Source organism: Benincasa hispida, chromosome 7 (assembly GCF_009727055.1).
Source record: "Benincasa hispida cultivar B227 chromosome 7, ASM972705v1, whole genome shotgun sequence".
Lineage (NCBI taxonomy): Eukaryota > Viridiplantae > Streptophyta > Magnoliopsida > Cucurbitales > Cucurbitaceae > Benincasa > Benincasa hispida.
In genome coordinates, this window is record NC_052355.1 from 14,124,085 (window position 1) to 14,196,173 (window position 72,089).

The 72,089-nt window shown below is 33.6% G+C and overlaps 1 protein-coding gene and 1 long non-coding RNA gene across 3 annotated transcripts; both read left to right on the plus strand.

Annotated features, from left to right (window-relative positions):
- The first annotated feature begins 4,769 nt into the window (after positions 1-4,769).
- Positions 4,770-20,224, plus strand: LOC120081867. 2 transcript variants are annotated; one of them, XR_005482969.1, is made up of 5 exons: positions 4,770-6,335; positions 6,414-6,454; positions 7,036-7,085; positions 7,531-7,685; positions 18,777-20,224. It is a non-coding gene; the product is annotated as an uncharacterized LOC120081867 (long non-coding RNA). The 2 variants fall into 2 exon arrangements; XR_005482970.1 differs by lacking the exon at positions 18,777-20,224 and adding an exon at positions 9,094-9,559.
- A 25,246-nt stretch (positions 20,225-45,470) lies between these two features.
- LOC120081874 (MLP-like protein 43) lies at positions 45,471-46,682 on the plus strand. The gene is made up of 2 exons (XM_039037050.1): positions 45,471-45,660; positions 46,411-46,682. Exons 1-2 carry the CDS (start codon positions 45,471-45,473, stop codon positions 46,680-46,682), a joined length of 462 nt encoding a protein of 153 aa, XP_038892978.1.
- Positions 46,683-72,089: the final 25,407 nt, after the last annotated feature.

The window sequence follows — 72,089 nt, forward strand, 5'->3', positions numbered from 1 at the left end:
TATTCTTAACTTAAAAAATATATATATATATATTAAAACTACTGTTACAGTCAGCATATAGATGAAAACTATTTATCTACAATCCATTTCACCTCTATCTTTCATGTCCTCTCTCTCTTCTGCTTTAGTTCTATTGTCTAACACTTCTTTATTTTCATTTTCTTCTTCAATATTCTCTTACGTGTAGAAATAAAGACTTTCATACTAGTTCATTTAAATGAACATTTAAGTGGAGATTTTGATGACGAGATTTTATAGAATTTTGCGAGATTTTATGCTTTAACTTTTGGTTGGTGAATAAATTAGTGTAAGAATTGAATAAATGGAAGAAAGATGTATGAACAAAATTGAGAGAATGTATTGGAGTTATTTTCAAATTGTTTTTCGCCCTATTCGAGATAACTTCGAAAAAGTTGATTATATTAATAGCTAACCATAAGAGCATTTCTTAATCCTTTTTTCTAAGGTTAAAGGTATTAATGTAAATTGCAATGGAAAGTTTAGGAAGTATTAAAAATGTACTAACAATTTTCGCTAATTTTATGTTTAAACTTTTTTTTTTTAATAAAAATTTTACAAGTATTTTAAAAACAAAGTAATAATGATTTTCATCTCTTATCATTGAAGTATTTTTGAAAATATTTATGAAAATTTAAGAATGTTATTGAAACTTTTGAGAGTTTTAAGAATATCTTTAAATAAAATATAAAGTTTGGAGGTATTTTTTTATAATTTAATCATATAATTTAATTTTCTTTATAAACCAAAAAAAGTTCATGCATGCTTATTTTTCTTCACTTGTCATTAATGAATTTACAGTGACTATTTTACGGATGCCAATAATTTCTTGTCATCGACGACTCGAATGAAAGTCTGTTTAATTTTAGGGTACAATTGGTAGCATTTTTAGGAATAATAATCAAGTGTATAACATTATTTTAAAAAAATTGCAAATATAGATAAGTCTATTAGCGATAGACTTCTATCGTTAATAGACTTTCTATCGTTGATAGACTCTTACCAGTGATATGGTCTATTACTGATAGACTCCTACCAATAATATGGTCTATCACTGATAAATTATTTAAATTTGATTATATTTACAATTTTTTTACATTATGTTATATCTGTTAATATTTTGGGTTTAATGTCTATATTTGCAACTATCCCTTAATTTTATTAGTTTTGAATTCAACCAAAATTTAAAAATTAATTCAATCAATTTTATAAAGAAAGATTAAAATCGATAAGTAATAAAGAACAGAATTACTGAATTGACAATTTTATAAAGAAAGATTAAAATCGATAAGTAATAAAGAATAGAATTAATGAATTGATTTTTATTTTATTCCATTTATTATCAATTTGATTCTAGATTTTTTATATTTTTCTTTTTTTTTTCTAATTTTTTATTTTTATTTCCATTTTTGTTTTGAAGGGGTATTTTTTCTATTTTTTAAAATTAAAATTGAGTTTACTTCTTTTCAGATTATTAGACATTTTTCCACTTTTCTAAGTAACAAACGTATATATATACTAAGTATCCTAATATAATTGGTCTTTTTCCTAAACAACAAATATACAATCACCATAATAATTAAAAACTAAAAAAACTTAATATTAAAGTTTATTTTTAAGAGTATACATATATACTTGGTTCGGTTCAGTTTTGATTGATCCACTAAAAATTGATCGGATTCTTTATGGTTTTTTCTAAATATAAATCAAGATATCCAATTATATACTAAAAAGCAAGCCAAATAATGAATCAGTTTGTTTCAGTTTGGTTTTTTCAAATTTTTGATTTTTTATTGTACTCCTAACGACAGATAATAGCAAGAAAATATTCGATTATAAAATATATTCTAAGCTTCATGCATCCTGTTGATAAAGGATTCAAAAAGACTAAAGAAAATGTCAAGAGATGTGATTGAGATCTCATATTTGTTATATTAAGGCCTATAACATTTGAATCGAGCACAATTTAAAGGTTAAAGATCACTTTTAGTCCCTAAACTTTCGTAAAAGTAATAATTTAGTTTTTAAACTTTAGTTTATTAAGATTTAGACTTTGAACTTTCAATTTTGAAATAATTTAGTCCTTAAACTTTATCATGTAATAATTTAGTCCCTATTGTATTTTACAATGTGTAATAATTTAGTCCCTATTGTAGAAATTAATATTAATATTATTATTATTATTTTGCATAAACTAATGAGAGACTCCATACTTTTGTAAAATTACAAAGTTTATGTCACAAAATAATAAAATTGACATCTAATGTTAATAAAAAAAATTACGTTAAGGACTAAATTGTTATAAAATTGGAAGTATGAAGACTAAAGTATTACATACTAAAGTTCAAGGACTAAATTGTTACAAAATTAAAAGTACATGTACTAAATTATTACACATCAAAGTTCAAGAATTATATTGTTATTTTCATGAAAGATGAGGGACCAAAAATATTTTTGAACCAAATTTAAATAATTAACCTATTTTTGAACCAAATTTAAATAATTAACCTATGAAGCACAGATACTTCATGTGAGGCAAAGAATCAGTATCAGACACATATCGGATACTGATTCTTCCAGATACTTCCCAGATACGTATCTGACACGCGATTTGACGTATCTATTTCTATGCGTATTTTTTTTTTAAAGAAAAAAGACAAGTAACTTATCTAATCTTTCCCAATATAAAATTAGACAATCTATTTAAAAAACTCACTACTCGAGTCCAAAACTAAAAAAAAAAAAAAATGGACAAAACCTTAGACTAAAATCATCTAATCTCCATCTTTACATTTGAGTCCCCACAAAGTCCACCAAAATATAAACCATTTGGATATCTTCAACAATAAGTTCTTTGTTTATCTTCATACTTCTCCCTCTAATCTTCTTCTTATTTTTCTTTGTAATATGAGTCACTTTTCTATTGCATTTTATTAATTATTGTACTTCAACATCTTAAATGTTTTTTTTAATTGTATTTCAGTATTTGTATTCTATTTTGTGTTATTGTTATTAACTTGTATGCTAAATTTATCTACTTCCTAGATTTTTTTAAAGAAAAAAAAATGTATCTTCAACATATCAGTATCCTCATTTTTTAGAAATATATATATTAAAAAATATATAAAAAAATGACACATCTTTAGACGTATCCGTGTCCTAGTTTTTTTAGAAATTGACGAATCACCGTATCCAATCGTATCCGTATCGTGTAGCCGTATCTGTGTCTGTGTTTCATAGTAATTAACTCATTTGAAAATCCGAGCCACTCCAAATCTTACCTAATGAAGTTCAGTGTGATAAGATGTACATGATTACCGCTCGTCTATTAACAATTTTTGGTGGAAGATGAAAGTTCAAAATTTTATAATTTCACCAAAATGAGTTTAGCTCAACTGACGTTTGTACAATCAATTTTGAAGTCAGATGTTCGATTCTCGCACTCACGCACTATAAAAAAGATCTGTAATTTGTGGTTAAGAAGTTTAAATTTAATGAACAGAGAGAAACTATTCTAATTCTTAGCTTCAATAAGTCTTGAGATTAGGTGTAAATTATTCATAACTGTTTTAATACATAAATTATGCTATAATTTATTGACGAATAATTTGACATCCAGTAGGTTTATTAATATGCATTTTTATAATCCCTTTTGGATTTAATGATGTCAATTTATTTATTTTCTTTTAAATAAATCTACCAACTACATATTAAAGAGTGAATCCCATTTTGTCAACAATTCAACTGCCATTATCACAAAGGAACATTTAAAAACGTTGAGAAAGCCAACTTGAACCTAGCTCATCAATTAATTCATCTATTTTATTATGTAAAGTTAGAAGTGCAAACTCTATGATCAAAATTAATATTTTATTATGTAAAGTTAGAAGTGCAAACTCTATGATCAGTTGTACTAAAAAAAGAAACAAAAAAATTTTAAGAATGTTCAAAAAGTGTTTTTAAAAAGACCGGATGTTTATAACCTTGTGGATAGGTTAATTTAGGAATGAATCTTGGAAAATTGGAAAGAATTGGGAAATTATTTCAAATGATAAAACTGTTGAAAATATTTACAAGATATAACAAAATTTTAGAACTATCAATGATAGATGTTGATAGACACTGATAGACTTCTATCAGTGTCTATTAGTGACATAGACACTTATAGAAGTCTATCCGTGTTTATAAGCATCTATCATTGATAGTTATAAAATTTTGCTATATTTTGTAAATATTTTGATTCATTTTCTATATTTAAAAAAAGCTCGAAAGAATTTGTGTATTAAAAAATAAATATTTGTGATCTTGATTTTGGGAGTTTTTTTTCTTATATTTTCCAAGTTTTTGTGAAGGTTAGAGATAGCAATTGCAAAATTACAATTCTGATTTGTTAAAAAATCAACAATCAAAGAAACACAGAGAATGTAAAAAGTAGAAAAATCGACACAAAGGTTTATATAGTTTAGTAATAATGTGTTATTTTTGTTCACGAGCAAAAGAAGAGGCCAGTTTATTATTAAAGAGAAAATCTCATATTATAGACTCAAAGAAGTTGGTAGAGTTAGAAAACTTTTATATAATGCACTTCTCTATTCCATGATAGAATTAAAATCTCGCTAAGTTGCGAAATCCATGATGACAACCCCGATTCTCAGTAATTTCGTGGCGCAAAAGATCTCGAAGAAACCTTGACATATGGAGGCCATAAATAGGGCATGAACTTCAAAGATTCGAGACAAGTTACACATTTCTTCACCAAGCATTCTTTTATTATTCACGATTCAAGCATTTTTTGTTCTTTGTAATTCTATCATACTCAAGAGTTCTTATTGCTTTCTTATTCTGTCCATCTTTATCGAAAATTTTAGGGTGTTAAGACCTAACTCTCCTTGACAAAGGTTGAGTTGGATTGATTGAGGAAGGATTGCAGTAAACACTTCTTGGGTTTTGGCTAGTATACGTTGTAATTTCCAATTTTCTGCATTGTTTTACTCTACATTACAGCACTGTTTTTAGTTTTCAGTTTTTATTTTCATTCAAGTTTTGTACTCTTTCACATTAGCTTAATTTTATATAAGTTCTTCCATTATTCTCCATCTTTATTTTGTTTTAAGTTCTTTCATTATTCTCCATCTTTATTTTGTGTTTACTTTTTATCATGTTTTTCAACCTATTTGTTGTTTTAGTTTGTTTCAATATGGGCTAAATCCTCCTTTGAGATTTAAATACGTAAGTGCCCCAAGGGAGGATAATAAGCCTTCCATGCCCAAAAATTAACTTTGCTAATTTTCATAACATTATTTGCTATTGTTGAGTTTATTTTCATTATTAAGTTAGACTAATCACTTAGATTGGTAAACAAAAGTTGGGTTTAATACTGAAAGGGTTATATACGACTTAGTTTTCATAAAAGTAATATAGTGAAAACCTTTAGGATCTTTGATCATGTTTTATTTATCTAAGTTTACATTAACCTTAGACATATAAGTTTAATAGTTTAGTTTTCTAAAGGTACTTCATAGAAGATTGAATAGGTGTTGAAAATGGTCCACCAGTTTTAAGTTTGAGTCAAAATTACAGTAGCATGAAAGGTAACATTCTCCAATGGGTACACATATGTTTGAATCCCTCTTTTCATTATCATTTATCTTTTCACAACAGCCATCTCTCAAAATATTTTCTGGCTACATTTGGTTTCTTTCTTGATTAAATTTTGTTCATCATATAAATTTTGCTATACATGTTCCCTTGGGTACTAATGACCTCAACCAAGACGTAGCCTTATTGTTGCATTCGATACGGTTAACATAAATTATTGTTGTGAACAAAATCCTAAAATCTTAGATCACCTTCTGATTCACTACTTTTATGAGGGATTACTGTAGCAGGAGAAAAGCAATATTCACTAGAAGAAATTCAGGCTTCAATGTCGGTTGAAAATAACATTATTGGATGTATTATGTCGGTTGAAAAAAACGGATCTTCAATGTCGGTTGTAAACCGACATTGAAGATGGCCTACAATGTCAGTTTAAAACCGACATTGATGGCCACCCATTATTTATTTTAAAAAAATTTATCAAAATTAAATTTTGATTTCCCTCTCGCGTGTGCCCTAACTTTCATCTCTCAGCTCTCTCACTTTACCAAATGTACTGCAATGCCGTCGAAGCCGTCGAAGCTCCCTCGTAGTGCCCTAAAATTTCCTCTCTCAGTAGTTGCTGGTCGGCCGTTTGCCTTCAGGTGGGGTTGTCTTCATCGGGCGGTCATCGGGCGATCATCGGAAACGAGCTCGTCATCCAAGCTTCTCCATCGCAGGTATATTTGAACAACATTTTCATTTGCCTTCAGGTGGGGTTGTCTTCCTCTGTCATTTGATTATGTTTATAAACACAGGTATATCCTCTGTCGTCATCATCCAAGCTTCTCCATCGCAGGTATATCCTCTGTCAAATATCTGCTCACAAACTAATTGCATCCCATAATTTTCTGATTGCATTTTGTTTTCTCTCTTGATTGCATTTCACACCACCTGAAAGTTACCATTCTTTTTTTTTCAAAAAGAAATTTCATCAATCTCATTTTCAGCTTTATTATTTTTGTTTTTTTCTTGTTTGCATTTAGATCTTGTTGGATTTTGTTGAATTTGTTTGACTGTTTCTGAATGGATATGAATGTTGAATGGATCTTGTTGGATTTTATTGAATCTGTTTGATTGTTTCTGAATGGATATGAATGTTGAATGGATTTTATTGAATCCGTTTGATTGTTTTTGAATTAGTCTCCGTCGGTCTCCGTCCGGTGGTTTCAATCTCAGGTGGATTTTGTTGGGGTTTCTATTTCTTTGCCTAATGGTACTCATGTCATGTGGATTGTGTTGGGGATGTTTGTCTCATTACATATATTGTCTTGACTGATGTTTTATTCCTGCTTTTTCTTTCAATCTCAGCTTCATTAGTGCATTAACACAACAATTACTATTACTATTAAATTTGATGGTAACAATTGTGTTCTTTAGGACAAGTCGTCTTTGACCACAAATGGCAAGGCTAGCTTATCTCATGGATGGTATGTTTTGGACAATGTTTCATATTTGCCAACTACTTGTGATGTATGCCCACAGGCTAGACCAAAAGCATTTGTCTTTTGCATCAAATAAACATGTTGTTGCTTATGTTTTTGAACTAATACATTGTGATGTTTGGGGACGACATCATGTTGCTTCTCATGCTAGTTATCGTTGTTTTGTATTCATTGTTAGCTTTTCTTGAAGTATTTATAGAAAGAGTCAACTCTAAGGACACAGTTTATTGTGATATTTGTTTGGATTGATGGAATTTTGAACTTTGCTGAGTTTTTGTTTTTTAACTTTTTTTTTGTCGATAGGAACTGAGTCCTTGATATTGACTCATACGAAACACAGTCTAAGGACATAGTTTATTGTGATATTTGTTTGGATTGATATTTATTTTGATTCAATACTTGATTTTGAGTGAAGTTCTTCATTTGTTAGGTTCAATTTTGACGTGTAAGGCTAAATTTTGATTCTTGGGAATTTGGAAGGAAGATAGGAAGATTGTATTGGACGTGTTTTAAGAAGGTTGACAAGTGGAGAAGGTGCACCCAACACAAAAAGGACTTCATAACAACATTAATAACAAGGACAAGGTAATATTTATAAGATGCTTATCTTAAAAGTCTAGTTGTTCTAAATTTGTTGAAGTTGCATATTTTTCAATCATAATTTTATGCTTTTAAATTTTCCCTTGTTATTGTTTTTTTTTTTTTTTGTAGATTAAGTTGCATATTTTACAATCATGGATAAGTCATGGATGAAAATGAATAGAATTTCAGCTGAGTATGGTTTAGGGGTCGAGATGTTTATTAAAAATGGTTTACAACATTCAAATATATCAAACGTCATGAGTTGTCCATGTTTGAAGTGTGCTAATACAAAGACTCTAGATGTGAACAAAATAAAAGAACACTTATTTTTTAATGGTATAGATCAAAGTTATCAGACATGAATTTTTCATGGTGAATCATTACTGATTAAGAGGAACAATGAAAATGTGTCTACTAGTGAAAGAGACAAAGCTGATGAGGATGATGTTGATGTTGATGACACAATTGGAATGTTTGAGGCTGCATATAATAACTATTTTAGTGGAAAATCCGATAATTTTGAAAAATTATTAGATGATGCGAAGAAACCTACCCAAATTGTAAAATTTTTTCCAAAATATCTACATTGGTAAAGTTATATAATTTAAAAGCTAAATTTGGATGGAGCGATAAGAGTTTCACTGAGTTGTTGGAATTAATTCATGTCATATTACCTAGTCCTAATGAAATTCCAACTTCTAATTATGAAGAAAAAAAGATGTTGGATACTCTTGGAATGAAGTACGAGAAGATTCATGCATGTAGAAATGATTGTTGCTTGTTTAGAAAAGAACTCTCTAATGCAAATTTATGCCCCATTTGTGGTACGTCAAGATGGAAGCTTAAAAAAAATTTAAACGAAAAGGCTAAGAATATCCCAGCAAAAGTCATATGGTATTTCCCCCCAATTCCAAGATTTGAAAGAATGTTTCGAAGTAAAGAGACAACAAGTTTATTGACATGGCATGCTAAAAAAAAAGAAACAGATGGTTTATTAAAACATCCCAAAGATGCCTTATCGTGGAAAAAAATAGACAATTTGTGGGAGTTTGGGTCAGAACCTAGAAATCTTCGTCTTGCTCTTTTGACAGATGGGATAAATCCATATGGAGATTTGAGTAGTAGATATAGTTGTTGGCCAATGATGTTAGTGACGTACAATCTATCTCCATGGTTGTTCATGATGCGAAAATTTTTTATGTTGACTGCACTAATATCTGGTCCTAAACAACCGGAAATGACATAGATGTTTATTTAGCTCTGTTAGTAGATGACTTGAAAAAACTTTGGAAAGATGGGGTAGAATGTTACGATGCATATGAAGAACAACGTTTCATACTTAATGTCATTTTATTATGGACCATTAATGATTTTTTTGCGTATGGTAACTTGTGTGTTTGTACGGTTAAAGGATATCATGCATGTCCAATTTGTGGAGAGAATACTTCATCCATTTATTTACCAAAAGGGAAGAGGATGGCATATCTCGGGCATCGCAAGTTTCTACCCCGCCATCATCCATATAGGAAACAAAAGAAAGCTTTTAATGGAGCACAAGAATTAGAATTTGGTCCAGAACCATTGAGTGGGGAAGAAATTCTTGTAGAAACAAGTAAGTATCAATATTCATTTGGTAAGAAAAGTATCAAAGAAAAGAACAGTGGAGATAACACTTCAACTTATTGGAAGAAAAAATCTATTCTTTTCGAGTTAGAATATTGGAAGTATCTTGACGTGCAACATTGTTTAGACGTGATGCACATTGAAAAGAATGTATGTGCAAATCTTATTGGCACATTGCTTGGTATTCCTGGTAAAACAAAAGATGGAATAAATACTCGATTAGATTTGGTGGAATTGAACATTAGATCAGAGTTAGCCCCTTAAGTAGGAGAGATAAAATCCATTTTCAAGCTATGGAGCTGACTTCCACCATGGCTGAAGATAACCAACAGTTTGGAACCAGAGATCACATCTCTCATGAAAGAAATCTAAACATAGACATCCTGTCAGCGAAAGCGAATCGTTCCAAATCTCATTAAGAATGAACACAAACAATTACAGTCTAAACATAAACAATTATGCATAATAAGAAAATTACAAGCATGCTACTTAATATAAAGATACAAGGGATAGAGTATGCATACATTTGAAGAACTTTTCTTCAAGTATCCCTCGAACGTTCAGCAACACGTTCAACAACACGAACTTGAATGCAACGATCAGAACACGATCTCAATGAACGACGGAAAGTACCTCGATCACAATTGAGTTCAACCTGATCCTCGAACGGAATTAGAACACTACCACAAATGTTACCTTGGTATTCTCGATGTGAGAATCCAGGAGTTGTGGGCTCTGTATGATTTTGGATTGAGGAAAGCAGGAGGTAGATGATCGAGTAAATGAGAGATGAATGCTGTCTATCGTATAGACGACTACTCAATCGTTTAGTAAAAGGAAGCCTATCGTATAGACTTTACTACTCGATGTTTAGCAACAAGTAAATGAGTAACTATCGTATAGTCAACTCGATTGTGTATGCTCTCTATGCTGTCGTTTAGTAAAGCCCATTTACTCAATAGCCTTTTTGTGAGATTAATGCGAGTGAAAAATCAACTAACTGATTTTGAAAACAATTTTTCTTTTATCTCACAGTTACCATAACTTCCAATAACCTCCCATTTAATCGATTATTAAAGAAAAAGAATTCATTATCATATAATTAATATATTATAAATAAACATGATAGCCAACTTATCATATTATATTTATAAACTATAATTTTAATATTTCATCATATGAAACATATAAACCATAGTTCTTTTTCTATGTTATGATATTTAATATAAATCATATTTATATTAATTCCTTCAATTATTGTATCTAATACATCATATAAATTATATCACATATAATTGAATTAATTTAATTATATCACATATAATTAAACTTCCTCTTGTTAATTTGAACACTTTAAATTAACCCAAAATCTGATTCCCAACTTGAACCAATTGAGCTACCAAGGGGACCTTATGGATCTGTAGCTTGAAGCTCCAACGGTATGTGAATAATTAACTAAACTCTTTAATCACGAGATTCACCATCCATTAACTGTTGGTCACTTCACTAAAGACTGATAGTTGTACTTTTCGCAATACAGATATATTTTTGTGTCCATTGGATATAACTGATCAATAGTGTGATGACCTTTCGCAAATCGTTCGTAAGTACAATGGGCCAATTTACCATTTTTCCCCTGTAGTTACATCTAACTCCTTAAGTACCACTGATTCCTCTAATGAACAATAAGTCATAGTCTTACTATGACTGAGTCCTCTCTTCCAAAGAGAGGGAGTGGCCACTATGTTCAAGACCTGAAATCAGCCCTTAAGGGAGCAATTTATCTACTTACCCTTTGGGGAAGAAGTGAACTCCGTCTTGTGTAGCTAAGTTTCCAATTCCCCAATCAAACGAATCCTCAAAATGGTAGGCTTGCTGAGTTGGCAATCTAGCCACTCTCACCCATAGAAATCAAAGGACCGCCCTCATGAGCAGGAGTTCCTAACTCACTCAGGATTAAGGTCATGTCCCTTATGGTCATCCTAGTGAAATGTAAGTCTCAATTATTAATGGCGTTATATAAAGAGACTAATCATTTCGTAGTCCGATCTTATACAAACTCTTTGTATAGGATACATCCGCTCTCATGTCTCCATATGAATGGTCAGGATCAGACCATTTGTAGTACTTTACAACACTTGTAACATCTACAAAGCGGGTCGTATCCATAATGTCACAAGGATAAGGTATCCCTCCTTTATCCTTATACTACATACCATTTAGGTTATTACTTAAGGCATGATCCAATTCTAATATACGATACAAAAATAGTATAATATACAATAAATAAGGGCATACTCTATACCCCAGTATCATCTCCCACTTGCCCTAGACAGGATCAGCAATGTTGTGCTTCAACGCGATCTTTGTGGCTATCACATCACCATGATGCACAATCTCCTTGAATAAATGATATTTCCGTTTTATGTGCTTGCCTCTTCGGTGACTCCGAGATTCCTTAGAATTTGCCAAAACCCCGTTGTTATCACAATAGAGAGTGATCGACAAAGACATGTTTGGAACAACTTCCAAATCGATAAGGAACTTCTTAATCCAAACAACCTCTTTAGCAGTTTCACAAACGGCTACATATTCGGCTTCTATAGTGGAGTCCGCGATGTATCCCTACTTGATGCTTCGGCAAACTACAGCCCCTCCATTCAGAGTGAACACTGACTCTGATGTCGAGAGAATCTCTATCAGTCTGAAAGTCAGAGTATGTGTATCCTGTAAGGATCAAATCTTTATCTCCATATACGAGCATATAGTCCCTCATTCTCCGAAGATACTTGAGGATCGTTTTGACCGTCGTCCAGTGGTCTAATCCTGGATTGGACTGATATCGACTGACAATCCCTACTGCATAGCAAATGTCAGGTCTAGTACATAACATTGCATACATGAGGCTACCAATAGCTGATGCATAGGGAATCTGTCTCATTTCCTCAACCTCTTGAGGTGTCTTAGGACACTGTTCATTAGACAAAATAATTTCATGCCTAAAAGGTAATAAACCCCTCTTGGAATTCTATATCGAGTACCTGATCAACATCTTGTCAATGTACGATGCCTGAGACAAGGCCAACCTTTTGTTCTTACGATCCTTTATGATCTGTATCCCTAGAAAAAACTACGCCGCTCCCAAATCTTTCATTTGGAATTGGGTGACTAGCCATTTCTTAATGTCAGTCAGAAAACCTATATCATTCCTAATGAGTAGGATATCATCCAAATACAGCACTAGGAAAGCTACTGAGTTGTTGATGATTTTCTTGTAAACACAAGGCTCATCAACATTCTAGTCAAAGCCAAATGATTTGATCACACCATCAAATCTAATGTTCCAAGATCTAGATGCTTGTTTCAACCCATAAATGGACCTATTAAGCTTGCAAACCTTTTGCTCTTGATCTGGATCAATGAATCCCTCTGGTTGAGCCATGTAGATGGTTTTCTCAAGATTACCATTCAGAAAGGCAGTCTTGACATCCATTTTCCATATCTCATAATCATAAAATGTGGCTACGGACAGAAGAATCCTAAGAGACTTCAACATGATAACAAGTGAGAAAGTTTCCTCATAATCCACTTCCTCGACCTGGGTATAACCCTTTGCCACGAGTCTAGCTTTAAATGTTTGCACCTTTCCATCTACAACTCTTTTTCTCTTGTAGATCCACTTACAACCTATAGGTCTTACCCCCATCAGGATGATCCACAAGTTCCTAGACGGAATTGAAGTACATAGACTCCATTTCCTGATTCATGGCTTTAATCCACTCATCTTTGTTAACATCCTCCATTGCTTGCCTATAAGACAATGAATTCTCAACGCCATCATCAGATATGATGTTTTGGGCTTCAGTCAAACCCATGTAGCATTTTTATGGGTTCATAACCCTCTCACTACATCGAGGCAGTCTCAACTCTTGAGATGGTTGACTAGATGAACCGACATCAACAACTCTTGTTGATCTATCAGTCTATTCAACAACTCTTGCTGAACTCTCAGTAGTTTAATTAGAAATCTCATTTAAAACAAGCTTACTTCATAGTTTATGATCCCTGATGTAGTCTTCTTCTAAGAAGATAGAATTTGTCGACGCAAACACCTTGTTCTTACTTGGATCATAGAAGTATCCACCCCTCGTTTTCTTAGGGTAGCCTACAAATAGGCAAACTTTCGCACACTATTGCAACTTTTTAGGGTTAGCCACTAGCACATGGGCTGGATATCCCCAATTCCTGAAGTGGCGTAAACTACCTTTATGGCCTCTCCATAACTTAAAAGGTGTTTCAGAAACACTCTTTGAGAGAACATTGTTCAAAATATAATCTGCAGTCTCCATTACAAATCCCCAAAACGAGTCTGGAAGATGAGCATAACTCATCATAGACCGAATCATGTCCAACAGGGTTCTGTTTCTCTTTTTTGATACACCATTNCCAAAACGAGTCTGGAAGATGAGCATAACTCATCATAGACCGAATCATGTCCAACAGGGTTCTGTTTCTCTTTTTTGATACACCATTTTTCTGAGGTGTACCTGGGGTCGAGAGTTGGGACGTGATTTCATGTTCTATCATATAGTTATGGAATTCTAAGTCCATATACTCTCCACCATGATCAGATCGTAGTGTTTTTATCTTCTTACCTAACAAGTTTTCAACTTCAGCCTTATACTCCTTGAACTTTTCAAGAGCGTCAGACTTAGGTTGCATTAGGTATAGATAGCCATATCTTGAATAATCATCTATGAAAGAGATGAAATATTCATACCCACCTCGAGCTCTAACACTCATCGGACCACAGAGGTCTGAATGTATAAGCTTCAAGGTTTCTTTAGCTTTATAACCTTTTCCAGTAAAAGGTCGTTTGGTCATTTTGCCTTCAAGGAATGATTCACATACCGGCAAAGAATTTTCTTTTAGACCATTTAAAAGTCCACATTTCATCAACTTCTCAAGCCTATTGAGGTTGATATGACCTAACCTTAGATGCCAAAGTTGGGCGTTTTTCTTAGGAGAAACCTTTGGTCTTTTTGTCGTTGTTGCTATTTTGAACATTTCAGTATTAAGCAAGGCTTTTATGATTAACGACCTTAGTACATACAAGGTATTTTCTATTGAAACAAAACCAATCTCCATACCATTCTTAAAAATAAACATTTTATTCTCAGAAAAGAAGATGGAATAACCTTGTTCAATCAGACAAGAAACTGAAATTAAATTTCTCTTGATATGAGAAACTACATAAACATTATCCAGTAACAGATAACCTTTCTTGTCCAAAAATAACTTAAGTCTGTCTACAACAACAACTAAAACAACCTAACCAATACCGACTCAAAGAGTCATCTCTTCATCTTCCATCTTTTTCCAGGAACTAAATCCTTGATGGGAAGAACATGGTTGGTAGCACCTGAATCAAGTATCCAGGCAGAATCAACATTCTCTACCAAACACGTCTCCAAGACAAATAAATCACATTTACTGTCTTTAGACTTCTTCCTCTTTTGGAGAGTAGTGGGATCAGTATCAAAATCTATATAAGCTCCAAGTTCCATTTCAGAGAACAATTCTCGTCGATGAACTTCATCAGAATCAGCAACAATTGCCTTCTCTTTAAGTCTTTTGACATTTAAGAAAGACTGGAGAATATCTTTGGAACTCCCATTTTGCTCAAAAATTGAGAACTGACGTTCAAATAATTCTTTCAACGAGTCCATGATCTCATGCAATGATAATGTTCTCGATCCTTTTAGCCAATGCATCAGGTATGCTAGCCAAAATGTGAAGTCGGGCCAACGAATTAGCCTTCCCATACCTCATATTCATTACGAACATTTTGCAGTCCATCAGGGGTCGGGACTTGAGGACATTCCTAAACTATGACAAAGTCGAGGTCGTTTACCAAGAAATATGTTTTAATAGACTCTTTCCAATGTATATAATCGGTCAAATTTGAAAAGGAAACTAACGAAAAATCATGCAATGACATGTTGCTGAAAAATAAACATATTGATCTACACTAGATTTTAGCAAATACTCTTGAAATCCAGAACCCTGTATGATATCTAGTTTTGCAATGACATTTCAGTGGTATAGGACAAAAGCCACCGAAGGGTAGTCAATTTATCTTTCCTCTGAATTGAGACATTCTCAATCAATCATTACACCAAAACAATTGTTGTTCCTATAACGATTAACCATCATTGATTTGGTCAAGAAATCATTAACTTGCTTAACAATTTCTCGTAAGTGTGACCCTTCATTTTAGATCCCAGCGTTCCGCCCCAAGCAGTCAATCCAAAGGGAAAAAATCCGATTGGGGAAAAAACTAAAGTGACCCTATCCATTTATGGAGTTCACCTTGATATTGTCCAACCTTACAAATCATTCGAAAGGGGACGCTCCTAGGGTGCCACGAGGCCGTGCAAGAAGATCTCACAGTACAAACCAATGAAGAAGACCGCAGAACATGTTGACACACATCTTTCATCCACTTACTATAAATACTCTCTCCGTTCACCTTGATATTGACCTATGCAAATACCATCTGAAGGGGGATGCTCCCAGGGCACCACAAGGCCAAGCATGAATCTCACGGTGTAAACATTTAGGGAGAAATGTGAGTAGAATTAATATATCATATATATCTTTTCCTCCCACTGAGTATTTTAAGAACATAAGGTTTAGTTTACTTAAAAAAAACACGATGAATTATTTTAAATAAGTGACTATTTAGATTTGCCAAAAAGTAACTCTTACTTTGGAAAGTTAAACAACTTTTGATCATCATTCATTAAACAATTTAATGAACTCTTTGATAACTGTTGCATGCTTGCAGCAAATCTATCTAATTCACCTTTCCAGGTAGGTTCCCACGTAGAGGTGTTCCATTTCCATCAGCTTAAATACCCTAGCCTAGCCAGAACCCGCCTTAAACAAAAGATCCCTTATAGATAGATTTATTACAAATTTATTCTTTTATGGAAATCAATTTAGTCCTATTAAATCGATTTAAAAGATTAAACTTAGGTTTGTAATCTCATTAGAACCGTGAACTTAGGTCTATCTCAATCAAATTTTAAAACCCTTTTAAAACATGATTTTACCTAAGTTTGCATGCAACTCTTGGTTATTGATTTTAGTTCTAATTTCCATTATAACTCTTATAAAAGGAAGCAACTAAAACCATCCACAATGCGAAGCAACACATTCATAAGGCATTCACAACTCTTATAAATAAGCCTAAGTGTCATGCTCCATGCATTGTTCATTCATTACTACTTTTATATAACTCTTATATAATAAAGTAGTGAACCAAGCATACATGCTCTCATACATCTTTATAATATAACACTTATAATATAAAGATGATGTATGAATATGCTTATTGCATGCATAAATATAACACTTATATTATATGATGCATGAACATGCTTTCTTGTAATTTAATCATGTAACCCACCATATTATAAAACTTATAATACATGATGCATGAATAAATACATAACCTAAGGTGAGTTTTAAATCTATATGTCATATATTATGGCATATAAACAAACATACATCTTAGGTACATTTAAAAAAAAATGATGGATCGGGATAATATGCCTCAAAATCCAAAAAAAAAAAAAAAACTAACTATTATATTGAACCATCGAGTCAAGCAATTCAAACAAGTGAACCGGGTCTTGAATCGCCCGGATGAATCCTCGTTTCACTGATCATGTAACTTTTTCTTATGATCGTCTAATAAAGTTGGTCGAGTAACCACGATCGTGTAGCAACGATCGAGTACCATTGACTATGCGATGAAGCATGAAGGTCACTCGATCGTGTAGTGCACTGAGTGATGCATGCCTAAACGGTCAAGTAGACGAAAATTATGTGATGAAGCATGATTGTCTAAACAATCGCAGAGCAAGCATCAAGTATCGTATACAGGGTGATCGAGTAGTTATGACTATGTGATGAAGCATGTTGGACTACACGATTGTTTAGTGCGCGCCTACCATGCAACGAGTATCATATACTCTATGCGATCGTTTACCCCCATCGTTTACACGATCGAGTAGCCAACGTAAATCGATTGAGTAAACACTTTACTTGTTTGTTTAGCATAAGCCATACGATTGTTTAGTAAATGCTATATGATCAGGTAGAACTTTTCTACACGACTGTTTAGTCAATTCTCAACGATCGTTTAGCCTGGGCTACACGATACGACCAACGCTTGGTCTTCTTCTTCCTTGATGAGAACAACATCTCCATGCTTCTTTGAAACTTCATCACGAATGACTCAAGACACTTCAAACACTTTGAATACAGACTCGATTGCTTGTTAATTATGTCCAAAAATGCAGAGGCCCTTACAAATTAACACTTAAATGCAAGAGAAAGCTTTAAAATAAAGGCTATCATTCTGAAACATCCATCAACTATCCATAAACACATTTAACTCTTAAACACATCGTAGAAACAAACTTAACACCCACCATGACTCTAAAAGAAGTTCAATACAACAATGACATTTGGAATATCAGAACAATCTGGCTTTGATACCAATTGAAGAAAATCTAAACATAGACATCCTGTGAGCGGAAGCGGATCGTTCCAAATCCCATTGAGAATGAACACAAACAATTATAGTCTAAATGGAAACGATTATGCAAAATAAGAAAATTACAAGCATGCTACTTAATATGAAGATACAAGGGATAAAATATGCATACTTTTGAAGAACTCTTCTTCAAGTATCTCTCGAACGTTTAGCAACTTGTTCAACAGAACGAAATCAAATGCAATGATCAGAACACGATCTCAGTGAACGACTGGAAGCACCTCGATCACAGCTGAGTTCCCAACTCTCCAATTAGACGAATCTCCAAAATGGTAGGCTTGTTGAGTTGGCAATCTTGTCACTCTCACCCATACAAATCAAAGGACCGCCCTTATGAGTAGGAGTTCCTAACTCACTCAAGATTAAGGTCATGTCACCTATGGTCATCCTAGTGAAATGTAAGTCTCAATTATCAATGACGTTATATAAAGAAACTAATCATTTTGTGGTTTGGTCTTATACAAACTCTTTGTATAGGATACCCTACTTATAACATCTACAAAGTGGTCCATATCCATAGTGTCACCAGAATAAGGTATCCCTCCTTTATCCTTATACTACAAACCATTTAGTTTATTACTTAAGGTATGATCTATTTGTATGTCTCACATACATGCTTAAGTTACATAAAATAACCACAGATCTTAGTTTATTGGATTGAGTAAATGCTTATAAAATAACACTTATTTTATAAATAATAATATGTTCACAAAATGTTTATAAACTACGAGACTACCAGGAGAATTAAGACATCAATCCAAACATCTCAGTCAAACATGTCTTAACAGAAGATAAATGGACTTAAAGCTGAAATTGCTTAACTATCTATTCTTGTGAAACAGGTTTTCTCTGCAAAGACACAACCTCAGAAGCATGTTGTTGAGGTAAATTATGCTAGAAATCAGCAAGGCGATCGAATGTACAACAACAATTGTTGGGGAACCAAGGCCACTAAGGCAAGAGCAGTTCGAGTATGCCTTTGGAGGATATGGTGAAGAGCTCGACAGAGTCTACCATGCAGATTCAGCAAAACCAAAAGAAGTTCCAGTAGAGTTTTTCCTCTTACATGAGTAGTATGGCTACCCAAATCTTCTAGTTAGCTGATGCGGTCAGTAGGTTGGACACTTAGTATGGGAAGCCTCCTTCTCAATTAGTGCTCAATGTGCGTAATGTCAATGTCATTTATGCTATGAGCTACATATAGGGCCCTAAGATGCTTGATGATGTTTTAGTTGAGGTTGTAAGTGATGAGAAAAATGATGATGTTGAGAGACAAATTGCTAGCCTGCTAAGAAGATGTAGGGTAAGATTTGATCCACTTTTAAATTTAAAAGCTAAATATCCTTTGTGCTCTTTTTCCTTGCAAGTCGATTGTTGCTCAGGGAGGATTAGTTAAGAAGAAGGTGAAATCTGTCCAATCTTCTATAGAAAAGAGGCCTACAACAAAGGGCAAGAAGGTTTGGGTTGAGGTTTCTAAAGAGAAAAAGAAAGAAGATATGGTCAAACAGAAAATAGTTATCCTATGTAACTTACCTATTAAGCAGGAAGACCCAGGTATGTTTTTTGTGCCTTGTTAGATAGGCATGAGAAGATTTGAGCATGCCATGTCAGATTTAGGGTTTGCTATTAATATTATGCCTGCTTATGTTTTCTGTGAATTTCAGTCTCATATCCTGCACTCACATGCTATTTCGATACAGTTAGCTGACCACTCTATTGTTAGGCCATTTGGATTTGTAAAAGATATGTTGGTTAGAGTTAATGATCTAACATTTTCTACTGATTTTTATGTTTTGGATGTGATGTCTTCTTCACCTCCTTTTGATTTATCTATTATGTGAAAGAGACCCTTTCTTAAGATAATTAAGGTTGTCATCAATGTGGACAAACAACCTCTATAAATTGATCAGGGAGGTAAAGTTGAAAAAAATTTAATGATTGATTCTTCTCCCCCCACAAATCCTATGTGTTATAGTACTCATATTTTACAGGATAGTGGTTAAACTCCTAAGTTGGGAGTGGAAGATGGAGATATGGCGGTTCATGATGGTTATGGTTGATGAAGCCGAGTCGGGTCGAGCATACCGACGTTAAACAATTGCGCTAACTAGAGGCAACCAAGATTTATTTTTTTTATTGCTTTTTTAGTTTAGGTTTATTTTCTATTTATTTTTTTTTTGGGCTTAGTTCTTTCAATTTTTCTTGATCTTTAGGTTTTAGTTATCCTCAGAAGATGGAGATGATTATATTTTTGATGAGCAGGATATTACGGTCATCCAATGTGCCAAATTTTAGGAAAGTTTTATGTTTCACCTTTCATTTTGTTTTTTTTTTTAATTCTTTATCACATTGGGAGAAATGTTAGATTTTAAGTTGGAGGTGGGGTATGTCTATGTTCTGGTTGGAGCCCTTGAGCATCTCAACTCGAGCTATTTTGTTTGTGTGCTTTATATGCATGTTTGTTCATGTTAAGTGTTTTGTTATGATGACTAGTCTATGATGCATTCCCTTGTGATTTTAATTTGTATGATATGATGTTTGATAGAACAACATTGATTTTTAGCCATTTTAAATTTTTTTTTCTTACTTCTCATCCATGCTCAAGTTCTTTGTCTGCCTACATTAGACCTTGCATGCTTAGAATCGTATTACTTAGCCTGTATTTTGTTGTCACTTCCATAGGGCCCAGTGACTAGAGAGTGTATTGCAAGATGGGTTATAATGCAATACTAAGGGAAAAAAATGATTTATATGCTTGCTAAATCAACTGATATATATTTTCACTGAAAAGAATATATAAAAATGAGAAAAAAATGAACTTGTACTATTATGCATGACTAGGGGTAGAAAGAACTACCTCGTTCTGATTAGTTAGAACACTCGAGAGAGAAGAGTGAGTATGCAGTCTTGTGTGAAAGGTATTGGCCCTAGGTAAAATAAATACAAGTTTAGAGCCCTAGAGTTATTTTAGGACCTTAGTTGAAATATTACCGTCTTGATTGTTTTGGTGTTTGATAGTTGGTCAATGAGCCAATGTAGGGGGGGAAATAAATTGAGGGCCATTTAAAACCATTTTAAGCTGTTAGGATTTAACCAGAAGGGCTTTGAACTCACCCTTGCATAAATAAGTGTAGAACTAATTTTAAATTGTGTTTCGTTGATTGATCATAATTTGATTTCATTGTTGAGTGAAAATTAAATCCTAGGAGACTATTGAGGCTTGAGTAATGGACCATGTAATTTGAGTGAGCATATCATTTGTATGACTATGTTTTATTCTACCTTACTCGAGGACGATCAAGAATTAAGTTGGGAGTTGTGATAGTACAAAAAATGTGTTATTTAGCTCTACTTGATTCGGGATTGTTCTATGCTTTTATGTATTTATTATGTGATTTTGTAGGTATTGGGCACTCAAGAGGTAGAATTGACCATTTGGAGTCAATTGGAGTTAATTTGAAACAATTTGAAGCTAATTTGAGCATCTGAGCTTCAAAAGAGATAAATTACCAAAATGCCCCTAGAGCTAGTGTAACTACTCTCCACCCAGTGTAGAGCTAAGTTCAAAGACAGAAGCAACTCATTGCCCACAACGTTGCTAGAGTCCCTTTACGCTGCATCGTTACGTTGCAAGATAGAATTGCATATCAGGATAGCATAAAAACACTACACTAAGTGTATCTACGCAACAGATATTGATGGAAATCACTGAGCACGCGTGTGTTTGGCCCAAATCACCCCAACCTTACAATGTTACCCTTATGCTCAAGGTCTACACTCTGATTGGAGCATTACAACGTTGTCCTCAACGTTGCAATGCTGCGACGATGATTATAAATATCTCTTTTGTCGAATTAGGTTAGGGTATCACATTGTATCTGATTCCGACCGACTTCTAAACGATTTCTCTCTACTTTTCTTCTCTTTTTTGTCAATATGACATATCAAAACAATACCTTGGCATTTTTCATGAATATTATGGGCTAAGGTAATCATTTCTAGCTTGGGTTTTGGGAATTTTCTTCCTATTTGATGTATTTGTGAGTTTTCGAACTAGTTCATTGTAATTGTTAGATTCGATTCTTTTCTTGAATGTTTACGATTATATTTTCGACAGATGGAAATTTTATAATTATCGTTTTTAATTAACATTTGATATATGCCATTTAAGCTTGTGTTAATCAACTAGAATCAATAGGTTAGGTTAGTTTGTAAATCATTCAGACGAGTATTGTTCTAACCAACCTAGGATTGAATCAACCAAATATTTAATTAAGGTTGTTTCTGTTAGATATGCAACCTAACTTTACCCTAGATTTTAATATAATTAGGCCAACTTAAATTAACATGCTATTCATCGATTTAAATTAGGCTAATTAGTTTATTAGATCAGAGCATTCAGTGCCTGTGGTGAGGCGCGACCCACATCATAACCCAAGCTAGACTTTCTCAAATTGAAATTAATCACTTTAATTTTATTTTATGCATTTAAATTTATTTTCCAACAAAATAGTTTGAAAAGAAACCGCCATTTGGATACTTAAGGACTGGAAACTACTTTAATTGAGAAATTCGAGGGCTCCCTGAGTTCGACCTATGCTACCACTACTACATTACTTTGAGTGAATATGGTTAAATTATTTGGTTTGATTTTGGTTGACGAAATCCGCTCTGACCAAGTACCTGGTTGAAGGATATCATACCGAGAGTTCCATGAGTGGGCTTAGATTGCTCCGATTTCACAGTGACCGAAACATAAACGATATACATTCTATACTAATAGTTATGCATATTAAAAATCATGTCAGTCGGGGCAGTCCTCAGAATACAATAAAACATAGGAAAAAGAAGATTCATACCAAAGGAAGACTTGTTTTCGTATGTGTGAACAAAAAGCAGCAGAAAAACTTCCACCAATTCTACCAGCACCCGGCGATTTAACGACTGTTATGTGACGATCCGAACGTACACGAACAAGGCCGCAGGGACAACACCACCACAAGGGTATACCCGGGTATCCTCGGCGTAAAAAACCCAAAGAGTGGTCTCTGTGGAGTTTGGTAGAGGACGGAGGAGAAGACGTCGTGTAGACGATAAGCGCACGCGAGAAGAACTCTACTATCGTATAGCGGAGACGCTTATCGTATAATAGACTAGACTCACGATCGTTTAGGAAAAACTAAACGATCGTTTAGGAAAGAGGTATACGATCGTTTGGAGAATGCGTGAACTAGACGATCGTTTACACAAATGAGCTTTCTATCGTATAGGCTCTCGCGATCGCTCTTTCACGGATTCTTTTAGTGCGGGCAATTAGAATGCACGACTTAATTATTTCATCAAATGAAAACTATTTTCAAAACTCGAACCCGCCAGTTTCCATAACCTTCATGTCCATCTTCCCACGTCCGAACGTGGATTAATTGGTTAATTATTAAATATTAATCAATTTATTTAATTAATAATATATCATTATTATTTATATTCTATATGATTTCATATCATATACTAATAGTATTTTTCCTCTAACTTGATATAACATAATTTATATCTAATTTCCTCAAAATAATGTATCTCATACATTTAGCCAATTATATCATATATAATTAACCAGTCCAATTATATCATATGTAATTGAACTTCCTCTTGTCAATTTGAACATTTCAAATTAACCAAAACACTGGTTCTCGACTTTATCCAAGCTACCCAGGTGACCTAATGGACCTATGGCTCGAAGCTCTAACGGTATGTGAATAGCTGACTAAACTCTTTAGCCACGAGATTCACCATCCGTTAACTGTCAGTGATTCCATTAAAGACCAACAACTTAACTCTTCTTACCACAAATATATTTCTGTGTCCATTGGATATAACCAATCATGAGTACAATGACCCTTCATAGATGCTCGTAAGTACAGCTGGGCCAATTTACCGTTTTGCCCCTGTAATTACATCTCACTCCTTAAGTACCACTGATTTCTCTAATGAACAATAGAATATAGTCCAACTATGTGTGAACACCTCTCGGGCCAAGAGAAGGTGTGTGACACCACATCGTTCAAGCCTCGAAATCAGCCCTTAAAGGAGTCATTTATCTACTTACCCCTACCTCGAGGAAGGAGTGAATTTCATCTTGTGTAGTTGAGTTCCCATCCCCCAAATCAGATGAATCCCCAAAATGGTAGGTTTGAATTGGCGACTTGGCCACTCACACCCATACAAATCAAAGGACCACCCTCAATGGCAGGAGTTCCCAACTCACTTAGGATTGAAGTCTCACTGATATCATGCTATTAGTGATAGTTCTCTATCACCAATAATGTGCTATCAATGGTAGCTTCTATTACCGATAGCGTGCTATCGGGTAGCTTCTATCATCGATAACACGCTATTAGTATTAGCTTCTATCACTGGTAACATACTATCATAGTAGCTTCTACCAATCATAGCCACTGGACTCCTTTTTACCCCTTTCTCATCCTTCCCAAACATTTATGTCTGTTTTCTTTTCAATGATAGCTTTTATTACTGATAAACGTGCTATTAGTGATAACTTCTAGGCATTCCACTTACATTTTAGTTCGAGATTCAACTTTATTAATTAAATTGACTAAGTTGGCTATCAATGATAGATTTCTATATGGCTATTAACTATGAAAATATAATCAAAGATTAAGCTATAAATGATAAAAAATATTAGTGGCTATTACTCATAGACTTTCATTTGCTATTTATATTTATTATTTGTTATAATAATCAAACTTGATGATTGACTTGTTGGTGTTAAGTCACTTATGAATTGAGTACTTTCAAGTCATGGGTACAGAACCCAACCTCATAATTCTTGTGAAAAAAAAGGGAAAGAAGAAAAAATTCAAATAAAGGAAAGACAAAATTTACAAATAAGAGAAAGAGAAAAAACTAAAACTAAAAAAGGGAAATAAATTAAATATAAAAAAGGAAGCAAAAACTGGACAAATGAAAGAAAAACTAAAAAAAGAAAAAGAAAGGGAAGAAGCAAAAAATCGAAGAAAGAAAAATAAAATAATAAAAAAAGATAAGGAAAGAAGCAAAAATCAAAGATAAGGAAGAAAATAAAAATAGAAAAAGGAATAAGTAAGAACCGAAGAAAGAAAATAAAAAAAAAGAAATAAGCAAAAATCAAATAAAGAAAAGAAAATTAAAAAAAAGAAAAAAAGATTGGAAAAAACAGAAGGAAATGAAAGAAAATAAAAATAAAGAAAATAAGCAAAGATCGGATAAATGAAAGAATAAAATAAAAAAAAATAAAGAAGAAGCAAAAATTGAGAAAGAAAAGAAAATGAAAAAATGAAAAAAGAGAGAGAAAAAGCAAAAACCGAAGAAGAAAAAGAAAATAAAAAGACAAAAAAAAAGTGTACAACAATATAAGATAAGGGAGGACGAAATTAGAAATGAAAAAAATTCAAAAATTGACTAGTCAACTCATCCATATTTGCAAATATTTTAAAGATGTAATATATTTTTAATTTTTTTTCTTATTCTACCATGTATTTCAAATATCCAATAAAATAATTTGAATCAATCCATATAGCAGAAACCAAATTTACTCAGTTATTTGGGATTAAATGAGAACACAAATATCCTTTTCAAGGCCTTCTTCACCGAAGTCAAAGCTTGATCCAAAGTTGAATCCCAACTCTAATCAATGATCCGTAAGTACAATCCAATGGCAAGGGAATTAAGCCCAAATATTAGCAACTATCAACAACTCACAAACGGAGTCACCAAGTCGAAGAACTTACCAAAATCCACAAAAAATTGATCTCTAATAATGTCGAACAGCACATTTTCGGCCTAAAAAATTAATGGCAAGGGAATTAAACCCAAATATTAGCAACTATCAACAACTCACAAACGGAGTTACCAAGTTGAAGAACTTACCAAAATCCACAAAAAATTGATCTCTAATAATGCCGGACAGCATATTTTCGGCCTAAAAAATTCCTCTAAAGCAAATTTAAGGCTCAAACGTAATAGGTAAACATTAATTATTCCAAATCTGAATAGACATTCAAGATCCCTTCAAGAAAGTCCAACAAAACCACTAAATCTTACCCAAAAATCAAAATTTCGTCAATTAGCAGTGGCTTCTTGCGACGGGGCTCGTCTAAGGGCGATAACAGAGGTTTGGCGGCGTGATAGAGGTGATACTGATGGAGGTCAGAGCTTAAAACAAAAAATGAGGGAGAGAACTTAGAGAGAGAGAAATCAGAGGAGAGAGAGAGGTGGTGCACTCACCAGCATGCGTTAGCATGGACTATAGGTGATTGACAACCTGGCTATGTTACTATATTTTAATGGAGTTAACGTACAATTAGCGGGAAAAATTAGGATCATTAAGCATTCTAATTCATCAATTTGAGCATCTAAGTAAGCATGCTCATAAGATAAAAAGAGGGTTTATGAAACATACCTTTGAAGAACTCTTTAATCTTCAAATTGAGCTTGAATCTCTTCATAAAAACGTTATAGACATCACTTGATCTTTCCTACCATTCTCTAAGATCTTAGATTGGGTAGTGGAACCTAAAATAAGCTGGAATTTAGGGAACCATAAGAAGAAGTTTTTCTGGTTTTCAGCTAGAAGATGAAAAACAGTTTCGTCAGTAACTTAACTCTCCAATTCTAGAATGCATGGCCTCCCAATCTCAGCAATTGAACTAAGTTTTTCTCACCTCTTCCATGCAAGCCAAATTGACATGGAGAGGACAACTCCTACTTGGGAGAATTAGTGGAATTGTATGTGTTAATAGTGGGAAAAATTCACTTTGTGGAATTATCCAAAAATTGAATTTTCAAAATTAAAATTCAATTTTCTTTTCAATTTTGAAACTAATTTTCAAAATTATTTTTCGAAAATTCAATTTTCATTTAAAATCAATATTCAAAATTCAATTTAAATTATTAAAACACCAATTCCACAATTATGATTCTTATTCATGAAATTTAAATTAATATTTAAATCGAATTTAAATATTATCCAATTCTTCAATTTCATTTAATTTGATAATTAAACGTGTAATTATATCACATATAATTACTAACTCCCTTAATTGAAAATTAAACACTTCAAATTTACTCATCACTCCATTATAAGGTTTAATCCGTTTGTGATTTAGTGGGGGACCTAATGGACCTATAGATCATGGGCTCCAACGATCCAAGATTAATTGACTAAACTCTTTTAACCAAATTAATCAACATTCGTTACCTATCGGGTCACTCCACGAAAGCCCAGTAGTTGCATTTCTCTCACTGGAGATATATTTTTTTCCATTTGATTTAACCGTAATCAGTAATTCGACCACATGTTGTTTGTAATAACGGTCGGGTCAAATACTGTTTTACCCCCGAGATTACATCTTGCTCCTTAAGTCCCACTGATCCTCTAATGAACAATTTGTTTATGATCCAATCACCAAACCAAATTCCTCTTAGGCTAGTGAGAGGGTGGAGCCCTTTGTTCAAGACCCGAAATCAGTACTTAAGAGAACAACTTCCTTATTATCCCTAAAAGCGAGTAGGAGTGAATTTTGTCTTGCATCCTATGTCTCCAACTATCCACTTGATCTTACCCCTAAAATGGGAGGCTTATTGAGCCAACATTGTTGAGCTAACCCTTACTTATGCAAATCTAAGGATAATCCCAAATAAACAGAGATCATAGTTAGCTCAGGATTAAGGTTGAGTTACCCAGGTCATCGTTTTGAAACAGTCAATCTTAAACAGTAAACAACGTTATAAGGTAAGAGTGACTTATTTTTTAGTCCAGTCTTATACAAAATCACTACATAGGATATCCCTACTCGCATGTCTCCATATGAATGATTCAGGATCACATTGTTTGTACTAAATACAAAGTGAGCTGCAGCCAATAGTGTTACCAGAATAAGGTAACGAATCTTATTCATATACTATAGAACGTTTTGGTTATCTACTTGAACTTGATCAATTCTTATGACTCCGCATAAAGTCCAAGTATTCATGTAATAGCCATCGATCTTAGTTTATTGAATTTAGTGTAATTTACGTATTTAATAATAATTTTATTGAACAAAACCTCAATAACATTTTATTACAAATAGAATATGTTTAATTTTACAAACTACGAGTTTTAGGACATACAACCAACATATTCAACCCTCAATATATTAAATACATAAACACATGGATTTCAACTTCTTCTCGACAAACAAAATTGGTGTGCTTGGAGGCAAAACATTATGGCATCTGAAAAACTTCTATAAATAGTCATGTATCTATGACTTGCTATTCCACCCTACTAGACTACCCTATAAGAAGTTTTGAGAACGAAGGTGTTCTATTCTCAAGTTCATATCTTATACTTGTAGTCATCTAGGAAAAGAAAATTTAATTTCCTTAACCTTAACCATTAGTTGGAGCTAAATTACTTTCAACTCTCAATCAAATTGACGACTTTGTTAGTTTCTTGTTCTATCTTGTGCCCAAAGTCACAATCCCTTAACTCTACAAACACATTCGATAACTTAATTTTTCGCTAATAAGGCCTAAACCTTCCCTTTCAATTGTTTCTGGTAACAGTTGCTTATCAAACTTCACTACATAAAATATTATTTTCATCAACTCCCCTATAAATTGAAGGAGCTTATCAAACACCCCAATGTTTGATTGTCTTGCTTAATCTTTTATTTTGAGAAGAAGATTTTCATACTAACACTGAGTTCCATGACCAACAACTTGAAAAAGCCACCATTTCTACCTACACAAAGGTCTAAAGTTCCCCAAGATAAGTAGAGATTTTACTTTTACACCAAACCAATACCTTGTAACCACTCATATCATGTTTAAAAAACCAAACCAATCATACTTAACTTGGAATTTTGAACACATTAAGTTCCTTTCTCTCTCCAAAATGGTAATATTTTTTAGAAATTTTTATCTCATTCACACTTATCTTTGACAAAATCACTAAATTCAAAACGTCTTTTTTTCCACTTTTTAAGTGAAACTTAATCTCTTAACCCAAAATGTGTAACTATTCATAATCCTTTATAAAAACTACAATATAATTTCGAACTTAAAACTTTAGTAGGGGATCTTCCACAAGTCAATATTGATATTAATCTTCAAATCTTTTTTCTTCCTCTTGACATGATTAAACTCAAGTTTTTTTCATCACATGAAATACATAGACGAAAGTACCTCGATTGGGATTTTGTGGGTTATATGTGTTTTGATATGGGTTGTTACATACAAAGTAGATCGATTGGGATTTTGTGGGCACATTTTGTAAGAATGTGGTTCGCTGCATTCCACACAACTAATTGCTACAACTTGGTTCAACGCTTTGATCTGGTTGACATTCCCTACCAACGTTCCATTGTTTAATGCCATGGCTTTCAACAAACTAGTCACTACTACCATTTGCGCGCTGACAGCTGATTGGTGATATCAGTTCAATCAGCTCATTATTTGTTCTCTGTCCATCTTTAGATCTTATTCTGTAACCGTCATCTACCCATTCATCATTGTTTATTCAGATTCGATGCAAAATAGCATATGCTTCAGTATACATTGTGTCCAATGATTGTCCTGCCACGGAGGCATCTGCCACTGAACGTGATGGTTTACTCATTCCAACATAGAAAATTTTCATTTGTACCCAATCAGGTATATCATTGAGTGGGAAATTTCTGACAAGTCCTTTGAATCAGGCCTACACATCATTTAATATTTATGTTTCTTTTTGTTCAAAGTTGGTGATGTCACGTCGGGGTTGAGCATTCACTATAGGAGGAAAATATTTATGCATAAACTTCTCTACCATCCGTTCCCAAGTAGAGATATCACTTAATCCAAGTGAATAAGCCCATTGTCGAGCTTCATCTCTGAAGGAGAATGAAAAAAAGCGACAATTGGATCCCTTAGGCTATAATTCCTAGGATCACAAATGTATTACAAATTTCCATAAAGCTCTTCAAGTGAGCATGTGGGTCTTCGCCTTTGGCACCTCCAAACTGGCTAGTGACTTGAATCTTCTGATACATCACATGCTTTATCTCAAATCTAGTTCTATAAAACACTAGATACATGATTCCTGGTAAAAAAATCATACAGATTCAGCTTCGCATACTCTCTTATCAGTCTATTACCATGATGCACGAGTAATATAGGATTCACTAGTGCGTCTACGTTGTTGGTTGCATTTTCAATGTTAGGATTATTTTGTTGATCATGATAGGATAAAGAAACAATCAGAATCAATAAGTACTCTAATTACAATTAATTTGAGTTCTAAAAAACATGTAAAACATAAATAGGATAAACATATTCGATATAAAACATAAATAGGATAAACATATTCGATATAATTAATTAACATTTAATTTATCGAAAATAAACTAAATTGGAGAGTTTATAATATTTAAATATTGATTTAAATATTAATTACATAAATAGGATTCATGTTTAAAATGAGGTGTGTTATTAGTTTAATATTTGATATTAAATTATTATTTAATTAATTAAATTTGTTTAATTAATTAAAATCAAATTAATTTTCATTTTTAGATTCATAATGAGAAATTGGTTTTTTGAAATTTTGAAATTAATTAAATAAGATTTTAGTTAATTCTGATTTAATTAAAATTGGAAATTGAGTTCTTCGTGGAAACATCCAATCTTCTCTAAGTAGGAAGTGGATTCTTCCTTATTCACATACCTTGCCCACTTCATCTTGTCCATTTGAAGTGGCATCATCAATCTCCATAGTGCCTGCATGAAGAAGTATAAAACTCTCCAATTTTTGCAGATTGAGGAGGTTTTTTTTGCGGTTGGAAATCAGCTTCTACACATCTGTTATTCATCTAAAAAAACCCACTCCAATTCCTACCAAATTCACTTCAATCTTGAGTTCCACCACTCAAATTCAAGGTTGAGAATAGCAGAGAAGCTCTCTTAGTAGTTCACTGAAGATTTAGAGTTGAAATTACTTGAAAAGCAGCTTGGGTTGGAGGAATTCTTCAAAGGTATGTGTTGTTTGAAACCCTCTTCTGAAAATTTTGTTTTTGAATGCTCTTAGAACTCAAATTAAATATAATTAGAGTTTTGATTATGATTGCTTCCATTGCATATTTCTACATTCTGTCAATTGGTATCAGAGAATGATTTTAACACTCAATTAATGTTAATTTGAGTTTGGTGGGTGAATTTCTATGATTGTATGTTTTGGTACTGATATGGTAGCCGGTTTGATCGGTTTGGCTTTTTTTGGTCTGATTCTGCCTAGTTTGGTCTGATTCATCACCTTTTGAAGCTCTGGAGGTCTGGTTTAGATGGTTCAAGTCCTGTTCGGATTGGTTCATGTGGTCCAGTTTAAAATTGAAGCTATTTTGAACCTATATTTTGTAATAATTTAGTTATTATTGCTTGCTTAGGATGCGAAAGTTGAACCATATCAGTGCTGTTTAATTATTTATGCATGTGTTGTATATTATTTTTAAATGAAAACATGTATGTGCATATTGTATGCCATGTAGATTTAAAATCTCACCATAGGAAGCATGTTACATGCATTATATATATGTTATAAATAGTTATAACATATAGTATGCATGTTTCGGGTTTCTTTTGTTTAATATAAGTGTTATATTAAATGTTGAGTGTCTTTGTTGAATGTTATGGATGCAAAGCAGGTCGTTTTTTTATAAGTTGTTATAAAATTGAATTAGACATTTAAATCCATAACAAAGATAAGTTGCATGCTCACGTAGGTTAAATACTTGTTTTAATAGTTAAAATAGGTCGTTATCTTATAAATCATGGTTACAAGCTCAATCGGTATATAATCCTATCTAAGGCTGGAGGTTTTTAAGTTGACGGTCTACGGAACACCTCCTACCTGGGGATTATGGCTAAATAATTGAGCGTTGTTAACCAGTTTATAAGTGTACGTGAGCGGTGTGAGGTAATAAAACGGTTTATCACCTAGATATCATAGGTTAAAATCTATTTATAAGCATTATACTTGGATAAACTACATAGAGTTACGGTTGTTTATTTAACCGAAATAAACCTGAGTATATATATACCAAACAAAATAGTAGAACACTTCAGTGGGTGTTTAATAACATGGATGATATATTATTAGAATACTTTAGTGGGAGATTAGTAACATATACGATATGTTATTTTTAGCTCTCACGTCCTTAAGAGTTCACATCGAGATTCATGCGACACTTCATGTCACTCTGGAAGTGACCTCCATTCAGAAAATGTTTGCATGAATCAAGATTTAGGTGAATAGGGGAAGTTGTTCAATTTAAAATCAAATATGTGATATATTGTTTTCAATTCTCACATCTCTAGAAAGTTCACACCGTAAGGTTCATACAACGCTTCGTGTAATCCTGGGAGTGACTTCCATTCGGAAAGTATTTGTATGGGTTAAGATCAAGGTGAATGGAGAAGTAGTTCATAGTCAGTGGGTGAAGGATATGTGTCAACGTATCCTGGGGTCTCGTTCGTTGGTTTAGACCATGAGATTCCTATGTTGCACCTGCTGGTTTTCTTTAGGCGACCCTTGTTAGTCGTTTAACGACGGCTATCTCCTTGGAGGGTTGTAACATGGGATTCAGAACAACTCAAACTCTAAAAATGGATAGGATTTCTTAGGTCCATTCCCAACCTTGGCTCTCCAATTCGGTAGCCTCGTTGGGGCTGACCTCTGAAATCTGAAAATGGATGGTTACACTTACAGAGTTACTAAGTGTTCATAATTTTTGACTAAAAACGGTAACTAAATGACTATAGGAATAAGAGTTATTCTGGATATAGTATTTAGTCAAGAATGTCTTGCTTTAGTGACGAAATATTTGACTACCCCTCGGTAGCACTTATTCTGACTCACTATAGTATCATTGCAAATAAATAATGATTATGGGTACATTATTACTTTTTTTTTTTTGCTAAAACTTAATTTGGATTTAGTTACAATTCACTAATAAGAATTTATTTAAAATTTTAGCATGTTGAATTCTTCTAGAATACTCGCTTTCGCATTAATTAACGGTAATAACAATTTAACATGAAAATTACTAGCACAAGATGATTCAAAACAAGTTTTACAGAGGAATATCCTCTATCTCCCATCTCATCTAAAGTTTTGAACTATATAGATGAGAATGCGAAAATCGAACGACATAGTAAATACAATTTATTTGTCATCGAGACATGCTTAGTGGAAAATGATAAAAAGACTTAGATAATAGATTCAGATGCTACTAACCATCTGTATTTTCTCTCAAGAAACAAGTTCCTTGAGACAACTTACATAAGGCAAAACAACCATTAATGTAGGGACCGGAGAGGTTGTTTCATCTAAAACAATTGGAGATATGAAGTTATTAATAGAAGATAGATACATTTTACTTGAAAATATTTTTTATATTCCTTCTGCGAAAATGAATTTAATATCTGTCTCATGTTTACTGGAACACAATTACAAAGTTTCTTTTGAAAATAATGAAGTGTTCATTACTTCGAAAGATATCAAAATTTGTTTCGCAAAACTAGAAAATAACTTGTACATATTAAAACTGACTAACGTAAAAGCCATTTTGAACATAGATTTGAGACTCAAAATAAAAAAAAAGGAAAGTTTCTCCAAATGCCCATCTTTGGCACTTGGACTTTGTCACATAATTCTCAACAAGATTGAAAGACTGGTTAAGAACAGTCATCTAAATCAGTTAGAAGATAGTCCATTACCACCATGTAAATCTTGTCTTAAAGGGAAAATAATTAAAAGATCTTTTTCTGGAAAAGGTCTTCGAGTGAAAGAACCCTTGGAGCTAGCACATTTAGACCTTTATGGTCCAATGAATGTTAAAGCTAGAGGAGAGTATGAGTATTTCATTAGCTTCATTGATGATTATTTAAGGTATATTTCATCAGCTTCATTGGTGATTATTTAAGGTATGACCATATTTTCTTAATACATCATAAGTTTGAAACACTTGAAAAGTTCAAGGAATATAAGACTGAGGTTGACAATCAATTAGGTAAAAGGCTTAAAATACTTCGATCAAATTGAGGAGGTGAGTATATGAACTTAAAATTCCAGGACTATTTTATAGAACATGGAGTTCAGTCGCAACTTAAAGCACATAGCACACCTCAACAAAATGGTATAGTAGAAAGGAGAAATAGAACCCTGTTAGACATGGTTCGTTCTACGATGAATTATGCCCAGTTGTTAAGTTCTTTTTGGGGACACGCAGTTGAGACTGCGGTGTATATATTGAATATGGTTCCCTCGAAAACTGTTTCAGAAACATCTTACGAGGTATGGAGAGGATGTAAAGGTAGTTTATGTTACTTCAGGATCTAGGGATGCCCAACATATGTGTTGGTGTAAAATCTTAAAAAGCCGGGACGCCGTTCAAAGGTATGTCTATTTGTAGGTTACCCTAAAGAGACAAAAGGTAGTTTCTTCTATGATCCTTAGGAAGATAAGGTATTTGTATCAATAAATGCAACTTTCTTTTAAAAATCATCAACTTCAATGTAGACTAGTAATAGATGAAATGACCAGAGAAACGTCAAATGTATCAACAAGAGTTGTTGATCGAGCAAGTCCATCAACAAGAGTTATTGATGGACCTGTTGATGAAACTGGTACTTCACATCCTTTTCAAGAGTTGAGAGTACCTCGACGTAGTAGGAGGGTTGTGCAACATCCTGACCGGTACATGGGTTTAACTGAAACTCAAGTCATCATACCAGATGATGGCTTAGAAGATCTATTGACTTTCAAACAAGCAATGGAAGATGTGTAGTGGATTAAAGCCATGAACCTTGACATGGAATCAATGTAGTTCAATTCAGTCTGGGATCGATCAACCAGAAGGGTAAAATCCATCAGTTGCAAGTGGATCTATAAGAGAAAACGAGACCAAGCTGGCAATGTACAGAGTTACAAGGCTAGGCTTGTGACAAAAGGTTTTACCCAAAAGGAGGGGGTAGACCATGAAGAAACTTTCTCTCCAGTTTCCATGATAAAGTCTATTAGAATTCTCTTGTCCATAGCTTCAGTTTATGATTATGAAATCTGGCAAATGGATGTTAAAACAACATTTCTAAATGGCTATCTTGAAGAGAGTATCTATATGTCTCAATTAGAAGGTTTATTGAACAGAGTAAAGAGCAAAAAGTCTGCAAGCTTAATTGATCAATTTATGGGTTAAAACAAACATCTCGATGTTGGAATATGGGATTTGACACTGCGATCAAATCTTATAGCTTTGAACAGAATGTTGATGAACCTTGTGTTTACAAGAAAATTTTAGGAAGACTGTCGCTTTCTGGTTCTGTATGTTGATGTTATTCTACTCATAAGAAATGAGGTAGAATTTCTGGGTAACGTCAAGTGATGGCTTGCTACGCAATTCCAAATGAAAGATCTGGGAGAAGCATAGTATGTTCTTGGGATCCAAATAGTTCGAAACCATAAGAACAAAACTCTAGCATTATCTCAGTCATCTTATATACATAAGATGTTGTCTATATATAAAATGCAAAATTCCAAGAAAAGTATGTTACCTTTCAAACATGGAATTCATCTGTCTAAGGAACAATGTCCTAAGACACCTCAAGAAGTTGAGGTTATGAAACGAATTCCATATACATCAGCAGTAGGGAGCTTTATATATGCAATGTCATGTACACATCCCGACATATGCTATGTAGTTGGAGTTGTCAGCAGATTTCAGTCCAGTTTTGGATATGATCATTGGAGTGCCATTAAAAACATCCTTAAGTATCTTCGGAGAACGAGGGATTATATGCTCGTGTATGGAAAAAAGAATCTGATCCTTACAGGATATGCTGATTCTGACTTCCAGACCGATATTGATTCAAGGAAATCAACTTCAGAGTCAATATTCCCTCTAAATGGAAGAGCAGTAGTATGGAGAAGTATAAAGCAAAGTTGTAATGCTGATTCCACAATGGAAGGTGAGTATGTAGTTGGAAGTGAAACAGTAAAAGAAGCAGTATGGCTTAGAAAGTTCCTGACTAATGTAGAAGTGGTTCCAAATATGCACCTGCTAGTCACCCTATTTTGTGATAACAGTGGAGCGATTGCAAACTCAAAGGAACCTAGAAGCCATAAACGTCGAAAGAACATCGAGTGCAAGTACCATCTCATCAGGGAGATTGTACACAGAGGAGACGTGATCATCATGCAGATAGCCTCACAAGAAAACTTGGCTGATCTATTTACAAAGGCCATCTCGACTAAAGTGTTCGAGGATCACCTAGTGGGACTAGGACTACGGGATACTTAGAACTAGGACAAGTGGGAGAAATAATGGGTATCTATTGCCTTAGTTTATTGTATTTATTCTATTGTTTTTATTCTCTCAGTGAACTCAACATTGTATATATTTGCATATATTTATCCACTGAAGATTTAGTCCAAGTGGAAGTTTGTTAGGTTGTATGTCCTAAAACTCGCAGTTTGTAAAAAACCTTTTCTATTATCAATAAAGGTATTATTCAACGTCTCTTCAATAAAGTTGTTATAGAATTTATAGATTGCACTAGAAAAGACTAAATCCAACAAACTAAGATCCATGGCTATTATATGAATACTTGAACTTTATGTAGAGACAAAAGATGGATCAAGTTCCAATAGATAGCAAAAATGATCTATAGTATACGGATAAAGTTGGGTGTCTTATTTTGATAAAACTATCGGATGCAGCCCACTCTATAGTTGTTACAATTTGTTGTAAGATGCTACAAACGAAGTGATCCTGATTCGTTCATGTATTGACATAAGGAGTGGGCGTCCTATGCAATGAGTTTGCATAAGATCGGACTAAGAAATAAGTCACTCTTATTTGATAACGTTGTTTACTGTTTAAGGCTGACTTTTTCGCTTAGATGATCTAGGTAACTCGATCTTATTCTTGAGCTAACTACGAACTCTTGTTTATTCGGGATTATCCTTAGATTTTCATAGATGATGATTGGCTCAACAATGCTAACTCAATAAACCTCCCATTTCAGAGGTAAGATCGGGTAGATAGTTGGGGATATTGGGTGCAAGATGGAATTCATGCCTACCCAATTTAGGGATAGGAGAAAGGCTATTCTCTCAAGTACTGAATCCAGATCTTGAACAAGGGGCCCCAAGCTTTCATTGACCTGAGAAGGATCCGGTTTAGTGATTGGATCACAAACCAACTGTTCATTAGAGGATCAATGGAACTTAAGGAGCAAGATGTATTTCGAGGGTAAAAACAACATATTGACCCAACCGTTATTACGAACAACCTGTGAAGGGTCGACTTACTGATTATGGTTAAATCAAGTGGACAAAAATATATCTACAATGGTGTGACTCGATAGTTAACGAATATTGATTAATTCGGTCTAAAGAGTTTTAGCCAATTACTCTCAAATCGTTGAAGCTTATGACCTGTAGGTTCATAAGGTCCATTTACTAGCTCGTAAAACATGAACACCTTGGATTAGTAAATTGAGTAAATTTAGAATGATTTCAATTCGAACTGTTCAAATTGAATTTCAATTTGAAGTGTTCAAATTGAGTTTAGGATTTGAATTTGAATAGTTCAAATTCAAATTAAGGTTTGTATAATTATATTCGATATAATTAATTAAGTTTGATTTATCAAAATTAAACGAAATTGGAAAGTTTATAATATTTAAATATTGATTTAAATATTAATTAGATGAATAAGATTAATGTTTAAAATTAGGTGTGTGATTAATTTAATATTTGATATTTAATTAATTAAAATCAAATTAATTTTCAATTTTAGATTCATTTTGAAAAATTGGCTTTTTGAAATTTTGAAATTAATTATTTTTGAATTAATTAAATAAGATTTTAGTTAATTTTGAATTAATTAAAATTGAAAATTGAGTTCTTAGTAGAAGCATCCAATCTTCTCTAAGTAGGAGGTGGATTCTTCCTAATTCACACACCTTGCCTACTTCATCTTGTCCATTGGAAGGCATCATCAGTCTCCATAGTGCCTGCAAGAAGAAGAAGTATAAAACTCTTCAATTTTGGTTGATTGAGAAGGTGTTTTTACTGCTAGAAATCAATTTTTGCACATCTATTATTCATTTAAAAAAACCCACCCCAATTCCTACCAAATTCACTTTAATCTTGAGTTCCACCAATCAAATTCAAGGCTGAGAATAGTAGAGAAGATCTCTTGGTGGTTCACTGAAGATTCGAAGTTGAAATTACGTGAAGAGCAACTTGGATTGGAGGAATTCTTCAAAGGTATATGTTGATTGAAACCCTCCTCTGAAAATTTTGTTTTTTCATGCTCTTAGAACTCAAACTAAACATAATTAGAGTGCTTATTGACTATTATTGCTTCCATTGCATGTTCCTACATTCTATCAATTAGTATCAGAGAATGATTTAAGCACTCAATTAACGTTAATTTGAGTTTGATAGGTGAATTTCTATGATTGCATTTTTGGAACTGATATGGTGGTTTTATCAACTTTGGCGTTAGATTTCTCTTTTATTCTCAAGTTATATTTATAATTGGCTCTTGTTTGATGAGTTTATATGTGTGTTCTAGAGTCTGTAATTTATTTGGAGTCAATAGAGTCGATATTAGGTTGTAATTTGAAGTTTGAAGCAAGCAAGGTCGAGCAACAAAACTGGAATTGAAGCTTCTGCTTGCAAGCGTTGCAACACTGTTCATCGAGCATTGCAACGCCACAGGCATTTTGATGAACAACATTACAATGCTGGGATGAGCATCGTGATGTTGCTCATCCCAGCCTAGCAACAATGCATTAGAGCCGGTTTGCATGGGAGGTCGCTAGTTTGACCGTTTTGGCTTCTTCCGGTCTGGTTCAACCCAGTTTGGTCCATTTCAGTAACTTTGGAAGCCCTAGAGGTCCGATGTTCATGTTTTACTAGCTAGTAAAGGGACTTTATGGACCTATAGATCATTAGCTCCAACGATTTGAGATTAATTGGCTAAAACTCTTTAGACTGAATTAGTCAATATTCATTAACTACTGAGTCACACCACTATAATTTGATAGTTGCACTCTTCTCATTGTAAATGTTGTTTTACCCTCAAAATTACATCTTACTCTTTAAGTTCCACTGATCCTCTAATGAACAATTGGTTTGTGATCCAATCCTTAAACCAGATCTCTCTTGGGCCAGTGAGAGGGTGGGACCCCTTGTTCAAGTACTGGATTTAGTACTTAAGAGAACAACTTTCCTCTCATCTCTAAATCGGGTAGGCATGAGCTTTATCTGCCACCCTATGTCCTCAGCTATCTACCTGGTGTTATCCCTGAAATGGGAGGCTTATTGAGCCAGCGCTGTTTAGCCAACCCTCACCTATGCAAATCTGTGTATAATCCCAAATAAAAAGGAGTTCATAGTTAGCTCAAAATTAAGATCGAGTTACCTAGGTCATCTAAGCTAAATAGTCAGTTTTAAACAGTAAACAACGTTATAAAGTAAGAATGACTTATTTCTTGGTCCGATCTATACCAACTCATTGCATAGGACGCCTCTACTCCTCATGTCAATATATGAACGAATCAGGATCACTTTGTTTGTAGCACCTTACAACAAATTGTAACAATTACAGAGTGGACCGTATCCGATAGTGTTACCAAAATAAGACACCCAACCTTATTCATATACTATAGACCGTTTTGGTTATTTACTCAAACTTGATCCATCTTTATGTCCCACATAAAGTTCAAGTATTCATATAATAGTCATGGATCTTAGTTTATTGGATTTAGTCTTTACAAGTGCACTTTACGTACTCAACAAACAACTTTATTGAATAAATATCAAATAACATTTTTATTGATAAAAGAAAATGTTTAACTTTACAAACTGTGACTTTTAGGACATAGAACCCAATAGATCAGCCATACTTTGTTCAAACCCTTCATTGAAAGGTTCGCTCGAATTCAGGGTCAATATCAAACTCAGATAGTTTATCGTTGCTCATATACTATTTGCAACTTTTCGGTGAAAACTTGCAATACACCTTTAATCGAGTGTCTACTTGTGAAAACTGAGGCCAAAATAAAAGAAATTAGTTGGATCTAAGAAAATCCTTGGCAACATCACAAATACTTGTTATGTGTTGTATCGTGTCTTAAATAATCACAAAAAATTCACAAGTTTTGGTCTAAAAAGTCCAAGTATAAACTTAATAAGAGGTAGTTTCTGTGAAGACTAAGGTCGAACACATGGATTTTCTTGAAAAACTCAACCAATTAGGTAGTAGTTCTCTACTCAGATTCATGGATTGGTTTATGATAGATGGAAAATAGAGAGTAAATATGCGTGCATCTTATGATATACATTCGTTCTCCATACTATATGCGTTTAAGAATATATGATGACCATGCGTTCCTGCCACAAGTTTTCTTGCTCTTTCGCTAAGTATAATGAGATCGCAAGTTTCTCAGGGTGATCCGAGGTCGAACTCAGGGACTTGTAACTAAATGTTGTGAAGTGATGTGTTTACGGCGAAGAATAAAAGAATAATAAAGTTAAAGGACTATGCGCTACTCCTACTCCTAACTAAACAGATTAAGCAATGGAAGTATGACTATGAGAGTTGGTAGAGACGCAGAAACTGTTCACTCGTAATAAGATTCATGGAAAAATAGATAAAATAGTGCAGGGGATAACTTCACTACATCATTAAGCTTGATCGCAAGGGTAACCCTAGCCAGCACAAGTTATGCAATCATGCTATACACAAATATACGCATGTGATACATATGCAAAAATGTCGATAGGGCTTATGTCTAAGTCTCTATCCTTGGTTATGCGATCTAACACACATAAGACAGATGACCGCATACCACCACATCCTATTTTTAGGGCGCATGCGCTGTGTAAATAGCAATAGATCTTATGTCTAAGTTTCTACTTTTTGCTTATGCGATTCTAATCCGACTCTCTCAAGTCTAGATTCTATCTTTAGACTACTCTCTCAAATATGTCCAAAGGGTGAATGATGCACTCATAAGACAAGATGATCACATAAAGCATGGTTGAACATAAGATTATTCCTATCTCTAGGAACACTGCTTATTTTGCTTAGTGAGTTCCACTACATACCCTTTCGGGCAGTTAGTCGCCGCTGATCAGCTCATAGACAAGCGTTGCTACAGGCTCACACTAAGCAAAGAGTATTTACTCATTATACTCACGCAACGCACACCTCTCGGTAGTCTGCTACATGCTTCATATGTCTATGCCGCATGATTGAGTATGCGATACTCTCGCAATCTTACTTAGTTTGTTGCAATGAAAGTAAGGGGTGATAAAGAAGAAGTTAATGAAGATGGAGTCGAAGAAAATAAAGAGATGCATTGATTACAAGATGTATTAATGTCTTAAGCCAAAATGTAATACAATACAAAGATAGAAGAGAAATGGAGGGCTAGATGTAGGCAATCTCTTGCTTCCATCAAATGTTTGTCAAGGCTACCGGTGGTGCCATGGAAGGACGGTGGAGTAGTCTCTCTCGAGATCTATCTCTAGAAAAGCTTCAGTCGTCACTTGGAATGGGTGAAGGAATGAAGAACTCTTAAAGAATGTTTTCTCATGCTTTCATCCGTGATCATAAGGATCTGGCTTAAGGCAGAAGCTCGGATGCCTTGAATTTGGGCTCTAAGGCTCTATTTATATAGTTTAATCACCTACAACATTAATGGTCCTACTCTGAATCTCTGTCACTAACGCCTTGATGGTCTAGCTCTGTACCTCTACCACTAACGGCGTGGTAGGTGAAATGTCAATATCATCTTTTCGGTACTCCCAGGGTATGCGTTCATGCTCGTTTTTGCCGAAGNAAGGCAGAAGCTCGGATGCCTTGAATTTGGGCTCTAAGGCTCTATTTATATAGTTTAATCACCTACAACATTAATGGTCCTACTCTGAATCTCTGCCACTAACGGCATGATGGTCCAACTCTGAACCTCTGCCACTAACGGCGTGGTAGGTGAAATGTCAACATCATCTTTTCGGTACTCCCAGGGTATGCGTTCATGCTCGTTTTTGCCGAAGTACAGCCGCATTCCACCAATCTTGCGATCACCCTTCTATCATGGTTATTACTTTGTAGCCGCAACATCCATGCGATGAACGCATGCGATCAATAGCCGCAACATCCATGCGATGAACGTATGCGATCTCCCTTGCAATGGTCTGGGATTCACCGCATGCGATCGATTCCTGCGATAGCTACAAAAATAGACACTTCGACGCAGAATAACGCATAATATTGGGTTAGCGGAAATTTCCTATGCTGATCGACGCAAGCTCACTTTTCATATGAATTCTTAGTATAATCACTGCATATTGTACTTATTAGCCCTCATAATTCTAAATAAGAGGTTGCAATAACTTGTATTTCTACCAGTAATCAGTTTATCAATAAATGGAAAGATGTGTTGGTTATCATGCATAAAAGTAAGATAACCTCTCGGTGAAGTTGTATGGACGATGTGTGTGCACAGTGAGCAACGATGTTGAATGTGATGAAAAAATATGGAGAAAAGAAAGGGGTTGAGATGGTAATATCAATCCTTTGAACATATTATCAAGTTTTTGTTCATGTTCATAACCTTAAACGGACTCCACCTCTAGATGAGTTAGCTACATAGATCATATTTGTATGATGTATATGTTAGTTATTTGAACGTAAGGCTGTATTTATCTCTAAATACACTTCTTACTTAGCTTAATAACATCCACAGTTACTTCCTCTCTCGAGTAGTTGACTATTACCACTTGGTTCGATTAGCTAGATAGAACCAAGAGTTGGAGTTAAATATGCATTAAGTAAATGAACTTTTACTACCAATATGCTTGTCAGAACGATGCTAAACCTACCCCAACCATCTAAAGATTTAGCTACTTATGGATAGGGTTATAAAAGTGAAAGAGACGATGAAGATAAAAGTCATGATGTATTATTGTAGAAATGAGTTCGGTACAATATATAAAAAATACAAAAATATAAAGTTAAAGAAGAAATATGGAGGGAATGAAGATCAATCATTGGCTGCAATCTCTTGCTTCTTGTCGAATTGAGGTGATGATATTGCTTGCACGATGTTGTGCATGCGATAAAAAACTGAGATGAAGGCTCTCTCAAACTCTTCTCTCCGGCAGCGATGGTAACAGTGGGGGTTCTCGAGAAGAATTTCCTCGAGAATTGGATGAATGTTCTTCATCGATTGGGTATGAATGTGTCTCAATGAGTGTCTAAGAGGGTCCCTTCATTCTTTCAGGACCACTATATATAAGGCTGGACACGGGGACCATTCTGCCACCCAGGGTTGTGGCAGGCATGTCAGATAGCTTTTTCATGTCTGTTATTCGTAGTTGTCGGTGGTCCTCTCATATGCGTTTGATACTCCTTTGCCCTAAGATGTTTTCAACACATGGCTCTTTCTTCTTTAATTTCACATGTTTTCCTTTACATCCACCTGATTAGTGATATAAATTTCATAAGCTTTACATTTGAACTCAATGAATGCACAGAAGGAAATTTTGCGCTATTTTCTTGTGATCCTAATGATTTTCTGATCAATAACATCTAAATATTCTAATTCTAAAAGACGATAACTTGTATAAATTCAAGTTATCAAGGAGATTTATAAATCTCGGTGAGATAATATGAATATCTCGTCCTAGATTTAACCCTTATTTTCAATCTCGAGGCAGAAAACATAAATCTTGGTCGAGATTATTTTCTTTCGACCAAGATTACCTAAACAACAACGCAAACAATTTCATTTGGTGTTAATAGCATGCATGTTAAAAAACCAAACATTTTTCATACATAAAAGATTGAGATATATACCTTCTTTTTGTTTGTTTCTGTGATTTTGTGTAGATAGATGGTTTGGGAAGATAGATGGGGTTGAGAGAGTTTATAAAACTTGGTAAAACTTTTTACTACTAAAACGTGTAGAGCAAACCAATTGTGGGTTCCTAATACAATTTATATAATAATATAATATAATATAATATTTGAGGACATAATAGTAAATTTAACATTTTAATAAATATCCAGTCACGTGGAGGAATACAAATTCTTTTCATTTTCTAACTCAATCTCGGTCTTGATCTCTGGCATGATGACCTGAGCAAAACTATTGAGTTCTTAAATAGGGTGCTAGTTTTGAAATATGAAAAATTCACAAGATTATTTTGGACAATTTTCCAAAAATTACCTCTCAATTAATTATTGAAGAATGACTTTTAAATAATTTTAAAAATTTCTAAAATCAATTTAAACATTTGTTAAACAGGGGAATGATTTTGATAATGACTTTTTGATACTCCCAGACGTACCCTTTATGTATATTTATTAGTGGTTTAAATATGAAATAAATGCTTTGAAATATAACTTAAACGTCTATTTGGCTTAATTTTGAAAGAATTTCCTTAGGTTCTCTTTCAAAGTCTTTTTCGAAGTAGTATTCTATAAAGTTGAATTATTGCATTGAATTTGTTTTTAATTTTACCTAAAAGATCTTATACTATTAAAGACATTTGTCTTCTCTTATAAATCTATGATCATCTATTTATTTAATTGACATGAGGCTTTGATTGTATTTCTATCCAACCGACTTTAAAGAAAAGGCAAATGAAAATAAAGAACAAAACATAGCACTTTAATCTTGTTCTTGAACTAAACACTCCAGCATTGAGAGGAAATTTCTCTTTATTATAACAGAAATATTAATCAATTTTTTTGAATATCGACAGTCCTGCCAACCCTATTGCCTTATTTAATAATCTATTTCCATGCAATAAATAACTGTAGTAAAACAATAAATTATTATTACAATTTCACTTACTCTCTTAATTCCAAAATATTGCCTTTTTAATTTATAAATTCTGAGATTAATTTTAATTTAGTTCTTAGATTCCAAAATGTTACAATTTTAATCGTGAGGTTTAAGGTATAAATGTAAATAGGGATCAAATTAAAACAAACTGAAACCTCAAAGGCTAAGATCCTGTTTGGTAACCATTTTATTTTTTGTTTTTATTTTAAAAAATTAAGCCTATGAATACTATTTCCACCTTTAAATTTCTTTCTTTGTTATTACTTTTCAATAATAGTTTAAAAAACCAAGCCAAATTTTGAGAACTAAAAAAAGTAGTATTGAAAAAGTTGTTTTTGTTTGTGGAATTTAGCTAAAAATTCAATCATTGTACTTAAACAAAGATGCACATCATTACAAGAAACGTGGAAGAAATAGGTTTAATTTTAAAAAACAAAAACAAAAAATCAAATGGTTACCAAAGGAAGCTAAACAAACAGGTAAAATTTGAAAGTAAACCATTCTCTATGTAATGGACCTAAGTTTTGTCTGGTTTGGCAAAACATTGTCTTTCAGTTTAAAAGTACAACTTAAGTTTCAAGCCAGCAAAAATGTCTTGTCTCTATGGAAAGTTGGAAATTGATTTTGAAATAAAAGCTTCTGCTTCTAAATTTCATGAAATGTTTCATAAGAGACCACACCATCTTTCCAATGCTTCTGGAGACAAAGTACGAGGTTGTGAGCTGCATGAGAGTGAATGGGGCAAAGTTGGTTCCATCGTCTCCTGGAATTATTTTCATGGTTTGTTTCAATCTATTTCCTTTTTCTTTTTATTCTTAATGGAACATAGGTTAATTTACAAATTTGGTCTCTATAATTTTCTATTCGTGTCTTAAAAGATCTTTAAACTTTAAAAATGGCAAATTAGTCTTTGTATTTTTAATTTTGTGTCTAACAAATCCTTGATATATATCAAGCATTTTTTAAATTTAACAAATCTATGACATATAAAACTATACTTTGTGTCTAATATAGATTGGTTATTAACGTCCCGTTTCATAATTATGTAGTTTTTGATATTTAATTTTGAAAAAGTACATCTATAAATAACCTTTCTACTTCTAAATTTACTACTTTATTATTTACTTTTTAACAATGTTTTAAAAATCAAACCAAATTCTAAAAACTACAAAAGTAGTTCTCGTTTTTGGAATTTACCTAAGAATTTAACCATTTTACCCATATTAAAGATATTGTATAACTTCGTAAGAAACTGAGAAGAAATAGACTTAATTTTTGAAAACCAAATGGTTACTAAACGAGAAATAAATTTTCAAATTTATTGTCCAATAGAATCGTAAACCTTGAAAAAAAGGTTTAAATAGGTCAAAGATCTATTAGACATAAAATTAAAGGTTTAATATTATTAGATACAAAATTTAGATTGTATGCATAATCATTAGACACAAATTTAGAAGTTTATAAGAAACCTATTTGAAATAACATTTTAAAGTTAAAAAGTTGAAAAACTGATGTATTGGTAAACCACAGAAGGAAAAGCTAATGTAGCAAAGACGGTAATTGAAACTGTGGATGAGGAGAAGAATTTGATAGTTTTCAAAACAATTGAAGGAGACCTTATGGAGCATTATAAAACGTTCAATTTTATAGTTCAAGCTACTCCAAAGGGCAAAGGAAGTGTGGTTCATTGGACTTTGATTTATGAGAAGCTTCATGAAAACATTCCACATTCATATTCTATGTTAGAGTTTGCTGCTGCCATGTCCAAAGACATTGATGCATACCTCATGGGAGGCAATTAAGAACCTTCAAATCAAGATTTCTCCAATTCTCTTGAAGGGTCTTCCTGATTATCAAGTATATTGAATCTTAATATATACTATATACCCAATTGAATAAATGCTTGTATGACGTGTTTTCTTTGTAGTTATTCTACGTAATTATCATGTCTCCTAATGTAAGAAAGAAGAAGAACATCATTCACCATGAATCGATTATTAGTAAAATTATGATTATAAGTAAAGTTGTACTAAATGTTGGAACCAAATGTCGATCGTTGTTGTGTCGTAGAAATTCACTGTCTTGAAAGCAAAACTCGGCACAACTTCGGTGTTAAATTGCATATGCCGATTGCTCTTCAAGATTAACACAACTTCCCAGCTCAAGTGTGCACTCACCGGAGAAAGGAATGTGGAAATTATGCTTAGACCACGATGAGAAATAGAGAAGAGAGGGGATCAATTTTCTCATATATTTTTTTCAATAACTAAGAGCCTTTCAAAGGAAGATAAGATCCGTTTTTCAAACAAAAAGAAAAAAGAAAATAATTTTAAAATTGATTTTAAAACAGTTTTAGAATTAATTGAGATTAATTCTTGGAATTGAAACAATTAATTCTTAGAATTAATTTCAAATAGTAATAAAGCATTTTTTCAATTTTCTTTTATTTTGATATGTTAGTCATTTCCAACAATCCCTCACGAATACTGGTATAGCAAAGAAAACAAAAAGCATTTTATAAAACCTATTTTTTGAGTAAAGTTGGGAGACCAAGACTTAAACATCAATATCTTGATGATTTGAATTGATACATAGTGAAATGAGGCAACAACTTTGTTAGAGAGAGTGAGTTACCTCTTGAACTTTCAATAACTATGGTTGAGAACCTCAAAACAAGTTTTACTCCTTAAATTCCCATTGATTCCGCGATAAAAGAGTGCTATTTAAAGTCATACACATAGAACCTCGAGTCAACGTGAAAACTTTAGAAAAAAAATTCTAAAACTTTTTCGTAGAAGGCGGAAACACCTTCACATTTACATTTGTTACTTCATCAAGTTTGTCGCAATAGACCACACATAGATTAAGTTATGAAGACTTACTTCATATCTAATCCATACCAGGACCAACTTTATCAAGCCCGTCAAAGACAAACTACTCAAAAAGTGAGCTATGAAGATTTTACAACTATCCATCAAGTCCATATCAAGACCACCCAAAGAAAGGGCTATGAAATTTAAAACTTTTAGTTCTATCCATCAAGTCCATACTAGGACCACCTAAAGAAAAACTATGGAGTATTTATGACTTTGAGTCCCAGGCACAATGAGGATTCTTGAATTATTCTATTGGTTTAGACATTGAACTCCAAGGAGATAATTTCTCCTTTCAACAACTGTTTCACAACTCCATGTATGATGCATTTGGCCATTATACACACTATTCTTGACAATCCTTAAGGCAACTTGTGAATCACAGTGCAAAGAGACTAGTACTGATGCCCAGAATGGTACATCACCCAGTAGGCTTCTAAGCCACTCATACTGGTGCCCTGCTAATTTTATAACAATAAATTTAGACTCCTAGTGGACATTGCTGTACAAGTTTGTTTTGCAGGTTTCCATGAAACAGCTCCTCTACCCAATAAGAATACATATTCACTAATAGAGCTTACTTCATCATTCTATATATCCCAGTTTGTATACACTACCCTTCTAGTATGACAGAAAATATTCAAATGCAAACAATAATCTATTGTACCATTAAGATACCTTAATAAACAACGAAGAGCAATCCAATGATCTTTATCAGGATTATATATATATCTACTCAATCTTCTTAGAACATATGCAATAATAGGTCTAGTATAGTTCATGAAAGCATAACACTTCCTATAATCCTTGCATATTCATATCAAGAAACACTATATTCCTTATTTTTCTTAAGACTCATAATAGTATCATAAGGTGTTCTTACAGAAGTTTCATCAAAACTATCAAACGTCTTTGATAGTTTTCAATATATGATTGACATAAAGAAAATCCATTTTCAGTAACACCAAGTATCATATTACCCTTACCTAAATCTTTCATTTCAAATTATAAGTACACAAATAACTTAGTATCAATATTTACATCTATATTTGTACCAAAGATCAGTATATCATCAACATACAAATAGATAATCACACAATCAACTCTCAACAACTTTTAATAAATACATCTATCAGAACAAATTCACTTTTAAAACATTGATTACTAAAGTATTGTTAAAATTTTCATATCATTGTTCAAGAACTAGTTTAAGACCGTAAAGAGATTTTGTGAGTTTACATACCTAGTTTTCTTGACAAGCAATGTTTCATATATATATTTTCTCTTCCAAGTTACTACTAAGGAATATCATCTTCACATCCATTTGATGTAATAAAAGACCACATATTGCTACAAATGCTATCAAGGCTATATAATGGCTATTTTGGTCATATGAGAATATGCATCAAAGTATTCAATTTTTTGTTTTGCATATACCCCACAATCACTAATCAAGCTTTAAGAAATTTTACTAAATTCACGTTTAATTCATAAATGTCTTCTCATAAGCTGCTAAATAGCTAAATCATGAAAACCATATTCATGAATTATCATTTCCTCTTTTCAAGATCCTGTACAACTCAATAACTTTATAATTTCAATCAATTAAAATTATATATATGTACGCCTATATACCCATGATCATTCCCTTATCTAATCAATGTAGAATCTTGGTTGCATTCCCAACGATACTCCCCTCGAGCCAAGGACTATCTAAACCTCCCCTCAAGTAGCCAGCCATCAATCTAACTCTTATCTAAGCAAACTCCTTTTTACTAGGCAAACTCCTTTTTACTAGGCAAACTCCTTTTCACTAGAGCATACCTCCTATCTGATAGGGTTAAACCATGGATCAGACCATGACTACTTTCGAGACCCCACTACATCTTTGTTTGACACTATATCATATCAACATGGCGAAACTAGGGGATGACTCTAATACCACTTATTAGGGTTAACAACTCTCCAAATATCTTCACAATGGTATGATATCGTATCTATTTTGGACATGAACCCTTATGGCTTTGCCTGTAGATTTGACCCCAAAAAGCGTCATACCAACGGAGATGGTTGTTCTAACTTATACACTCATGAAAAGTTCTTATAAAATATCCACATATTTTATAACTTAGACATTATCTCAAATTATCATCAATTCTACAAGCTTCCACATAAAACAGATGAAATTTACATATTTTCATATTACAAACAAGCTCGGTGATAGTCAAAATAATGTTATAGGATCAAATTTCTTTCCAAAATAATAATAATAATAATAATCATCTACCATGATAAAAATTAAAACCAAAATATTTCATCAAAAGAGAAGTAGATTCCGATTTATGAGAGATATTAGAATATTAAAAGGTTTATCTTATGAGGAATAGGTTTCTGAAGGAATCTTTGGGAATCATTCCTTACTTGGAACCATATTCTCAATTAGTTTACATGCTCCCACAAAGGGGAAAACTGAAATATAAATTCCTTAAATGCTTTTGTTTTCCAGTCAAGAACAACGTTCATGCATAAATATTCAAATCCAAAGTATCATTTAATTCATGCACATATTCACAAATCCGCCGCTTACTGGATTTCGGTTGCTCTATGTTGTCCTTCGTAGAAAATAACAAGGAATTTAATTGAGCTTATTGGATTTTTCTTTTTGATAAAATTAAAGGTCCAATAACATTATAATAATAATGGACAAATAACAATATTGTTGGTTATCTGTAATTGTAAAATCCTCATTGCTCGTTATAAAATTGATTTAGGCCGGTTCTCAAAGTAGATGTAGATCAAATTAGTTGAACCAGTGTTCATTCTTTACTGCTTTCGATTTATTCGGTTGATTGTTTGTGCATTCTGTTTGACCATCTAAGTTAAGTTCAAAACTCTCCCATCCAAGGTAGCCACGATCGGATCAGAACCGAGCTTCGAAGTCTTGTCTTTTACAGAAATCCAGAATCTTGTGCTCCATTGTTGTCCATCGACGTTTCATTTTGGAAGGATCTAGATGGACCTTTCCAGATTTGATCCTCATTTGAAAAAGATGATAATGATAATTTTTGCTTTCAAATATTTGAAATCAAATGTAGATCGTTGTGGTGTTGTGAAAAATCTATGACCTTAAAACAAAATTCGATGTGACCTCGATGCTAAATTACATAGGTTGGTTGCTTCTCAGGGTTAACACAACTTCCAAACTCAAGCATGCCTTTGTGAAAATTATGCTCAACCATAGAGAGAAATAAAGAAGAGAGGGGATCAATTTTCTCATATATTGTTTCCAATTCTTTAAAACAAAAAAAGAATACCATTTTGAAATTAGTTTTAAAATTCCTTTCGAATTAACTGAGATTAATTCTTAAAATTAATCACAACAATAATTTTTGGAATTAATTTCAAACAGTAATAAAACATTTTTTGCATTTTCTTTTGTTTTGCTATGTTAGTCATTCTCAACGATAAACTGAAACATATAGTTTTTCGTTCAATATGTATGCGGTTAACCGGTTGAGCGGCAAAAATTTTCATTACGTACATTTAAAACCTTATAAGTTATTGTGACCAAAAAAATAAGAAAACTTTTAACACTTATTTTGAATGGGGCTAGTGCATCTATTATATCGATGAGTATCTATGTTATAGTATTAAAACTTCTATCAATCTGTGTGCATTGTTCCTAAACATGGCTTTCAAAAGATAAAATACGAATTTTCATTTTAGATGTCGATAGTTCAATCTCCTATACTTATAGAAGGGTCGAACAAACTTTCATGTGATGATAATCTTATTTGATAGCATCGAAAATGTGTTATCTTAGTGCCTCTAATCTAACTCGTTTATGAAGTTTAATGTGATTATATGATTATATTTGTAGGATCTCGAGTAATACATGCATTCTAAAGTGTTACAGGCCATTCGGGGTTAATTTGGAACAAATGGGAGCTAAAAAGAGCAAACGAATTTCAAAGGAGAAAAAATGACCAAAATATCCCTTGAAGCATAGCTGATATTGTGGTTGAATTGTATTATGTGATGATTCTACTGCATGTATTGTGATGATGAGAATCTATGATAGGCTGTAGATAATCTGTATTCACATTAGTTAGGACTCACAAGCATGTATGTATGATTTTAGGCCAAATTTAATTTTTTTTTTTCTTGTTTCTTTTGCACCTTTGAGCACATAGTCATCTTATCTTTGGTTTTGAATGCTTTGGATTGGATTATTTGGCCCATATGTTTGTTGTCACCTAGAAAGACCTAGGTGATAGATGTTAAGTAACCGAAAGCTCAACCTAGTAATGCATGCTTATGTTTTTTTGCCAAATTCTTATTTTGTATTGTAAAATTCTAATGTTGTAAAATAGAAAAAGTTGTAAAAGGCAAAGCATGTTGTAGAGTAAAGGTAAGTCTATATAATATTTTTTAAGGGGATTATTCTTTTTTCTTGGGATATGATTAACCTTAGGTGGCTATGACACCCGTAGTTGCTCTCTAAGCTAAAGTTTCCTTAGGAATGAGTAGGCTTTGACACCTTCTTAGGATAGGTTGCTCGTAGTTGGATGTCTTTTGTAGGATCGATATGACAACCCTAGAGGGGGTGAATACGGTTTAATCAAACTAATCAAAAGTTTTTACTAATGTGAGTCCAATTAAATAAATTAACAAACTTTTTCTTAACAAGTAATTTAAACAATAAATTTATATAAATAATTTCACTTTGAATTAAACAAGAAATTAACCAGCACATTTTAAAGCACAATTTTTAAATCTAATAAAAGAATTTGTAAAGAATATATAAATTTAAGAACTACCAATCAAAATAAACATATATGAGCAATTAAATTTAAGAACAAAAATTGCAAATAATTTCAAGCAATAAAATTTAACAACGAATTAATTGCAAAATTAAATAGTTGAGGGATAAAGGAACCGACACTAAGAATTTTATAGTGGTTCGGCACAACCGGCATACATCCACTCCTCTTGGTTTGTCACTCGAACTTGACTCTTTCCACGAATTAGAGTCGAACAGCTACAATGTTTTTTTTTTTTTTTTTTTTTTCTGGGAGCAAAAACAAACTTGATTCTTTCTATGGTTGAGGATCAAACCGTTACAATGACTCTTTTATCGGGATCAAGAGCAACCTTTACAATAGTTTGAAAAAATAAATAGCACGCTTGACAAACTCTCTACAAAAGTGGATTTACAAATTTTAGCTCATAACTAATCAATCCTTACGACATAAAATAACTCTCTCAAGAAGAAGATGAAAAGAAAAAAATTGAAGTTTAGAGAGAGAATAACAATGGTGGCTTTGATTATCGAGGATTGAAAAATAGTGTAAAATTGTTGCTAAAATTTGAGAAAATGAAGTGTTTAAATAGAGAGCAAAAATTGTTGAAAACCACATTTCATCTGGACCATTAGATCTTGTAAAAGAAAAAACAATGGTGGAGACTTTAAACTAAACTAGCCGTTAGACACAACCAAAATATAATATTAAATTTTTTTTCTTTTTAAAATTATTTTTTTAAATCCAACAAAAAGTAAAAAGCCACCATGTGTCCGAAACTAGCCGTTACCACAAATATAAAATAATATTAAATTTATTTTTCTTTTAAATTCATTTTTTAAAACCAATCCAAGAACCAAAAGCCCATTATGTTGTTGGGATTGGTGTCTTAATTCTCTTGGTAGTCTCGTAGTTTGTAAACATTTTGTAAACATATTGTTATTAATAAAATAAATATTATTTTATAAGCACTTACTCAAATCCAATAAACTAAGATCCGTGGTTATTTCATGTAACTTAAGCATATATGTGGAGACATACGAGTGGATCATGCTTTAAGTAATAATCTAAATGATCTGTAGTAGATGGATAAAGGAGGGATACCTTATCCTGTTGACACTACGGATGCGACCCGGTTTGTAGATATTACAAGTGTTGTAAAGTGCCACAAATGGTCTGATCTTGACCATTCATGTGGAAACATGCGAGCGGGGGTATCCTATACAAAGAGTTTGTATAAGACTAGACTATGAAATGATTAGTCTCTTTATATAACGTTGTTAATAATTAAGACTTATATTTCACTAAAATGACCATAGGTGAAATGACCTTAATCTTGATTGAGTTGGGAACTCCTGCCTATGAGGGCAGTCCTTTGATTTGTATGTGTGAGAGGGGCCAGATTGCCAACTCAATAAACTTATCATTTTGGGGATTCGTCTGATCGGGGAGTTGAGAACTCAGCTACTCAAAATGAAATTCACTCCTTTCTCGAAGTAGGGGTAAGTAGATAAATTGCTTCCTTAAGGACTGATTCTAGGTCTTGAACATAGTTGCCACACCCTCTCCTCGCCCGAGAGGACTTAGTCATAATAGGACTATGACTTATTTTTCATTAAAGGAATTAGTGGTACTTAAGGAGTTAGAGGTAACTACACGTGGCAAAACGGTGAATTGGCCCAGTTATACTTATGAGCGATTTGTAAAAGGTCATCGCACTGTTGATTGGTCATATGGACACAGAAATATATCTGTAGTGCGAAGAGTGCAGTTATCGGTCTTTAGTGGAGTAACCAACAGTTAATGGATGGTGGATTTCGTGATCAAAGAGTTTAATAAGTTATTCACGTACCGTTAGAGCTTCAAGCTACATGTTCATGAGGTCCCCTTAGTAGCTCAACGAGTTCAAGTTGAGAATCAGATTTTAGGTTAATTTGAAGTGTTCAAATTAACAAGAGGAAATTCAATTATATGCGATATAATTGATTCAATGTATTTGATACATTATCATTTGAGGAATTAATATAAATATGAATTATATAAAATACTATAAAATAGAAAAAGAACTATGGTTTATATGTTTCATATGATGAAATATTAAAACTATAGGTTATAAATATAATATGATAAGTTGGTTATTATATTTATTTGTACATATTAATTATATGATAATTAATTATTATTTTTCTTTATTGAGTAGGAGGTTATTGGAAGTTTTATGGTAATTATGAGATAAAAATGAAAATTATTTTCCAAATAAAAAAAATGATGATTCATTCGAAATAATCTCACAAAAGGGCTATCAAGTAAAAGTGTTTTACTAAATGATAGCATAGAGAGCATACACGATTGAGTTACGAGTTTATTATATAATAATTACTCGTTTGTTCGTTGCTACACGATCGAGTAGCAAAGTCTATACGAGAAAAGTCTATACGATAGGCTTCACCTTTCTAAACGATCAAGTATTTCGTCTATACAATAGACAACATTCATCTCCCACTTACTCGATCGTCTACCTCTTGCTTTCCTCAATCCAAAATCATATAGAGCCCACAACTCCTAGATTCTCACACCAAGAATACTAAGGTAACACTTATGGTGGTGTTCTAATTACGTTCGAGAATCGAGTTGGACTCGATTGGGATCAAGGTGCATTCAGTCATTCGTGGAGATTGTGTTCTGATCATTGCGTTCAAAGTTCGTGTTGTATGAACGATTTGTTGAACGATCGAAGGATACTTGAAGAAGAGTTCTTCAAATGTATGAATACTCTATCCCTTGTCTATTCTATTAAGAAGCATGCTGTAATTTATAGTATATGCATAATCGTTTTCGTTTAGACTATAATTGTTGTGTTCTTTCTCAATGGGATTTGAATGATCTGCTTCCGCTCACTGGATCTCTTTTTAAGAGTTCCTTCACATGTGTCACTCCTCCATTGCTCCAAGTGGCATCTTTCAATTGGTCCACTTTGATGAAAAAAATTATGCCACATCATCAGCTTAGGATTTTTCTATAAGCTTGTTCCAGCCATATCTTTTTCGTTTAATGTCCGATTTAGATGATCAAAACTGGGTTGGAACCATTGTTCTAAGATGTATGCAATAGTCACTTCAAAACACTCAAAATTAATAAGAAAAAATAGGTTTATTATCATCAAAATATTAATTAGTTAATTAATTAAAATTAATTAATTTTAGATTAACAGCCAAAAAGGCAACACCTTTAACTTAACTCGTATGGGAAAGTCATGAAGTGATGTGCTTTAATAAGGTTTTCTCTTTTGTGTAAAGTAAAAAGAAAAAAACAATTGGTTTCATTAAGTGTTTCATTGCCATTTTGAGTCTAGGATGCTTAACTCTTGAGCCTTTGAGTCAATATAGAGGAAAAACGAGCTGGGGATTGAATAAAACCTTACCAGGCTTGTAAGGACCTAAGTAGGATGGCAAAGGGCACACACACATAAGAGATAAAGAATTAGTTTTAAATTTCATATTGATTGTGTGCATGCAAGTTATTTTTATCTTTGTGTATACTTTGTTATCCTTTTCTTTGAGATTAGATTCACTTGTTTGTTGCAGATGATTCACTTTTATTTTACCTTGCTCAAGGACGAGCAAAGTTTAGGTTAGGGGTGTTTGATAACATCCAAAATGTACTATCTTAGTGCCTCCAATCTAGCTCATTTATGAAGTTTAATGTGCTTATATGATTATATTTGTAGGATCTCGAGTAATTCATGCATTATAGAGTGTTTATGGGCCATTCGGGGTTAATTTGGAACAATTAGGAGCTTTAAAGAGAAATCGGACATTAGAGGACCAAAAATGATCAAAATGTTCCTGGGAGCGCAGAAGGCAACGCAGTGATGCCATGCACGACGCTTTTTCTTGAGAGCTTATTTTTGGGAAAAATGCAGGAAATGCCATGCAACACTCCTCTGTGGCGTCGTAGCACTACATGTGCATGTGACATTGTGTGCGGAAGGGGGGGGGGGGGGGGAGGGAGGACAGTGCTATGCTATCAATCCCCCTCTGCCCTTTGACAAGGATGCCAATGTTGTGGTGCTATCCCTCAGTGTCGCAGCGCTGGCGTTATTCTATAAATACTTTTTTTTCACTTTGAGGGAGATTTTATTCTCCATTCAACCTCCAATCTAATTTTGTCCTCACTTTCTGTATTCCACTTGTATTTTCTTCCTTTTATCTAATGTAATCAATAAAGACGATGTTGGATCTTGTCTTCTCCATCACCATGGGAAGGTAAGATTTACAGATTTCTAGTTTAGAGAATTTTGGATGAACTCTTTGTAAATTTGGGTGAGTATTCTTAATGTAATCTTTATATCTTGGCTATGAGTTTCTTTTCTGATTGAATGACTTTACAATTATATTTTCTCTTGATTGTTTGACAAACTACTTGATATTTATGATTAATTGTTTTTGATTAACTTCTAATATGTGAGATAAAATTATAGGTTAATTTCTAAGAAGTAAAAGAATAGATAGACTTGTCATTTGTTGTCTATAACGAAGAGCATTGACCTATTGACCAGGGAAAAACGATATTGAATGTTTAATAGGCGATTATAAATTAAACATTCATCTTTTCATAATCCCTTGGCCCACCAACTTGGTGGAGTTGAGTTGGTATGTTTTAACAACTCACCCCAACTCACCCCAACTCTCATTTCTTCCAATGTTTTCAATGACTCCATTTATTAGCTACCGTAAGCAACTACCGCTGTCACACTCTGGGAACCAATGCCGATGACCACTTTGAAACAGCCAACTCTGGTGACTAACTCCGGGCTCCGATAACTTCTAATGACCACCTTTGCACAGTCAGTTTTGAGCTCTGATGACCACCTTCAATGAAAACTCTGACGACCACCTTTGCACGACCAACTCCAACTACTAATTTTGAGCTCCGATAATCAGCTTCGATGACAGACTATGGCAACTAACTACGACGACCACCTTCATGCGACCAACTTCGACGACACTTTCTAGACTCTGGCAACCACCTCTAATGATCAATTTTGAGTTCCGACAGCTACTTCTAATGACAACTCTGCTGACCAACTCCAACAACCACCTCTAACTACAAACTTCGACGAAAATCATCTTTAATGATCAACTTCGACGACCACCTTCACACTACCAACTTGATGACTAACTCTGAGCTTCGACAACCACCTTCAACTACAAACTTCAGCAAAAATTACCATCAATAATCAAATTCAATAACTACCTCCAACTACAAATTGGCTCATTGTTGTATATCCTATTATTCGTGAACATGTAAATAAATCATCAATGAAAACCCTACTTTTGTGTAGGTTCGACTCATATATTCCATGACGGTTAAAGTATATTGTAAGGTTGTTGATTATATAAAAATAGTATTTTAAATAGTTTAAGTGCAATATTTATATGTAGAAATTGTAATATATATTTATTTAATTGAATTCACATATTAAATGAATGTTTAAGAATTTGGAAAAGTATGTATGTAATTTAATAGTGGAACAAAAAGTTAAGAAAAAGCAAACAAAAACAAAAACAAAACAAACATAAGAAATTAAAAAAAAAAATCATAAAATGGATATTTATTTTTTTGGAACATTTTCCAGCAAAAATGAGTGAAAATGAAGATTTGTTCTTTAACGATCTTTCAAATTTGGAGAAATTGAAAGTGAAATTTTTTAAAAACGTGGTGACACTACATTGGCTGCTAAAATGATGGGAGCGATTAAACTAAAAAAAAAAAAAATCATGATAGAGAAAAAATATAGATCAACAACAAGGTGAAATTCATGGAAAAAAAATTAGGAATCAAAAGTTTTGATTTCTCTTTAGTTTCCAATTTTATTTAACTATATTTCTACAAGAAATGTAGTTAGTTCATTATTATTTATTATAAATAATAATAATAATAATAATAAATAAGAGAAAAAAAGACAAACTTTAAAAAATAAAATAAAATAATTGTAATTCATATTTAATTAAAACAATGGTAGAATTATTGAATAGAGAAGTTTCAAAAAAAAAAAAAATAGTAATCATAAAAGTAGATTATGAAGAGTTCAAAGAATGACAATAGATACCCTTGATATATAAACTCGACCCTGTACTACAAACAAGATATATGAACTCAGACAAAACAATTATGCACCCCAAACACAGACATATGAACTCAACAAATATATAAACTCCACAAACATATGAACTTCAGACATCATGTCTCAAATCGGCATCCCAAATAGCCCCTAATAGAGAACAGATATCAATAGATAACAATCACATGACAATATGATAGAAATCAAGAAGTTCTTAATCCATGATAAAAATCACATGTCAATTCGATAGAAATCATATATCTATGAAAAACCTAGAATAAAGTATATCAACATATAATATTGTATTAAGTGTATATTTATAAAATCTTATTCTATATGATTTCCTATTCTATTTCCATTGAATTCTAATTTGTTATATGCAAATGTTGGAGTTATGAGTGGAACGATAATATTTTGGCTACTGTAAGAGGAAGAAGAAAAAATCTCTGACGAAAAAATGGAGGAAGAAATAGAGGCAGAAAAGAATTGGAGTTAAGGGAAGCAATCAAATAGTAATCAGAATAATCAACTACAAATCATAAACTACTGAGTATCAAATACAAATCTGTGAGAGTTTCTGAACCTAACTTAGATGGCCAAATAGAACGCAAACAATCAGCAGAAATAAATCGAAAGCAGTAAAGAACATCAAGATATATAGTGGTTTGACCAGTTTGATCTACATCCACTTTGAGAACCAGCTTGAGTTAATTTATTAATTAGCAATAAAGGAATTTTACAAATTATAGATAATCAACGAAATCACCAATCTGTAATTTTAAGTATCCACTGATACCAAGAGATCCGAACATAACGTCACCTCTGACAACTGAGAACAACCTGCTGCAAACAACCCAAAACAGTGTGCTACTCGTCTCTGACCGGCGAACTACGCGCAGTCCCGTGCGTCTCTCTCATCGCTGCCGCTCCACGTAAGAACCAGTGCGAAACCCACGCCCTCGCCGGATGAAAATCAATATTGCACTGCTCGCTGATCTGCAACTATGCGAGCACGCCGTGGACACACGCCGAATGAACTAGGCGGCTCCACGTTCGTCTTCTCTTCAGTGGCGGCTACTGCAAATTTCTTCAGACAGCTCGTGGACTTCAGACGCTCCTCGGCGGCTCACCTACTCACTGGCGGCTTCCCTCTGTTTTTCTTTCTCTCTTGTGGTTGCTCCCTATCCAAAAATAAGGGTTACACAAAAATAAGGGTTGCAAAGAAGAAGAGATAATTACAAGTTTGCCACTGCTCAATAATTACGAAAATGCCATTGGGCCTTTAATTTTTCCAAAAACCCAATAAAACCCACTTAAATACCTTGTTATTTTCTACAAATCTCCCTCATAACAAGAGTATTTAAGTGCCAAGCTGATTCTCCAATCTTCCTATCATCCAGATTTAATATTCAGCCCATTTAATAGTTATTTGAACCTATGGGTTGGAAGAACCTTGGTTAACATATCTAACAAATCCTCAACTATATGAACCTTGACCAGTCAACATCTTTCTATGCCACAACTTCTTTGATAAAATGAAATTTGATATCGATATGCTTAGATCATTCGTGATGAGATGGATTCTTTGCAAGATGAATAGCACTCTGGCTATCACAACGGACGATAGGAATGAACTCTGTTAACAACAACTCACCAACTATTCTTTTCAACCACACTGCCTCTTTCACAACTTCACCCACTTAAATATACTCTGACTCAGTAGTAGACAAGATAATAACTGACTGTAGAGCAACCTTCCAATTGACCACATTACCAAATAAACAAAAAATGTGACCTGATAGAGATCTTCTTTTGTCAAGGTCTGCAGCATAATCTGCATCTGTAAGGCCTTCCAACAGTGCTGATTTATCACAATCTCTGCTAAAACACAATGATACACTGATACTACTACCTTTCAAATATCGAAGCACCCATTTAACTGCATTCCAATGCTCCTTCCCAGGATTGGACATAAACCTATTTATCATACTCATAACATAATTCAAGTCAGGCCTAGTACAAATCATCAAATACATAATACTTCCAACAACATTACAATAGGGAATATTAGCCATCTCTAACTTTTCTTGTTTAGTAACAGGACACTGAGATGAAGAAAGCCTAAAATGAAATGCTAAGGGTGTCGAAACTGCATTACAACCAGATATATTATACTTCTCAAGCAGTTTATGCACATAACTCTCTTGTGAAATGGTTAACAAACCTTTCTCCCTATCTCTTTTCACATCCATGCCTAGGATCCTTTTCAGTTCACCTAAATCTTTCATCTCAAATTCACTACTCAATCGTTTCTTGAGATCACAGATTTCAGAATAATCCTTAGACACCAGAATCAAATCATCTACATACAGAAGTAGATAAGTATATGTACATTTCTGAGATAGTTTCCAGTACACGCAGGCATCATATGAGCTCCTGTGAAACCTCTGCTTTAGAATAAAGGTGTCAAATCTGATATACCACTGTCTCGGCGATTGCTTCAGTCCACAGATGGACCTGTGAAGACGAAAAACCATGTCTTCCTTTCCTTTCACCTCATAGCCCTTAGGTTTAACCATGTAGATCACTTCCTCCAATTCACCATGAAGGAAAGCTGTGGTGACGTCCATCTATTCAACAAACATATCAAAGTGAACAGCAATAGATAAAATTAATCGAATGGACGAATGCCTCACCACCGGAGAGAAAATCTTATGACAGTCAACTCCCTCCTTTTGTGTGTAGTCCTTGGCTAACAGTCTAGCCTTATACCTAGGCTTGCTATCACTTCCTATACCTGGCTTGATTTTATAAATCCACTTTGACTGAATGTGTTTCTGATTAGGAGGCTTTGGAACTAATGACCATGTCTGATTCTTCTGCAATGAAAACAATTCTGCTTCCATAGCATCCTTCCACTGTTCCTTCAAATCAGATACAATAGCCTCCTCAAAAGTAAGAGGCTCTGCTTCAATACTGTCAGCTGCACAAGTAAGAGCATAAGCAACTAAATCAGTATAACCATACCTCATAAGAGCATGCCTCACCTGCTGAGGCCTGTCACGTGTAAGCTGATAGCTCTGTAGGTCACTGCCACTTGAGCTTTCTTTACTAAAAGCTCCCTCATCAATCAAAGTCCTCTACAGTTGAGGCTGTCTACCATCAGAACGGGATGACTGATCACTAGAATCACATGAACTAACTTATGGTTGTGCTTTAAAATCAATTCTAACCCCCGCCTCAATCAAATCAACTATCTGCTGTTTCTGCTGCTCTTTAACACGAAATGGCATCTCTGTTTTATTAAAGGTCACATCTTTGTTGATAATACATTTATTTCTGCCCTCTTCCAAGCACCAAAGTTTATATCCTTTAACACCCTGAGGATAGCCAATAAACATACATTTCAGTGCTCTTTTATTCAGCTTCCCTTCCTTGACATGAGCATAAGCTGAACATCCAAACACTCTGAGATGATCCAAGCTTGGAGCTTTTCCTATCCATATCTCCTGAGGAGTCTTTAGGCCTAAAGCAGAAGATGAACTCCTATTAATAAGATAACAGGCTGTTTGGGTAACTTCCCCCCCAAAATTTCAAGAGTAATGAAGCATTTGTCAAGAGACATCTTATACGCTCCATAATTGTTCTGTTGAACCTCTCAGCTAAACCATTTTGCTGTGGAGTATACGTAATAGTGAAATGCCACGTAATTTCTCAGATTTGCAAAATTTATCAAATTTGTGATTCACAAATTCCAAACCATTGTCTGTCCTCAGATATTTTACCTTCTTGCCTGCCTGGTTCTCAACCTGCTTTTTCCATTCAAGAAATTTCCCAAAAGCTTCATCCTTCTGTTTTAGTGGATACATCCACACCTTTCTTGAAAAATCATCAATGATTGACATAAAGTATCTCGAGCCTCCCATAGAAGGTACCTTTGTAGGATCCCACAAATCTGAATGAATATAATCCAATATTCCTTTGGTAGAATGCTTCTCTTTCCCAAACTTCACTCTGGTAGACTTTCCCATTATGCAATGTTCACAAAATGGGAGTTCAATGTCTTTAACTCCTCCAAGCAAACCTTGTTCTGAAAGAGCTTGAAGACCTCTTTCACTGACATGAGCTAGTCTATTATGTCATAATATAGATTTATCTATTTCTTTCCCAGATGCAACAGTAGCACTACCTGAAACTGGAGTACCCTCCAACACATAAAGGCCATTCCTCAAGGTCCTCTTCAGTTTAACTAAAGAACCCTTGATAACCTTCAGAACTCCATTCTCAGATTTATAAGAATAACCCGTTCTATCTAATTCGCATAGAGAAATTAGATTTCGTTTGAATTGTGGAACATACCTTACATTTGTAAGAATTCTGATCATATCATCATGTGTTGCAATTCGAACTAACCCAGTTCCTTTTACATCACAAGCACCATTATCATCAAGCAGAACTAATCCCCCATCATTTTCCTGAAAGTCAATCAAGAAATCCCGATTAGGAGTTATGTGAAATGTGCACCTTGGATACATGATCCAAGCATTCTGGGTGTCCCTGTTGGACACCATCAAAACCTCTGCTGAATCATACCCATCAATAATATTTACTGCACTAGAATCCCCTGCATGCTTGCTACTTGATACTTCCTTGCTCTTATTCAAAGAGCAATTTTTTCTAAAGTGTCATTCTTTATGACATAGAAAACACTTTTTGCTTTTCCCCTTTGATTTTGACCTGGATCTCGACTCTTTTCCTTTTCTGTTCTTTTTCTCATTTCTTCCTCTGGCCATGAGTAACTCTCCATCCTTGCGTTCCTTTTTAATCTCGAGATTTCTCGTTCTCAAGGCATCCAACACTATATCCATGGACAATGAATCCCGTCCATATTTAATAGCTGCCTTAACTTCTCGATATGATTCTGGCAAAGAATTCAGAAGAATAATTGCTTGATTTTCATCCGACATCTTCTCACCGATATTGTTGAGATCAACTATAATCTTCTGGAATTCATTTAGGTTCTCTTTTAAGCCTTTACTTGAGTCCATCTTATATCCAAAGAATTTCTCTTTTAGATATAATTTATTTGGCAAGGACTTAGTCAAATAAAGACTTTCCAGTTTCTTCCACAACTCCACTGTAATACTGGTCTCATCTACTAGCCTAAGCACTCCATCTGACAGATACAAAATTATCGTCGAATAGGCCATCTCGTCCATATCCCTTTTTTCAGCTTCTGTAATTGTTGAAGTTTATCTTTATTTAAAATTTTGGTTACCTTTTGTTGTACCAGAATAGCTCTAATCTTTTTCCTCCATAACCCGAAATCACCTTTCCCATCAAATTTAACAACTTTGAACCGTGTAGACATCGAAACCATCTGTCATATTAATTCCAACAAAAATTCCTGAACACAGAATATGCCAGCACACACTACCACACACATTTTTTGGATCAACTGGAGCTCTGATACCACTTGTGAGAGTTTTTGAACCTAACTTAGATGGCCAAACAGAATGCAAACAATCAACAAAAATAAATCGAAAGCTAAAGAACACCAAGATATATAGTGACAAATCCAATATAAATCACAAACTATTTACTATCAAATAGAAATCGCATAACAATCACATAAGTTACAATATACTCAATCTCTAGCCAAAATATAAACTAGAGAAAATCCAAATCAAACTCTATTCCTCAATCTTTGCAAATCCTAGAAAAATCACCTCAAAGTTAGGAACACTCATTGCCATGTCTTTGACATTATTCCACATTTTTCAATTCTCATATTTAAAAAAAATACAAGCTATGACATTAGCAACAAAAAAGTGTGAATTTACAAGTTTTTTCAAAATGGTTGCTTATGAATCCACATACTTCCTTCCCTATACAAAATAACCTTCACCTCCAAATTACCAAATAAAAAATATTCATACATAATTCATACATATTCACTGTAATTTAATATCATCTCATGTATCAAGTACTCTCTTTTGTTCCATGGCGATTTCTAAGGCCCGACCATGCCTCCTCCGTCAAAGCCATATTGTGGCCGCCGTATATAGAAAGATAACAAGAAAATTTGCTTCTTCAAGAAATTTGTAGATGATGAAATCGAAATCAAACAAAATCGTTTTGTGATTTTAGGAAATGGAGCAATCGTAAACAAGAGTAATCGTGAATAAAACAAAATCAATTTGTGACTTTGGGCCGGTTGTTATAAAGCACTGAATGTTGTAAGGTAATGCATTGAAGGGAATGAAAAGGCAAGATATTTTTACAGATTTTAATTACAAGGGTAATTTTGGAATAAAAAAACTAAATATCAAAAAACCTAATTAACATGGTTTTAGTATTTTAATATTTTTCAAGATATTGTTGTATTTGTAAAATTTCAAAATTTGATGACATGGATGTTAAACTACAATCTTAATTTGCTATCTATTGCAATTTCTCAAAATTCAATCCCACTTTAGGTGGGAAGTTCTTTTCAAAGTCTTTTTAGTGACTATAGAGAAAAACTTCTTCTTCTCCCATTGATCTCTCTCTCAAATATCGAAGAGAAAAGGTTTCTCCAAAATAATAGAAGAAAAAAAATTTTCCTACCCTAAAAAAAAATTCAATTCCTTTGTTGTTTTTCAAAAATCGGTTCCCACAAACCAGTTCTTGCAAAGCGAATAGCCGGAAAGACTCTATGGAGGTGTCGACATTCATGTTCGAGAGGAGATTTATCACTATTCGTAGAGGAAGAAGCAATTGCTATGGATGCTATGGATTTTCTTGAAGAAAATTTTTCAAAGGTTATGTTTCTTCTTCCTTCTAATTTCATGCTTAACTTAGTACATATTAATGTATGTTTCTTCTCTTATTGTTATATTTTTAAAATAAAATCGAAACAAAGCAATCACTTACTTCCACTATAGGATTCGATCCCTTCAAAAAAATTTATTTAAAATTGATGGGTAGCCCATTCCATCTTTCACTTTTTTTTTTTTTAAAATAAGAATAATTATAATAATCACTAGTACAAAACTGGGCTACAATGTTGGTTTAAAATTGACAATGTAAGTGTAAAATGTCAGTTCAAAATCGACATCGAGGATCACATTATAAAAGGTCTTCAATGTGGGTTGACTTTAATGTCAATATTTTAGACCGACATTATAGATGACAAAGATTTCAATGCCAATTATCTTCAATGTCAATTTTCAATTGACATTGAATACTATCTTCAATGTCGATTTTCAACCGACATTATACGGCAACCGACATTATACCTTCATCCCATACGTGTTTTAACGCCTTATGTTTTAAAATGTCCAATCCATTTTCAATGTTGGTCAAAGAATTAAAAACCATCATTAAATATCTCATTTTGTGTCGGAAAATATCCGTCGTCGATATTAAAAATATATATAAAAAATTTCATTGTTGTAATGTGTGCTTGCTATAATTCATGTTTGTTGTTTTGTGTGGCAAGCCAACAATATTTTCCTTCTGCCTATAAATGCACAAAACTCATCCTAAAATATAATAGTAGCCAAAATAGTACACTATACCACAAAATTAAATATAAAGTTACCTAACAGCCACTAACAACACACTTTCATAGAACTACAATAAAAAACATCATATCCAACACTTCTATATCACATATGGGACCACCTACCCCTCCAAAACTACAACTAGAAATACCAATCACTTCTATAATATCGATAATCATTTGTCCCCTCCACAAAATAACAGTTAGTACTTCCATTCTATGAGTACTTGCACCAAATACCTATAAACAAAGAAACCAAAAACGAATTTTCCAACAAAACTTGCCTATTCTACTCAAATTTCTTGCTTATATACATAGTGCAATAACAAAGGTTTGTGTAAAACTACAATCAAGTACACATCATCCAACACTTCTATATCACATGTGGAACCACCCACCCGTCCAAAAGCTACAATAAGAAATACCAAGTTGATACAAATGGTCCAAGAATCCAAAGAATAATCTTGTATTATTGAATAATATGAGAGGCTACAAGGCTATTTATACATATTGGACAGTGAGGGTTATCTAGGTAGTCGGTCAACTACTTATGTAACTGGTTTTACAAGTAGTTTGTTTTATCCTACAAATAGTCTGTTAATAGGTATAAAAATCACAACGAAACATCAACTAAATTTAAAAATATCCAACAAAGGAAGATAACTCCTACATCAACTCCATCTGACCGAGAAGATCACATTCGCCAATGAGTCTGATTAAGTAAGTTAAAATTGATCTAGAGGATGGTAATGATAGATGTCTGAAACATTGAATGTTGAGCTGATTTTCATTATAGGTGGTAGATCAATGGGGTAGGCATTTGGACCCAATTTCTCAAGTATAGGAAAAGGGCCTATCTTTTTGTTGGTGAGTTTGAAGTGTTGTCCAGTTGATAGTCCATTCTTCTTCAAATATGATGACTAGGTCTCTAAGTTTGAAGTTAGTACGTTGCTCATCTGCTTTTGATTTATAGATGGCAATAGTAATCTAAATTTTTGCAAACTTCCTTATGTATTTTTATCTCTCTTTCAGCCATTATACTTGCTTCAGCACTTTATATCAACAAAAGTAGGTATATTTGCAAGATTTAAGGTTAGTCTCGGAACTTGTCTACACAAGTTCCGAGACTAATCTGAGCATTTTCTAGTTGACCGCTTGACCATATTATTGAAGGAAAAGTTTTTCTGAGCAAGAGATAAGTCTTATTGACGGGGTTTGTCTCCAATAAGGAAACTTAGGAGGTTTTCAAGTGTGCGATTTGTATCCTCTATTTGTTCATTAGTTTTTGGATGAATTGTTGAACTGAATAGGAGGTTAGAGCTGATTCTTTTCCACAACGATCGCCAAAAGTAACTTATGAATTTGACATCTTGATCAGAAACTATGTTCTTTAGAATTTCATGTAGACGAAGGACTTTCCTAATAATTATGTTCGCAACATTTAAAGGATCATTAGTCTTTTTACAGACTAAAAAATGTGCCATTTTGTTAAATCTATCACAACTACTAAGATGGAGTTGTATTCTCATTGTGTCTTAGGTAAACCAAGGATAAAATCCATGAAAAAGTCTTTTCAAATATTATTAGGTATAGGTAGTAGAGAGTAAAGTCCTTGGTTTAAGCTAGATCTTTTAGAAGTTTGACATATAAAGTGTCTTTTAAAAAAATTAGCAACATATTTTTTCAATTAAGGCCAATATAATTTTGAAGAAACAAGTGTTAAAGTCTTATCCTTGGCTGGAAGATGGTTTGTACAATTGTACCAAATATCTTTAAAATCATTTTCTTTAAGTGATTAAAAGCTATAATTTTGCCTTGAAGTAGAGCGAGTAGTGTACCTTCGCGACTTAGGGTGTCAACAACCTTATTGACATTTCTTGGTGTATGTTTGTTGACAAAGTCCAAACGTAGGAGACATTGTAACCAACGAACATGCATGCGACTACTAGATTTTTTAGATTGTGAAAATTTTGAAGAGAAATGTTCAATTAATAATAATAATAAAAAAAAAAATCTACGCCAACAAGATAATGATCAAATTGTTTCACGGCTCGAACTAAAGGGCAGAGTTCTTGCTAATAGGTTGACCATTTTGTTTAGGGATGCTTAGTTTTTCGCTAAAAATCTCAGTAGGATGTTTGTCTTGACTAGGGACAGCTTCTATTGCTACACCGAAAGCATCTACGGAGACCTCAAAGGATTTGTGGAAGTCTGGAAAGCCTAGGACTGGAGTTGTGCTTAGAGCTTGTTTGAATTTTTCAAAACTTGTAGTTTGTTTTGAAAGAGATTTTATTTTTTAAGCAAGAATTTAAAGGGCCAGCAATGGTGCTAAAATTTCTTATGAACTTTCTGTAAAATGAATCTAATCCTAAGAAGCTTTGAATTTCCTTGACTGAATTTGGTTGAGGCCAATCTAAAATGGCTTCTATTTTCCTAGGATCTATATTAACTCATTTAGAGCTTATTAGAAGTCCCAAAAAATATAGTTGATTTTGAAGGAAAGAACACTTCTTTAGATTTATGTACAAATCATTTTCTTTTAGATCAGTAAAAATAGTGTGCAAGTGTTTGAGCTTTGTTTCACGATTACAACTGTAAATTAATATAACATTAAAATAGACTACTATAAATTTATTTAAACAAGGCAATAGGATTTGGTTCATTAGATGCACAAAGGTACTTGGAGCATTTGAGAGGTCGAATAGCATAATTAACCACTAAAAAATACCTTCATTTCTTTTAAGGGTTGTTTTCCATTCATCTCTAGGTCTTATTCTTATTTGGTGGTAACCACTTCTTAGATCTATTTTAGAAAAGATTGTTGTCCATCCTAATTGATCTAATAAATATGATAAACATGGAATAGGGAACCTATATTTGATTATTATTTTATTAATTACCCGACTATCAACAACACAAAGTCTCTAAGAGCCATCTTTCTTAGGTGCAAGTAAAGCTGCCACGACACATGGACTAAGGCTAGGTTATATGTGTCCTTTTTCTAAAAGATTATGTATATAAATGTGCAAAGCTGTTAGAAAAAAAGTGGAGGACAAATATGAAAAATGAGAGATATATTTTCCATTCAACTAAGCATGCCTTTATATAGGCTTACAAACATAACTATAGGAATGCCAATGGTTTAAAGCTATAAATGTCATCAAATGCTCATAACTTACATAACTCCTATAACTCAAAAATCACTATTGGTTACAAGAAACTAAAAGTCACAAAACCCAAAAGTCACACTAAATGCCACAAATAAAGTTTAATAATGACAAACTTTTCAACACCCACCTTAAACTTGATTTGTTACACTAAGTAAACTCTTCATTTTGATGAAAGTCTCCAACTTGAGGGGTTTTGTGAAAATGTCCGCCGCTTGGTCTTGTGAAGAAAGTTCCACTTTTTTCTTCGTAATGTAATCACGAATGTAGTGAAATCGGGTATCAATGTGCTTTCTCCTCCCATGAAATACCGGATTTTTGGCTAAGGCAATGGCCGATTTGTTGTCAACAAAAATCTCCATTGGACCTTCCATTTGAAACTTCAACTCCTTCATTAAGTTTCTTAGCCAAATTGCATGACATACACATGAAATTGCTGCGACGTACTTTGCCTCGCATGTTGATAATGTGACTATGGGTTGCTTTTTTGACATCCATGTGAATGCCGTTTCACCAATAAAAAACACAAACCCCGTAGTGCTCTTTCAATCATCCAAATCACTACTCCAATCACTATTACAATAACCAACAATATCAAAATTGTTAGAAGAGTCATAGGAAAGACCATACCCAATAGTCCCTTTGATGTAGCAAAGTATTATTTTTGTCATTTTGCAATGTGTTGCTGTCGATTCCTCCATAAATCGACTAATAATTCCAACCAAATAAAGAATATCTGGTCTTGTACATGTTAAGTATCTTAAACTTCCAACCAAGCTTTTGAAATATGTAAAATTTACCTTCTCTCCTCCATCTTGCTTGGTGATTTTGACTCTATATTCCATCGGTGTTCTAACTGGATCAGCATCATTCATATTGAACTTCTTGAGCACTTCTTTAGCATAGCCCTCTTGGGATATAAAAAACCCATCTTCACCTTGTTTGACCTCAATCCCAAGATAGTAACTCATGAGACCAATGTCCGTCATTTGAAACTCCTTTGCCATCTCTCTTTTGAACTCATCAAACATACTAGGTTTGTTTCCGTTAAATACTAAATCATCAACATATAAACAAATCATTAGTATGCTTTCACCTTGCATTTTGATGAAGAGGGCATGCTCATAAGGACACTTCATATACTTCTTCTCTTGAAAGTACTTGTCAATCTTCGAATTCCATGCTCTTGGTGCTTGCTTTAAACCATAAAGTGCCTTCTTCAATCGAAGCACTTTATCTTCTTCACCCTTGACTTCATAACCCAATGGTTGTTGTACATATATCTCTTCCTCAAGAATTTTGTTCAAGAATGCCGATTTGACATCCATTTGATGTATCTTCCAATGATTATGGGCTGCCAAAGCAATAATCAAACGAATAGTTTCAAGGCAACTCCCATTAGTCTCCAAATCGCTGGATGAACCTTCAGATGACGATGATCGATCGAATGAGGTGATACTAGAATGGGCAAACCTTCACCCATTTCATCCCTGGTCGGCTCATTTTCATCGTTTTCTTCAAAATATGGAAGGAAATCATACTCCTCCTCTTATATATTCTAATCCCGAGAGGTTTCCTCATCAAAAACAACATCACGACTAATCATTACCTTCCCATTCAAAGGATTGTAAAGACGATAACCCTTTGAACTTGCATCATAGCCGATGAAGATGAGTTTCTCGCTTCGATCATTGAGCTTGGTCCTTTTTTCTTCCGACACATGAGCATATGCAATACTTCCAAACACCTTGAAGTGACCAATCCCGGGCTTTCTTCCGTTCCATGCTTCTTGAGGTGTCTTGTCAAGCACACTTTTGGTTGGTGCTCGATTTGTCAAATAAACCGCACAAGCTACGGCCTCCGCCCAAAATTCCCTCGACATTTTCTTTGTCTTTAGCATGCTTCTTGCCATGTTCAAGATTGTCCGATTCTTCCTCTCCACCATGCCATTTTGTTGCGGTGTCCTTGGGACTGTTAATGGACGTCAGATGCCTTTTTCATCACAAAATTGTTTGAACTCATTTGATGTGAATTCACCACCTCGATTGATTCTCATGGCCTTGATTGTAAGGTTTCTTTCATTCTCCACACGTGCCATACATCTCTTGAAGATTTCAAATACTTCTGATTTTTCCTTCAAAACGTACCCCCATGTTTTTCTAGAAAAATCATCAATAAAGAGAAGGAAATATTTACTTTTACCATGGGACTCTGGTTTGATCATTCCACACACATCGACATGGATGAGTTCTAAAGGCTTCTTTGCTCTTTTCATAGGCTCCTTTGAAAAACTACTTCGATGATGTTTGCCAAGCAAACACCCTTCACACACTTGGTTTGGCTTGTGAATGTGTGGTAAACCTCACACCATCTTTTTCTTGGACAAATCTTATAGACTTTCAAAATTGAGATGCCCGAACCGTAGATGCCATAGCCAAGAGAGATCTTCATAACACGTCTTCAAGCATTTTGGAACATCATTACATATATTCAAAGGAAATATTCGGTTTTTGGTCATGGAGACTTTAGCAATAAGTCTCTCATGATTATCTCTCAAATACAAACAATTGTTTTTCATTTGAACTTCAAAATCTTTCTCTAACAATTGTCCTACACTCAATATATTATTTTTTACATTGAGAATGTAATAAACATTTGTGATATATTGATTTTCTCCATTTTTTTAACCAAATGAGT

What these genes read in the sequence shown, in the direction of transcription:
- LOC120081874 (XM_039037050.1), top strand. Translation starts at nt 45,471, where the DNA reads ATGTCTTGTCTCTATGGAAAGTTGGAAATTGATTTTGAAATAAAAGCT. An exon ending in CTCCTGGAATTATTTTCATG is followed by an intron (nt 45,661 to 46,410) that starts GTTTGTTTCAAT and finishes GGTAAACCACAG; the next exon opens with AAGGAAAAGCTAATGTAGCA.